The following is a 72,089-nucleotide window of genomic DNA, read 5'->3' as shown; positions in this document are numbered from 1 at the left end:
TTATTGAACTGTGGATGAATCCAGTATGTCTGCATGATTACACTGATTACACTCATGTTAAAGACAGTCTGTGGGAGCAAACTGATATCTAACTGTGATTTCAGTGCCAGAAACACAAACCTGTGCAGGTGAACACACTCTGACATCAGCTCTGACAGTACAGACACAGTGGCCACTATCTGTGCATTATTTAAGGGAACAGGAAGTTATTTAGTGCCCATCATCCCTCTATGCTCCCCCACACACCATATGTCACATATGACACATTCATTATTATCAGCATCAGTGAAACAATAAAAAAATAACCATATGGCATATGGTGTCACTGAAGAATGCGAGTTTGATTGATGGCCCCAGCCTTGACCTTTTGACCTTACCGGAAGTACTCCAGAAGTGTTTAATCGATTCCATATGTGTGACTAATTGCATCCGGTGGGAAAAAAGGAGGAGGAGAATAAAAACAGAGGGGCCGGCGCACACTTTTCTATGCGCAGACAAGATGGAGCCTTTCACTCTGCAGCCCTGCGTTCCTCTGTACTTGGACGTGGAAGAGAGGGTGACGCAGCAGATTTCTGATGAGTCGGCGGAGATCGGAGCGCATGCTGTATAGAGAGACAGAATGATCGTGGCAGTTTCCACAGACAAACTCATAGTTTGAATTCTGTTTTAAATATTATGACAATGTTATCTTGATAACCATTTTCTCAGTAAAGAGCTATTTCTTTTTTCAATAGTGGCTTTATTTTGCTTTCTTACATTACAGGTGCAATAAAATAAAAACCTCTAAGATTATCCGACTAGTAACGGATTGCATTTATATATAGTGCCGGTTGGAGGCGAGCTACACCATTGCTTGCATGTGTTAAAACCAATAATATCCCTAAGTGAAAAGAGCACCGCGCACATATTCAGAAATCGTTCTTACTTAAACAATTAAAACACCCCGTGAGGTATTTTGGTTTTGTGACAGAAACTCTAAAAGAAAACTGTCTTGTACTAAGCACATCGAGGAGAAGTCAACAACCCCTCTAATCGTTATTAGTATTTCTTAATGCCTCCGGGAAAGCAAAGAATTTCATAAAGGCCTCAACTCCTTGTACGTGAAAAATAACCCCGAGTAAAAAAAAAAAGGAAAAAAAGGAAAAAGAAAAAAAAGCACATATTCAGATCTCTATCCCAAATAATTTTATTAAATCACCCCAATGAGGTATTTTGGTTTTGTGCAGCCACTCCTTATCAGACTGAAAGTAAAGAGTTTTTCTTCATTTTTTGAGCTCCTTTTACAACGGGTTTTCTCATTAACAGAAAATAGACAGAATTCCTAGAAGAAAACGGCCTTGTTTTATGCACATCAAGAAGGAATCAGACGACCGTCGGTTCATCCCGGTCAAATACCTCCAAGAGATCGGGATGCTTCCTCCGTCGGGTACCATAAGCGTATAAGAAAAAAACTCCAGAGAATTTATTATTTTTGTAAGAGTGAGGGAGAGAGAGAGAGAGAGAGCGAATCGATCAAACTTTTCTACAAAACGATATACCACTCCGGGTCAGGAGGGGCGATATAGCACGGACCGGCTGGATGACTACGCCGGATGGAAGCATAACCGGAAGCGTGGCAGGGAGTTTCCCTTTGACCTTCATCCTGCTCCATGATCAGCCGTTAAGTCTTTCCTCAATATTGCTGTAACGTAACAACAAAGTTAGTTTTTTAAGACCAGACAGGTCCCAAAACATTCCTTACACGCAGTCACTGAATTAGCATCTGTGGCACAAATAAGCTTCAGGGACTGACTTGTTTTTTTAGAACCGACCTTTGACACTTGGATGTTGGCTTAAGTTTTACCCAAAGAGAAATTTGACCCTAATAAAAAAAACACGATACAGTGGTGAATACTTACCTCAACTTTGATGGGTTTTTTTCTCAGCTATTTAATCTGAAAAAAGTAAACACGTTACAAGGACAGAATGCACATTGCAGAGTACATGAATGGGATTTCCTCCTCTCTATACTTACACTCATCCCTAACAAATGCCAAGTCATCATCTCCATATTGTGTGTCCCACGTTTTGAGTTTCATTGAAGTGTACTCAGGTGCACAAGATGTAAAACAATTGAAGCGAGATCATCAGTTTATTGACAACGGAGAACAATCATCAGCATATGGCCTGTTTTGCTCTGACAAAAATACACTGGGTTCTGGTTTTATAGCATAGAGGATCACACCCCCACATACACGTCAATACAAGTCAAAAATATATTGTGTACAGTCATTGTTTACAGACAAGGGTAGATCTTGTACATCTTAATAACTATAAACAGACATATAACTTCTCTTTTTGATAACACCTTCCTTTTAAGGTAACAACTTCAAGCTTCAGGGCCTCTAAGGGCTAATAATGGACCCTCGTCCTCAATCACTAAGTAGACTGAATTGGCGCAGGTCTCAAAAAGAAGCAGAAGACACTTGGGCCTTCGCTCAAGCCTGCTACTAAATTTATGTGTATTGTAAGCATGCATGCAATTAACCTGCTATGTTCTCATCTTCCCTCAACATGTATCACCTGGTTACTCTCACCAGTGAAGCTTAAGACCCTCTTGGATAGAACATCAACTCTAAACAAGCACAGATATGCAATGTGTATAAAATGAACTAGACCTGTAAATAGAAAGGTCAATGTAATGACAAACATATTCAATGCAATATGAACCCTGTAAACAATATTACTGATAAAATAATACTGTAAAACATGTCATCAATGCATTTATCATAAGACAGATTATATGATAACAATAAAAGAATCTCTAAATCCCAACATTCCCTCTTTTGACATTCCAACAAGGAATGTCACCACACTTCATGTTGTATCACTCCCTGGCCCACTCTATGGGTTCTAAGTTCATCTGGTAGATGCCCTCAACCCAGCCAGGGTTAGGAACCCTCGCCATTACTTTTACCAACAATCCTCTGACACAAGGAATGATACAACAACTAGCGATGACCAGTATTCCCAAAAGTACAGTCAAAGAAAACATCACTGACATAGCCACACCTTTCCATTGTCCAAACACAGATGTCATCCAGGACTCCAGCAGATTTTCGATACCTGAGTGTTCATGCATAGTTTTAGACAAAGTTTTCAAGCCCTCCAGAGCTCGGGTTACTGAGCCATCTGGGGCAGTATTATTAGGGATAAAAGTGCAGCACATGTCTCCGAATATGGCGCACACGCCTCCCTTCTCATGTTAAGGGCCATTCGATTTCCCATCATCCAACTCAGACCCAATTGTTCTGCGAACCCCATCATGGCATCCCTGGTTAGGTTAGAGAGCCTCAGCAGATTGCAATTAACATAGTTAATGCGATCAACATTCTTATTAGGTGTTACCCAAAGAAATATACTTTCAAATCCTACCACTATCGGATTTACCAGCTTGTACTCATCTGGAACTCTCCTGGGCACTCCAATAGAGTCTATCCAGGTCGGAGAGTTTAACCTAGGGTCATATGCATGTGTACCCTGGGTCCCTCTTTTGGTCAAAATATGTCTCTTACCTCTGGCGGCTAAGGTACGTGTGTTGTGTTGTGGAATAGCCTTTACCTGCCTAGCTGAAGCACAGGCAACACAGTCAGATAAATGTTGTTCTCTAGCATTTTGAGCCACCCAATCAAGCCAGAGGTTACTGTCCTTGAAACCCGTGGCACGCTTTATCAAATCCTTAGGCTTCAGTCTAAAGTAATCTGTTGTCAGAAGTACTCTCCCTTTTGGTTCCTGTTCCTTTTGAGCTACTGTTCCCGAAGTTACCATCTGATCAGTCAGAATGGTGATTAAGCTTTCTGCGAGCGGCTTAGACTTTGCATCAACTAAATTTACCCTAAGCATATCATGGGGTGATTGCAGACCCATACATCATACGCTCTCCAGCTACTACTAGCTCCTGTACACTTAATGACGTCACAAAAATCAAATGTGAATGAGCTGGTAGACCCTTTACCATAATTCAACTCTATGCCATTATTCATGCTGAGACACTCATCACCTTTACCTGACACCTCGCGCTTTTGTCTTTTTTACCGATCCCGTTTTGGCAAGTACAGTCTCAGGAAGTGCTGGGCTGGACTGGCCTCCGTGTTCAGACAAGTGGTCCGGAGTGCCCTGCAAAATATAGACAATAAACAACCCAGCCATAATTAATATCATTGCATACAATAAACATGTAGTTGTAAGGAACATTCTAATCAGTTTTCTCATTACGTGTCTCTGACTCGTGTGTTTACATCATGTTATATAAACTTTGTATTCTGGAATGAAACTCCCCTGCTTTTGTGGAGTCCTCAACTTGTCACCGCTCCTTTCTGCTGGCGTGGCGACCTTCTGCGCTGCTCCTCTTCTTTCTTCGGCCTCCCAGGTGGACTACTGGTTGGCCCGTTGCACAGGTGAGAGGATTTATTTTGCCTCTGCTCGTTACCACCTGTGTTGGATGTAGAGGAGTTTTCCTCTACTAAACTCTCATGTGCTGGCGCACACTGCGACCAATGATACCAGGTATCGCCTTTCCCTTTTAGTTGAACTGCTGTGGTTGTTCTGGCAACGACCTCGTAAGGACCCGTCCAGCGTGGCTCCTTCCACTTCTGGAGTTCCTCGTGGGCTCAAATTCAGTTCCTTGTTTGCAGACTATAGCATAGCCTGCTTTCGATCCTTCTTCATCACGATGACAGCAGCCATCTATGAACCAATCCTCAGCTCCAGGGATAGGTTCTGCTTTTAAATCTTCCCTGACTTTCCCTTCAACTTCTGCTTTCTTAGTACAATCATGAGGTTCTCCTGATTGATTCCTTCATGTGTAAATGTCAGATTTGGAGCATCTAAAACTTTACTCAGTCTCTGTTGTGCTAATGATGTCATAGTGAACGCCTGCGAGTTCACATATGCCACCACACTATGTGTAGTCAGAACTTTTAGTGAGTGTTCTCTCACTACATGTGCTGTTTTTTATATTATTTTGGCAACCCCTGCTGCATGCTGTATGCATGTAGGGTGCCTTGCTTCTGTTGGACTCAACCTTATGCTGACATACATAAGTACCTGTCTTTCTTTATTCAATCATCTTCCGGGGGTGAGAGACCTCTGCACAGCTCAGACGCCAGTTGCAAGAGCTCTCTAACATTAGAATCATCAGCTGTGACTTATATGGTGTTATTTCGGTGCTTTACACGTCACACAGGCTTGAACATTGTTTTATATGGGGAGTTCCTCTTTTTTGTGTCTATATCTATTAATATGCCTTGTGCACTAAAACTTCCTGTTTTTCAGTCTGGCTGAGCACTTGTTTGTGAGTCAAAGGTGGCCTTGCTCTACAAGCCTTCATTTTTAAAGTACATAAAACAAGATAATGAGCAGATACACATTAAAAATATTTCTTTTATTCCCAACACCAGTCCCCCTTTTTCATTTCTCCCTTGAGAAATGAACTAATTCCTAATTTATCACATTTAAGTTTACTTCAATACAATCCAATTGAATTTTATTTATATAGCGCCAAATCACAACAAAAATTGCCTCCAGGCGCTTCATACATACAGAGAAAAACCCAACAATCATATGACCCCCTATTGAGCAAGCACTTTGGCAACAGTGGGAAGGAAAAACTCCCTTTTAACAGGAAGAAACCTCCGGCAGAACCAGGCTCAGGTAGGGGCAGCCATCTGCTGCGACCGGTTGGCGTGAGCTAACAGAGGCTTTGAGGAGAGAGACCTAATATTTACTAATCCACATTTCACTGTTTTATTCTTCGGTTCAGATGTGGATTCTGTATTGTTCTTGCTTTGTTATTATTGATGTTTAAGTTGTTTATTGCTGTCTGTTTGGGAGCTGACATAGTCTCTATGGATAAGGGTCTTTGTCGGGGTAGCATCAGGAGAGAAGCTCCAGAGAGGCATGTTCCCTGTTAAAGCTAAAAGATAACAAAAGAGATTATGCTAAACAAACAAAACCTTTCAATTCCCCAACCCTATCTGTCTCCTCAACGGGTTGTATGTTTTCAATGTTTCCTTATTATTTTTTCATAAAAAAAAATAAAAAAAATAACTTAAGCCGTGTGACGGCACCTTGCGTTTACGCCAGGCTGTGAGCTGCCCTAAATCTACTTCCTACACCCCCTTTCACCTAGTTTAATTTTTTCAATCCTAATTTAAACTATTCCTGACTTCCCTCAGTGCACACTGTAAAGTGTAAAAGATACAATTAGCTTTCCCCTGGTAAAAGGTCCTACATTATTTTCTCAACCTTTGGAAACATCCTCTATCGAGTTAACCCATTTCATTTTTCAAACTTAGGCCTGATTTCTTCGCCCCCTTTAACGGGTAGCGCATATCCGGTCTGAACACTGTGTTTGGGCAATTTACGAATTGTTGCAGGATTTCTATGTTATGTAAAGTTCCTCTCATCCCTTTTATGCTTCCATTATAACCTGTGTCTAACAAGCTTTTGATCTTCTTTATAATATAAACAACTAGGTGTATTTGTGCTCTGTTCTTCTCCTTTCTCTGGTTGGTTCCGTTCGGTCTGGGGCTTCCAGGATTCTCGCCCCCCTGTGGTTGCTGTGGTCCTGAAATCTTCTCCTGTAAAGGATAGAAAACAAAAAGCCTCTCTCTGCTACACCTCAATAATCTACTGTGTTCATCTAAGGTTCTTTTAATCATTCAAAGTTGTTTCACCATATCATGTTCTGGGCTCTGTCCTTCATATTAACTTTACTTAATCTCCATGCCCTTCATGTGTGTGAGCAACACTTTCAGTTTTATTAAACACGCCCAGGGTAAGATATAAACCATCACCATCTGAGCATAAAAACAGATAAAAAAGAACATGAAAATAACAATTTCTGCCTCAATTTTTACCATATCTAAATTATCAAAAACCCCAAACGTCATAAAACGATCCTAAAACCCATTTCAAATTAAACCTTAAATCCTATAACTCCCCCCTTTTGTGACACATCTCATGTGTTACAAACTCAAAATCCTTCACTCGAGCTTAGGAGATTAAAAGAAAAAGGTTAGTCATATCATATTAGGTATACATGCTCCGGCCCTTCAAACCTGTGTTTAAGGAATGAAATCAAATTAATCATTATGTCAAATCTTCTCTTGGCTCCATCCACAGCCTGCATCCTTGGAACTTCCTAGAAACAAAACCTGTGTGTTAACCAGAACTTCACATTTCATACTCAGTTTTTTCCCACTTATGATCCAACTTGTGTTATAAAAGGAAACTTAAAACAGAACAGTTATCAGTCATGTGTCTAACCTTAGTCCAGTCTTTATCTCAGTGTCCAGTCGGTCCAACCTATGGTCTGCCTCGTCCGTCCAGTCACCATCCATTTACACACATTCACTCACATGCATTAACATCAGGTCTTGCTGATAGTGGAGACTCCCTCGCAAATAATCAGTCTTCACTCTCAGCAACATGAGCTCATTCATTTGTTTTATTTTGTTTTTAGGAAAATAGTTCTTTCTGCTTTTGGACTGGATTGGCTCGCGGCAATCCTTTTAGACAGAGACTTAGCCTTCTCCTCTGCCCATTGTAATCTGGAAAAGGTCACCTTATCTTTGTTGTCCTGAGACTTTTGTCAGCGCTGTTATTCATTCTTTTGCAGGCCTGCTTAGAACAAAAATGAGAAAAAAGAGAGCTGATTATTGGCTCATCCAAACACAAAACAAAATCACCTGACAGGTTTTTCTAAGTGCACTGTTACAAAAATGATGGACCCCCTTAGACATGTGCATGTTCAATAAAACTCCCTCTATTAAAATAAGAAAACAACACAAATCTAACCGATAGAAGTAACCCATCACTACAACAACAACCTCAACAATCTTAAACACAGAACATTTTGCCACAAGTTCTTCAGGGTCCTGACACTCTCAGGTCAACTAACATCACCTCACCTGCTCAATACACAGAAAATCTCGTTAAACACCACACAACTTGCACACCATCATCACTAAATTCTAAATTTTCTCTTCTGAAAACTACTACACACTAAGCGAGTTGGACAACATGATAACCAGACTCCTATGCTAAACCTGCTATCTGATCTTCATGAGCTCTTTTGTATTCTAAGGTTAACACATTTTCTATTTGTGTGTGTGATTGTGTATATGTTTCTTTTCGTGGTTTTTTCAGACTCCCTCACAAGGTTCCACTTAAACAGTCAGTTTTTCTCTTTCCCAAATTTGATCTCCCTCCTTAAATAACAACATTCCTTGTCCTCAGCCAGAAGTTAGAGCTTGATTTTCAGGTTCAGGGAACAATTCACCCTGAAAGACAGTGGGTGTCTCCCCTCTTTGGCTCATCACTCGTCATTGTTAATGACATTTCCCCCTCTGCCCCAGCGGCTTTGAAATGCAATCCATTATTGTGAACGCTGAAGGAGATGTGCTCCATAGTCAAAGTTTATATTTCCTTAACTTACATCCTATGTTCGGTTTAATTCCTTCGATGGAAAATTGGTTAAACCATTGCTCAACTTATGTCTGAATGACAGCAGATAATGATGAGGAAAAGGAAACTGACCCCGTAAGCACTTTGCAGCTGAGTCGAGGAAATAAGGTCAGGAGGTGTCCGGTGAGCAGCTGAAGAAAAGCTGTGACTCCAACTTCAGATGGACACTGTGACTCATCACCTCCACCAGCAACACACTGACCTGCATTCATCCATAGATGACACTCAGGACTCTGGTTCCACAGCTGTTCTTGTTCACAGCTGCATCCAGTTAGAAAGGAAACTGTGGCCGTTTATCAATGCCCAAGTACGCGAGTACGTACTCGCGTTCTCGGCGAGTACGTACTCGCGTTCTCGGTGAGTACGTACTCGCCGAGAACGCACGGGAGTACGTACCCGGCGAGAACGCGAGCACGGACTCGTGGGCCGTTTTTCAATTCTCAAGAACGCGAGCACGGACTCGTGATTTGTACAGTCGGAACACCAGCGTACGTGATGATGTCACAGGTCCGGGGTTTCTACTGCCGTCCCCTCTTAATGTAACTGTGAGTAACATGTTATGAAGCTTAACTTTAATCACAGCCAAACCGGTTTACTCAGGAACAAATAAAACACTGAAATAAACCAAACATTAACATTTAGAAGTGATCTAAGTGACTTATATATCATTTTTAACCTCAGTAGTGAAACCTCTATTAATAAAAATAGTGTACATGTACATACGTGTACATACCTTAATAAAAACAAGCAGGTGAGATGTTAGAACGCTTTTATTTCTATTCTAGTGGACACTCAATACTATAGACAGCTGCTGGGGTTTCTTTAACCTGAGTAGTGAGAAGACCGCGAGCGGGGGGGGGGGGGCGATGTGCCGGGAGTCCGCTGTTGAGTTTTGGACGAAATGCATTCTGGGATATATAGCTGTCCCAAGTCTACACCGATGCATGCTTGATAAAATGGGCGGATCGAGAACACATCCGGGACTTTTTCGCGTTCTCGGCGTGATGCGTACTTCGAATTGGAACAGTACTTGGTCTCCGACTGATGACGTATCACGAGTACACGAGAACGCAAGTACGCACAAGTACACATATTGATAAACGCCCTGTATAATGCAATGATGTTGTTGCTCCTCCTCCACATGCTTACCTGCCAGAGTTTAACTCCGCCTCTCAGACAGTCATGTCACCTGATCTGCATGTTTTGCTGTACGATGACGTCATCTTGATGTTGACGAGGAGAAAAACTAGTTTTGTCCTGCAGATGGCGATCTTGCACTGTGTTCAGAGAGCCGACACTTTGATGATGCTGCTCTACTCAGCTTACTTTAGCCTGAGTTGGACTCTATATGAGCAGCTTCCACTCTGGTTTCACTGTTAAATACACTTGTTTGATTTCACTTGGAAAAGTTGAAAAATAAATATTTTATTTGTACATTTTTTTGTTGGTACATTTTTTGAGGGTAAATATCTCGTTTGATGTGAGGATGAACTGTTAAGGTGGAAAAAAGAATCAGGTTAAAATAGTGGTGATTTAATTAGGGAAGATGTATAATGTAATTTAAAATGTTGATAATGGTTGTAGTGGGCTTGTAATGTAAATGTGATTAAATGTGACATTAATGGTGACGCTACATAAACCTGATCAAACAGTTCTATTAGTGGGTCTGTGTGATCAGCATCAGTGGGTTAAGGTGAGGCCTTGACTAGTAGAACGTCATGTTGGTGTATGACAACACATGAGCCAACATCAGACTCCGAGCGCTACGATGCTAAAGATCAGAAGATCCAGTGTGACATCATCGTTACCTGGCAACAGCAGCCCTCATCTGACTTTATTGGAGGATATTTACACCAGCAACACTGTTTAGTTTGATATGACGGATTAACAACATGCTGTGATATCCAGTTCATCTGTAATAGATACTGGATCTAATCAGTCAGCAGATATTTGATCAGCTTATTTATAACTATACTAGAAACAAACACAACTGTGTTGGTGATTCATGCAAACTTGCATATCAGCCTTTGAAGGTTTTGTAGTATTGAGAACAAAGAGGTTGTGTTAGGGCTGAAAAGCCCAACTTGTTCTCCTCTGCAGGTCATCAAATGCACCACAGAAGTTTGTATTTGCACAGCCTGTATATGTTTGATGGCTTTATTATTCTCTGTTCAAAGACAATAAATGTGCAAAATGTCTCATGTAGTATCAGCTTCATTTAAAATGACTGCAAACATTTAGAGAACATGTGCTGCTGTTTGTCCTACATTTCAACACTGAATGAACCCTGAAAACGTGATGGCAGGTGGCAGATTGGAGTCCACATGAAATATAGGCTCTTGTGCTTGAAATGAGACGCAGACGCAGCAAAAGTCAGAGGCTCTAAAATCCACAAAAAGGGGGCTTGTTAGATCAGGATATTGATGTGATTCATAGAAAACATGGATAATACACCACTTTATTTGAAGACATCTGTAGCACTGCCTCAGGATGTTTCCACAGACTCCTCTGTGCACCTGAAGAAAAGGTCAAAGGTCAGCAGCACATGTAGTTGGGACAATTCTTCATTTACAAACAACAGTCACACAAACTACACAATTATTTTCCTCCAATTAGGACTTTTCACTTGCAGAAATGGTCCTGTGTGATTTGTAGGCTGTGATATAAAAACTAGTTCCTAATGGCAGCGATTCACTCAGTAAACATGTGTTTCCTTCACCAACCTCACACACAGATCCAATAAGATCAGGAAGTGGGCAGTATAGTACAATATGTGTTATTTTGTACTGTGCTGCCCAAACTAAAGATCTGCTGAAGTGTTGGAAATGATTCAGATGTTTATTTTGGACGATACAGCAGAAGATCAGACATGAAAGTGGAGATAACACAGAAGACCTGCAGCAAAGGGTCAGAGGTCAGACTGGGCCACGTGATTCAACAATGAGCCAATGATCATCAAGTAGTGACTAAAGCAGAGCCCTGACGTTCTGACATTTATCACACAGTTAGAACAAATGTCTGCTGATGACTTCATCTCATGAAATGACTGATAGATGTCAATTCATTGATCAGCTGAGCTGCTGATCTTCATCGTGCACAGAAACATTCAGCTTGTTTCAATCAGTAAATAACTCCCACTACTCCCAGTTTGAACTGTTCCCACTCAAAATGCTGTCAGAACAATGATCATTGTAGAACTTCACAAACATCACGTGTTGTTTTCCACATGGAAGATCAGCAAACATACAGAAACTTCCTGTTGCCACACACGGCCTCTAAAATCTCTTCCACGCTTTCTGTCTGAAGTCCACTCTCTGTGTCGGATCCACAGGAAACAACAAGATCTTATTAACATGGTTTTCAATGTGTCTCCTTCCAAAAAGTCCAACCAATGAACAAATGTGTATATTTGTGGAGGCCGAACAAAAGCATGACACATTTGTCTGTTTCTATAAACTGGTGTCAAACACAAATATGAAGAGTTTCATTGACAGACTCCAAAATGCCCCCGCAGTGAATCAAAGGGAAATCCTACAGTGTGCAGAGAATCTTAATGGCTCCAACATCAACACATCCACAATGTTGGATCCAGTTCTACCTCACAGAGTTACTAAGACACACCCTCTGCCAGCATTACAACAGCTCCACCTGCTTCACCTGCCTCCTCAGCCTCTGTACACCTGAAGAGAAAAGAAAGGCTCCAAAAGCTCAAATCTACAAAGGATTCATGAAGTTTCATCCAACAAGAACATGTTTGCCTTCCACAGTGTGCTGTTAGACACCACTGTACCTCTGCCATTTCAAAAAGAGCAGCTTGGGAACATTTTGGCTCCAAACACTTTGTGTTTAACTTCCTAATCTTTGTTTTCTTTGTGAACAACATCTGGAGCTTTTTGACTCATAGAAACATCATTTTGTTCTTTAGATGTGTTACGAAATCAGTTTTGCCCCGGTTCTTTATTCGTCGAGGAATCCAGAAACGGCACCGGAACTCAGTAATTATTTTTACAAAATCTTTATTCATCTTTATTTAAGCATGCACTTCTAGAAGGGAAGACGAGGCCGGTGTCCCTCTGCAACAATCTTCACCCCTTTGTTAGTCACACCCAGCTTTATAGAAGCAGCCCTATCATAAATCCCCCACAGTGTGCTCCAAACTCTGTCTCTGTGTGTATGCACGAGCACGTGAGTGCCTGTGTGTGCGCGTACCATGTGCCTATGTGAGTGCACGTGAATGACTGTGCATGTGGGTGTGGGTGCGTAAATTAAAGCACTGTAGGTGTGTGTCTCAATGTAGTGCCTTCCCGGATGTCATAAAAACCCATCTCCGTTCCAGACCACCGTTATCAAGTCACAAATGTTGAAACCCCCACCTAAGTATACCCTGAGGAATTTCCACTTTACATCAACTCCTCTTTGTCTTAGTTTCACAGCTCAAATGGGGGAGGGCCTCCTAAAATCTACTTCTAAGTTCATGACACAATCAGGCCTTTATTACATTCAGGGCAGTGTCAGTGTCTTTACAATAATTCTACATTCTAACTAACACATTCCTAAACTTCTAAAATAAGCTAAACATTCCTACATATGTAAACTCTAAAATAAGCTAAACATTTCTACAATTCCCCCTTTTTATCTGCCCTATGGCAGATAAACCTAAACTAAATCTTTCACCATAATGTGTTCATAATATGACTCCCCATTTCCCAAAAGTGGCATCATGGTGTCTGCCTTTGTATCAGATTCTCCTACAGCACGATTGATAAGTCTTACAAGCAAAGCTCTGATACAAGGCACACAACAACACCCACACGTCACTATTATTGCAATAAAAACAGACAAAGAAACCATAATTGACATAATGAAACCTTTCCATTGCCCAAAGACAGAGATCATCCATGCTTCCAGTGGGTTCTCCAAACCCGAATGCTCATGCATTGTGGTGGACAACGTTCGCAGGCCTTCCAGCGCTCGGGTCACAGAGCCATTGGGAGCTGTATTATTTGGAATAAAAGTACAATGCATATCCCCAAACATCGCGTAAACGCCCCCTTTTTTATCCCAACAATATATCTGACGCCATCCGATTTTGTACTGCCATTAAAGATGTTGGACTTAACTGTTCAGCAAGCCCTTCAACTGCGTACCTGGTAAAGTTTGCCAGTCTCAGGACATTATAGTGCACATAATTAATACGATCCACATTCTTGCTAGGAGTTACTGGAAAGAATGCAGAAATTATTGGACAATTTTCAAATCCTCCCGCAATTTGGTCAGCTAACTTAAATTCATTCGGCACACCCCTGGGAACTCCAATGGCATCCATATATGTTGGTGATCCTACTGTAAGGGCAAACAATCCTAATGACCGTTTGGCCAACACATGGCGTCTCCGCCTGGCTGTCAGTTGGGCGGTGCCGGGCTTACCCAGCTGCACCCCATTTTCACCTACTAAAACGAGAGGTGCACCTAAACGTACCATGGCACAGAGACCAAAAGTCCCACTAGGAATTCTGACAGACAATCTGTACCCACCATAATAATAATACGAACCAGCACGTGCCCACAGGCCTATTTCAGTGCCGGTGTCTCTTGATAACTGTCCTCTGGCCAGGTACGTCACAGTGCACCAATCGGCGTTAATCTCCCCAGCCTCATGCTCATGTTCGTCAGGGGAAAACACAATTAAGTTAAAACACGTGTAGTCGGCTCCTCTCGGTGTGAAAGGACCAAGTACAGTATCATTACCTATTGGTGAAACAAACTTGCTAACATAGTACAATTACCTTCAGAAACCGCTTCTCTATTGAGTCTGAGCATGCACTCAAATCCCCACTGGTCTTCAGGATACAGAGGAGCTGGTTCTGTGAAAAGATGTGGGTGGGCCGCTGCGCACGCCACACAATCTGAAACATTTTGTTCCCTAGCATTTTGGATAAGCCAGTTTAGGCATAAATTACTTTTATGATAGCCAGTGGCCATTGAAATGAGCTGTTTAGGTTTTAGTCTTGTATAATCTACCTCAATTATTTGTGGGCCCGATTCAGAAAGTGGCAATGGTGGGGGAGGCGTTAATAGCGTTACTACCGCCACATCAGATGCAAAATCTCTAAAGTTAATTTTAACCAAACCGTATGGATCCTTCCCTAAGACATCTGCCCCTATAAATAAATACACCACAGATCGGGCGGGCCACACAGTGCCATACCAACGAGTCAGTGAGAGGGTCAAAGGGTTCTGCCCAGCTGGAAAGTCCCGCTGGAACCCAAGCTTCTGCCACGTGGTGTCCTTATAGGGGCGCCACATGCCAGAATACTCCACTATGGTAGACCAGTAGTCACACGGGCCCTTCCAATAAGTGTGATAGGGGTACCCAAGCTTCTGATTGTTACACTCTATATCTACCATTGGATTATAACCTACCCAGACATCATATCCCCGCCATGAACTGTTTAAGCCCTTACATTTAATGACAGCACATAGGTCGAATGTATACGAGGTAGTGGACCCTTTAACGTAGTCCAACTCTATGCCGCCGTAATAATCCAAACGCTCATCTGATTTACCTGTTTGACTACGTTTGAGTCGCTTCGCCGGGGCCTGTGATGGTGGAGTCGCCTGCGTGGATTCAGATCTGTCTCTGGGCAATTCACTTGAAAGAAAAATCACAGTTATAATAACAGCAATCATCACTCCTGACACTACCATTGCTCTCCAATTTCCCCATAATCCCATCTTAATTTTATTTTCTTTTGTCTTCTTTTGTTGTTGTTGTCTTTTTTTAAAATCTTATCTCTTTTGATTCAATATAGTTTCACTTTCCACTTGTTTTTATGAAACCACCTTTATCTTCTGAGTCGGGCGATTCTCTGTTGCTCTTCTTTCTTCAACTTCCGGGGTAGACTACCCTTCAGTCGTTGCATGGATCAGGGATTTATTCTGTCCCTGTACTGGGATCCATGTAGGGCGTCTCAATCGAGTCACCCTTTCTTGCCAAGAGCCTTTCCGACCTCCTAGGCTCTTCCGCCACCGCACACTGGTTCCCGTGGTGCCAGATCTCGCCGTTCCTTTCAGCTGGACTTCCTCTGCGCTGTCACTTTTGGAGCTTGGCACGCTCCCTCCATCTCTCGATTCTCACGTTCCAACGCTGCTGAAGATTTTAAGGCAGAGCACGTCGTACACCTTAGCTGTCTTCCTCAACATCAACGTCGACACTCTTTCATTTTATTCAAGATCTTGCTGTGCAGAGTCTCCTCATAACGATCTCCTGTACAATGTCTGCTGTGCTGAAGGTAATCTCTGATTCTCCTGAGGACTCTCTCCTGGCCTCAGCTCCCATCTTGTGGACGTTCTCCTCAGTCGCTCCTTCTCGTCATGACACCTCACGACATCTGCAAATTAAACTGACACTCCTCTCGCCACATGGCTTCCGCCATGTGTCAACTCCCCAATGAGACATGTACAAGAATGTTGCACAGTCTCCCTAAAACAATCTCCAGGGTTTCACACTTGGAGCAGCCATACTCCAACCTGTAACCCTGTGTAAAAAACATTAGTCGGCAGTTACATGTTTAGCCTATTTAACTCCCAGCTCCACCTGAAGCTTGTATCCTGGAAGACAACGTCTGTTCAATTAAACTTCACATTTTCAACCAACTATAGATCATAAGAGTAATAAAGTATTCAGCGTAAAAGACAAGTGTCATGTGTAGATTTTCTCAAATCATCAAATCACTATTATTGCCATTATCTGTCCCAAATCATGAATCATCCCAATTTATTCCACAATTTAATCGGTGACTTTCCTTAAACAATGTCACTTCACTTACTATGAGCTCAGTAGTGGCCAGCTAATGAGCCCATATTCAACTATTCCATTAACACTGCATCTCTTATTTGTTTTCTCATGTCACTTGTCTGTTTTCTGCTGAATCCTCTACATGCACTCTTAGAAAAACAAACATTAACGACACACATGGATCATCCTGGTCAGGCGCAGGTCGACAAGTTCCAGAGGTGCTATAAAAAGACCATAAAGTTAAGCCTGCTGTAAAATAAATAACAGTTATTTCAACACAGCATGATTCTCACACTATTTTCACTTCTCCCCTGTAATATTCAACATTTTCCAACAACACAATGTAATAGCATAATCAACATATAGCCTGTAGGTTCCCTTCACTCATAAACCCAGTAATCCTGTAATAGAAAAAACATCAACCATTAGTGTGCCCTACTGTAACTCACATAATCAAACACATCATTAACTTCCTGCTGTAGAAAAGAAATGTAAATGTTAACGCTGTGCACAAGCCCATGAATAACACACCGCTGATAGATTGACAAACACAGAAAATGGCATTTAAAGGTTTAAATCGTCACGCAACCTAGGATGCTGCTGTCATCTTCCTGCTCCTGTAAAAGAAACACATAAATTGATCCACCCTTTTGTCCTGTCTAGGTGGAGGTTAACCTTGAGTAGTGGTCAAGTCTTGTCAGTTTTGTCAGCTTTTACCAGTCAGTCAGTTTTTCCTCTTTCACTCATTCATTCATTCATCCATTCTTTCTTTGCTGGTAGTAGAAAATATCATTGCATTTTCGTTTCCACCCACAGCAAAATGACGTCATTTCAAAAAGAAAAAGAAGAATTTAAATCGGATTGCCTCGGTGAATCCTTTTTGGCAGGGACTCTCATTTTCTAATTGTCCCAAATAAGCGGCTTTCTCCAGAGCCAATTGTAATTTTTGGAGAAACTCACGTGCAACAGTTTTCTCGACATGCTGTAAAACGCTTTTAATTCCCGTCGTGCAGATCTGCTTAAAGAAAAGAAATTCACAAACACAAGTCAGTGCACTTGTTCAAAACAAAAAATAAAATAAAAATATCAAACAAAACTGTCAAACAAAACTCCCAATGCACTGTCCAAAATAAAAATAAAAATAACAGATCAAACTGAAAAACAAAATTAAATAAAAATACAGAAGCCCGGTCTTAGGACTTGTCCCAGAATGTTTTCTAATAGGTGAAGACACACCAAATCTAAAACTTGGTGCCATGGTAAAACCTTCCCCATACATCAGAAACAAAAAACAAAACAAAACAAAAAACAAAAAATCTGCTAGTTTCACTCATTTAAATTCTGACTGCAAGATTCTGTTCACCCCTGTTATCATGTTCCCCAAAATAATACTAATTCAGTTGTCAATGAATCACTTCTCAACCCACTCAATAAACCAGACAGGATGATGGTAACAGTATTGCCTACTTAAAATTGTGTTTGATTCTAATGAGCTTCATTGCGTGTGTGTGTGTTTGTCAGGTTAATACATTTTCTATTTCTGTGTGTCCTTTTATGTACCTTCCCCCTTTTTTCTGAAACAAAACTCCATTCACTCCAAGTTTTGTTTCAGAAACATCTAAATGAAAATCTCTGTCATAGTCAGGCACAGCTAAACCCCAAGTGCTTGCAGGTTTCCATCGGCAACCACGCTGTGTTTTATTAACCCCTTCTACCATTACCCTCTTTTGATGTGTGACACTTTATGTAAGATTTTGTATCCTCTGTAGTGCATATCAGGTGCATGTGTGGTGTTGTCTTTCCAGTTACTCTAACAGTACTCTTGCATACCTCAGTGCTTGTCTTCCTCCCCCTTTTGTGGTGGTCTGGACACTTTATCAATCCTCCACTTCAAGGCAGTCGCTTGTCTCCCCAGATTCCTTAACCCAATTTAATTCCCCACACTAAAACAGCATTCCTCTGTCCTCACCTGCTCCTTTCTCCTCTCCCACTTTGCTGTCCAATGGCAGTCAGTTCTCTTCAGCTTTGTCCCATGTATGCTCCCACTGTCTCTTCCATTGCCATCTTGCTCCAAACATGACAAGTGTCAAAGTCCAACAATCTTCTCAAAAGTCCTTCACACACCGTGAAGTTGCAGCTTGCTGGAAACGCATCTCCATTCATCCAAACAAGATGATGGATCTTCTCTTTCTGATGCCGTTTGCCCATAGTGCTGCTGGACCTCTCTGCTCAGGTCTCTGGTATTGTCTCTTGGACTGCTGTCCACTGTTGATGTTCATCCTTGTGCTTCTGGAACTGCACTCTGTGTCTTCAGGGAGAGATTAGCTTCCTTGGAGCTTGCTTTTTCAGGATGAGGACGGGAAGCTGCAAAACAATTCAGCCAAAAATTCTGGCTGGGTGTTTCTTTTTTTTTTTTTTCTAATGATTTTAACCTATAATTTTCTTGCGACTGCTGCCCGTGCAGAATTGATCCAGGTCCATTTCCCACCTGTAATCGACAGACTGAGAGACTTTCGTTATTCACTGTGACTGCATATGTTTACATCACACCTAAAGCAACACATCTCCACTTATTTGTTTTGAACTCTACTAACTTTAAACCCCGAAAATAAAATTCCTATTTGTTCTTAACCGCAAACACAAAAAATCTTCTTGATGTTGTTGTTAATTATTTTCACCCACAACACTCCAAATTATGTTTTCTTTTGTGTCCAGCAGGGGAAGAAGGTGACCTGTAGTGTCACTGCTTCCCCCAGTTGGAGACAATTTCCCACTCACACTTCCACACTTTGTTGTTGTTTGTTTGTTTGTCACTTTGTTTTCTTTATTTTCATTATTTTCTTTCTCTTTTTTTTCCACAAAAATTAAAATGTTGTCCTGCAACCTAGAGAGTTAACTGTCATTTGATAAATTCAGCATTTGATAACAAGTCTCTGTTTAATTTACACTATTTTAACACTGATGAGAGATAACAAGCTGATTTTCATTGCATGTGTGTTTGTGTTATTAGGCAAGTTTAATGGATGTCTGTGGAGCTGCATCTCCAGCAGGGCATGTTCTTAAAGCTGCCTTTCCTACACACCTCTCTGCTATTAATTGATCATCTTTAACTAATGTGCTATGAGTCCACTGATCTTTGCATCACACGAGGTGACTTGGACAAGATGATAAACAAACTCACATGCTCAAGATGCTGTCTAATCTTCATGAGCTCTCTTGTGTTTGTGTTAGTAGGGTTAATGCATGTCCTGCTTGTGTGTGTGATTTTGTATATATTTCTTTTTGCAGTGTTTCAGATCCCTTCACAATTTTCCAACTTAAGCAGTCAGTTTGTATCCCCCAGTTTGTGCTTTTTACTCACTTGGGCCACAGATTTTATTTAGTTTTCCTCTTTCCCTGTCATCATAAAACATGTGACATGTTATCATGCATTTCACAAAAGAAGTTTGTTCTCATGTATTCAGAGTTGTGTATCTTGGTGCAGGATTCACTCGCACATCAGGAAACTCAGTGTTTTAGAGTCTCCACTCCAACAAACTCCAACACATCTCATTCACTCGTGCTAGAATTCAGTCACCTGTCGTTAATCTAAGAACGATCAACTAATTTGCATATCAGCTATTAACCTACTAAGATGACAGGACAACAGACATGAAAGTTCAAAATGTTATCATCAAAATAAAATTTCCCTCATACTGTAAATTACTTGTGCTGCACCAATCAAGCAGAAAGCATCTCCCAGTTTACTATATTAACAACTAAATTTATTGTCTGATCACTGGTTGGTCAAACCAGAATCCTTTTTTACCCCATTTTTTTTACACCCACACATTAACCTGTTCACTCACTCCTCCAACCTCATTCTCTTTTAACTCCAACAGCTCTCATGCAGTCAGCAATCAAATTCTCTATTCATCCTTGAATACTTGTTCACCTTTAAATGTCACTATTAATTTTATCAACTTATTTATCATTACCTTAACACTAATCCACTGTTTAGTTTTTCTTTAATTACTTTAGTTCATTTTCTCCTATTTGATCACTTTGATTTCTTAACTATTATTATTTCACAGAAAATCAACTAATCTGCTTTGTCTCCCTTTTTGCCATCAAGTAATTCACACACACTCACAGGCTGGTCACTCGCCCCCACCTTTTTTCCTCTCTCACTCTCACTCACACACACACATTTTGCTCCTCCTTTGTTCCACCTGTGAACCCGCCCCCTGGGGCTGGCTCACACACACCTCATGCTTCTCGCAGTCCCATTCAAACTTTCTGCAAGACACCTCTGCTGATTCAGGACAATGCCCTGATCAGAACAAAGAGCAGGTGCCGTCCGCTCTTGTACACCTCAACCTATCTAGGACAATTAGGCTCACGATCTTCAGATCGCGCCACATTTGCCTCACGAATCATTGAAACTGCGCCACGGACTGGATACCGCAGTTTCTCTTCCCCATAAAAATTAAAACCAAATTAAACCCCCCAATTGACTTCACAGTTTGCAACAATTCGCGACACGGCCTCCTGCCGCAATTTCTGCACACCACAAACACACACTTTTAGACACAAATTATTTTTGTTACTTTAATTGACTCCCGTACTTCAGACGAGACGCCGACTCTAACGGCGCTTTCACACACCTACACAGTCGAGACACTGCAGTCAGTGGGACGAGCCAAGCAGTCGTTCTCTCACTAACAAAGCAACTTGCCCCCACTCTCATGCAGGTTATCAACCGTGACTAGGATCCCACACCTAGGCTTTAGTTATTTAAGGCGCCCCCAGTGCCCAGGTCACCACCCCGGCTCCTGTCCCACAGGTCCCAACGCCGCGTCCGAAGATGGGTTGAGTTGCCAAACTCAAAGCACACACGGCCCTCAGCCGGCGACGAGGCCTTAAACCCCGCTTTCTAACTAATAGTAACACGTTTCCTGCTTTAACGCACGGAGGACGGATCACACACCGCCACTTTTTTCCTAATAACTAAGACGGATCACACACCGCCACGGATGAAACACCGATGCTATTAATTACTAACTAAGACGGATCACACACCGCCACTAAAACGGATCACACACCGTTTCTTTAACATACTGAGTGAAGTTACACTGAGATACGCTCAACTTAGCGAACAGATAATTTAGGCTTTAAACAATATGCACACTTCGATAATAAACAGGTGGTGCTTACCTTTCAATCATGTGAGCTAGCTCTCTGTTCACCTCGTTTCACGATCTCAGCTCTGCCAATTCATCCTCTCTGGGCCTCGAGCGAATCCCAGGGTTTCGGCACCAAAACTGTTACGAAATCAGTTTTGCCCCGGTTCTTTATTCGTCGAGGAATCCAGAAACGGCACCGGAACTCAGTAATTATTTTTACAAAATCTTTATTCATCTTTATTTAAGCATGCACTTCTAGAAGGGAAGACGAGGCCGGTGTCCCTCTGCAACAATCTTCACCCCTTTGTTAGTCACACCCAGCTTTATAGAAGCAGCCCTATCATAAATCCCCCACAGTGTGCTCCAAACTCTGTCTCTGTGTGTATGCACGAGCACGTGAGTGCCTGTGTGTGCGCGTACCATGTGCCTATGTGAGTGCACGTGAATGACTGTGCATGTGGGTGTGGGTGCGTAAATTAAAGCACTGTAGGTGTGTGTCTCAATGTAGTGCCTTCCCGGATGTCATAAAAACCCATCTCCGTTCCAGACCACCGTTATCAAGTCACAAATGTTGAAACCCCCACCTAAGTATACCCTGAGGAATTTCCACTTTACATCAACTCCTCTTTGTCTTAGTTTCACAGCTCAAATGGGGGAGGGCCTCCTAAAATCTACTTCTAAGTTCATGACACAATCAGGCCTTTATTACATTCAGGGCAGTGTCAGTGTCTTTACAATAATTCTACATTCTAACTAACACATTCCTAAACTTCTAAAATAAGCTAAACATTCCTACATATGTAAACTCTAAAATAAGCTAAACATTTCTACAGATGACAGCAGATTGGGACTGAATAATCAATCACTATCAAACCAATAAAGATGCTGATTTTACAGGAACTTTGTTGGAGAAGCTGGAAAGACATGAAACTGGTGGAGATCCCAAACCAGTTGATAGTGCTGATTATTCCAAATAAAGCTGTTTTCCATTTGAGATGACTTTGTCCTGATATATAATAAAGATGTGAGTTGTTTTTGAGCCCCTGTATTAAAAGTAGATCCAGTTTAAAGTCAGCTTGAGTTTGATGTCTTTATGTCAAAGCTGCTCATGATGTTGAGCTGCTGATGGAATAAAAACAGGTAAAAATCTGCCTCAATATAAAAGCATGTAGTCCAGACTTAAATGGAGCCTATTGTTAGCTGAGGTCCACACACAGTGTTTGACAGTGTAAACTGTGTGAAAGGGCTGCTGGTGGAGCTCACTAGGATGAGCAGGTGACCATGTGCCACGAGGTGGAGAGCAGCTGGCCTGGCTTTGATTCTGACCACGTCCCCTTTCTCTCTCCCTCTGCTTTGCTGTCACTTATCTTCACTGCTCTGTCCAATAAAGCTGAAAAAGGCCCCAAATCAAAGAAATCTGCTGCAGCCTCTGAAATGTCTTCTGTTTCCTTCCCGACGGCTTTTTCACCGTCAGCCCATCAGACAGTCCAGCAGCATTTATGATGATGTCATGATGTTGAAGAGACTGCTATGGTGGCCTCCCATGACCCCCAGCCTCATCTACACTGAGATGCAGACATTTGAAAACAACTGAATAATAGTCCAACACAACAGTCTGTGTACAGACACACACTGAGCTTTCATAGAGTCAAAGGAGTCAATCAAACACAGCTAGTTGAGTCATTTCTTGTGTGAGTCTAAAGTGAATCTAGTATTTGAAAGTCCACTTCCTGTATTTGTTGTTGAAGACTTCTTCAGCTTCTTCTCAAGGACATCAGCTGCTTGTTTGGCAGCAGAGGCAGTTAAGAAGCTTCCTGAAAAACACTGAACAGTGAGTTCACTGTGGCATATGACAAATTCAGCTTTCTATGTGCAAATGTGTCTGTGTCAACCTTTCAAATGCTGTTGAATCCAAAACATCAGCGGCTCCTTGGCTGCTCACTTCATGCACTTCTGTCTTTGTGACAGTCCAATGACATCACAGCTGTTTCCACCCCCAGTGTCTCAGGACTGGACACCTTTAAACATGTGGAGGATCAAACAGCCGTCCAGCTAAACATACATGAAACTATCAAAGCTGACAATCATTCCAATAACATCTAATGCTACATATATATAGACACAGGACTACAAGGAAATGGCTCTCAGCATCTGGCTGTGGGAACAAATGATCCCTGTTTGTCTTCAAATTGTGTGCATGTTTTAGACGTGTGTCACATGTAGAAACACAAAAATGACACAAAGATGTGTTTGACACAACTGTGCAGCTGTAAGTTGTTTCTACTGATTCATTGAAGCTCTTCTAACATTCTGGAGACAATCAGTCCATGAATCTGTTCAACACCACAACAATTTGACTTCAATGTGAACGTTTGCCATTAAATAACCTTCTTCATCCAGCTGACAGCATCCTTCATTCTATGATATGAACAGTTCCTCCTGTTGATGACAAACCTCTGACATGATCTGCTTGAGGAGCTTTTTCATGTGAAGCTCTCTGAGCTCAGGGCTAAGTTGCTGTGTTTCATCTTTAAGAGCTGCTGCCTCCTCGCCGTTCTTCTTCTCCTAATGACACCATTTCTGCTTCAGATCTTTCACTGGGCCTAAAACAGATGGAGAGTAGATCTACTGCTGTTCACTGTTTGTGTCAATATGGAGAAATATGAAAGACAAACACAGCACATACAGAGAAATGTAGACAGGATGTGCAGCCAGTGCAGTAAATGGTCTAAATATCAGCTCTTTAGAAAATGATCCTGATGAACATGAAACTAACATCCAATGAGAAACACAGCTTCCTTGTTTCATGTCCAATAACAATAAATGAAGAGCTAATAAAGAGCTATTCTATTGTAAAATGCTGAGATGATTATTAGACACAACCCAGCGGCTCACCAAAAGCCTGCATTGCAAATCTATATGAAAGTAATCTATGCTCATATATGGCAAAATCCTTTAAGTGTCACTGTGTTTTTCATCTGTGCTCTTGTTGGTTGGACAAGTTTGTAAATGACAAAGAGCTCAGTGGACTTTGCATCCATCAAATCCTGTTAGATCTTTGTTTTTCCTTCACAGCTTTGTGATGAAGGCTAAAGAACAGAGATATGAACTATTGCCAATATGAATCCTGATGCATGACGTGGGCACAGACCCACCAAAGCAACACTCAGCTCACCTCATTCCAGGCGCTTGTCTGCTGGAGACCATGAGCCTTGTTAGTCACACATTAGCACCGTGGTAGGAAACAGCCTCCATCATTTCATTAGATCTGAATTTGGACTGTTTCCCTCTGGATGAGAACCAAGTCTGTCAAATCTATTGATCCAACACAAACTATCAAACACATTGGCTCACAGTCAGATTGGCTTTGTATGGATGGTGTAACAGGGGCTGGGAAAGGATGCTGAAAGCTGAATATAATACAGAACAATAACAGGACATATAATCATGTAGAAACATGATCTTCAACAGGCACACTTCTATTATTCATGATCACAAAGAACTTGTGCAGCCCTGATATCAGCCCTAATATATGAGTGTGTTTGCCCAAAGATTGAAACAGCATCAACATGACAGCTGGAAGAAATCTTCTCTCAGCCTTGTTTGGCAGAAGATCCCTGCAACAAAGATTGTAGCTGAAAGATGACGTGTGTAAAGTTTGTCTTTGGGAGGGTTGAGGCTGTTTTTAGACCTTTGATAGTTTCAATCCAGTTCTGAAAGACAGAAATAAAAACAACATCATTAAGATCAGATCATGGAGCTGTTTCCTGCCTTGTTTCTAGCTTCACATTACAAGACTTTACTACAATAAAGATGCTAACATGTATCTGTAGGAACAACATCACTGAATCTATAACAACTGGAGCCAAACCAGTGGCTCTGCTGGGATCACTGGTGAGCCAACACTTCCTTGTTGGATGCAGATTTCAGGGCTTCCTGTTGCTCCTCCGTTATAACTGTTCTCTCTTCTCAACACATGATGACACAAAGGAATCAGCAGTGACGAAGATGATGCTGAAGCACACATTTCACACATATAACAGAGCAGTCCAGTTACACACACCTCTGCTTGACATTAGGCCTCAAACAAAGACACAAAACACTAACTTGACTCTAAATAGAAGAAACTGGCAGCTTTTTCTGTTCTGTGCTTATTTATATTTGACACACATGCTTCTCTTTGTGCAAACACACATCGCACTATAAGGGTAACCTAGCACACAATGATTGGACAGCACAGTGATGATGCTGGGAGATCCTATACGCAGCAACACAGAAACACTGAGAACTTTAAACATTGATTATATTGAGATAAGCAGCCGACCCAGTCTAGATAAAGGCGAGCAGCTGGGACCGCTGCTGCACCAAAAACAGGTTTCAGTGTTTCCATGTGTGTGTGTGTGATGTCTTTACTTATACTGGTCAATAGACTTTAGTCAACACATGATTGAAAGGTGTTACACATGAAATAAAAACAGTGTTTATTCCTGTGAAGCAGCTGCATTATAACCAATCTGCTCCTTTGTGGCCTTTAAAACAGCTTAAATAACTGTTGTTATATTTGTTTCTGCTCCTCTTGGACAGACGACTCTTGAAAAGACATTTTTGAATTTCAATGTGACTTTAACTGGATAAATATGGGATATATAAACGTCTGCAACAAACTGATTCCAGCTTCTACCTCATGATAGGAATGTTTTTGTGGCTCAAGATGACCTGATATCTTTCATGATGGAGACATTTGACACATGTTTCACATATTATAGAGCAACAAGTTATTCATAGCAGTTTAAATACGGGGAGTCACTTTTGGGCCCAGCAGATAAAACAGAGCCAATATTTGCTTCTTTATTTAAGTGACGTGTGTCACAGATGTGACCTAGTAAAGTGTAGCTGAACATTAGTAACGTTATTAACACTCTCAGCTCGTCCTTGTTCCAGACCTGAAGATCCTCTTCTTTCATTCAGCAGCAGCTTCAGGTCTCTGATGGTCCAGGCTTGTTGTTGGGAAACAGCCCTGCTGGGATGATGGTGTCCTCACAGAAACAGTCAGTGATGCTGTTGATCTCCATCACAGAGCACGTCCCAGTCTGCAGTCTCAGTCCTGCAGGGCCTCGCTGGCTTCCTGACTCCACCCAGTCAACAACAGGAAGTGTTTGCAGGAACAAAGTGAGGCTGTGGTCAAACAGGAGTTTTTATCTCCTGGCTCTGACTCTCACTGCGGCCCCGCTGCTGTGTCAACATGTGTTTGTGCTAAACAATGATGGAAAGTGTTATAAATGACTTGTTGGCCTCTGATCTGTCACAAACAGCTGAAACGTGTCTCTCATGAGTCACATGAAGGTTTCTGACAGAAAGGACAAAAAGTAGCTGCAGTCAGTTTGTGTCATTTTTATATTTATTCATCTGGGAGAAAAATCTGAGGGACATTAAAATGTGTTTTTCAACAGAGACAAGAACATAAATATAACGTCACAGGTAAATGAACATATTTCAAGTAAACAGCTGGACTGATCAGGTCCAAACACAGAGTGATCAACAAACAGCTGTCATATCTTTATATATAAGCTCTTTATAAATCCTGTTCACTGCAGTCTGTTTCCTAATAATGTCAAACTGTTAGAAACACAGAAACATGGTCTTTGTTCACATAAACCTGTCTGGGATCCTTTGTTGTTCTTTTGATGCAGAGTTACATTATAAATATAAAGAGTTATTTCAGAGTCTCATCAGTTTTCCTGCATGTCTTTATTGAACACATCAGCAGGGCTGAAGCTCTCATGTTAAACACACACTGATCCAGCTGCAGCTGGACTCTGTCATCTAACTGAATGTGTTGGTGCTGATCACGGGGCTCTGAGGGGGGAGCAGCAGGAGGACTCTGGATGCTGACGTCAGTGTATCTGTGGAAGCTCACACAGCGTCTCTGTCATTCAATATTGTGCTATATATTGTATCTATGCAAAGATGAACAGACTGTGTGTTCACTGGTCTCTGTGCTGCTGACTGCTGCAGCTCTGATGTCATCATCACTCCCTCCTCCACCCTCAGCAGTCCCAGCATGCTGCTGTGGTGCACCCCACCCTCACTCTACACCTGAGCCATAGACCACACCCTCCACCTCAATATACACCACAGTTTTCTCTGCTATGGAAATGAGATCAGGAGGAAATCATTATTATTATTATTTAATAAATGCTCACATTAATGTGGGCTTATTTGTTTCATAATAGAATCATTAGTTGAGTGTTTTTAGTATAAAATGGTGAAAGTCCCTCTTTTTGCTCCTCCCCTCACCTGTGGATGGACGGTGCTGTTACCGTGGTGACAGCTGTGATGTGTTTCAGTCCTGCCTGGTTATCACTGCAGGAATCTTTCACATTTATTACAGGTAATAACTCTGATTTTTCTGTGTGTTATGAACTAAATGTATCCTGATACACACAGAGATGGATGAGCAGAGGTCACATGATGAAAGAACAAACATGGAGTCTTTGATTTATTTAGATATTTATTGATGAATGCAAACAAACCCTGACACTGAACCATCGTCCAGCTTTCACAGAACAAACCTGATCACATGACCTGCTGACGGTGAAAAGCTCCATGGCAACAACAACAAACAGCCTCACATATGTTAACAGAGGCTGTTAGAAGCACAGAGTCTTTACAGTCTTCCTCCTGTTTGTACACAGATCTCTGCACATCTTCATCACAGTTACTCACAGACGTGCAGAGTGTGTGGATATCAAAGCTAAGTTTCCACCATGTTTGTAGTCTGTACTGGGAGTCATGGAGCATCTCTCTATGAGCACTCAGTGCTTTAAACAGTGAGTCCCAGTTAAACCAGCAGACTTCACACCACACATCACACAGACATGGAAACTTCAAACCCTCAGACTGAAGTCACTGGCAGTCTCTGGCACCAGCGACTGCGCTAACAAACATACAGCAAACAGTGAAGGTTTGGTAGAGAAAGCTGGTTGGGTAACACCAAGTATGCAGCGGAGGAGGCGGGGTTACATTACTAGATGATTAAACATGAAACTATTTTGCTGATAATAATTGAAACGATTAAAGAAAATCAAGATAATTCATAATTTTTTAAACTGGAATGATGAAATTATCTTGGCTGGATCTGATTATTGGGGGTCATGACCCCCGTAACCCCCCTGGAAATTACGCGCCTGGTCCTGAGGTCAAATCCACCATCTTTGTTTCAGTGCTTCATGTTCTCCCGTGTTTGTGTGCGTCCTCTCCGGTACTCCGGCTTCCTCCCACAGTCCAAACACATGCAGTTAGTGGGGTCAGGTTAACTGTGAGTGGTTGTGTCTCTGTGTTATTCCACCTTAATCAATGACTTCCTGTTAGCATTAAGTGCTTCTGTAGGACTGATGTCATTTTCATGGTTGGATCATTTAAATGAAGCTGGACTCAGATGCAGTAAATAAGTTGATTGATCATTAATGAATAAAGCTGGTCAAATCCATCACGCGGACACATGTGATTGTGTAGTATTGATCCCAATGCTGGTATTAGTCCTGGATCAATAACACTGGATGGATGCGTTCAGCATGGAGCCCTGAGCTGTGTTACAGACAAACATGAAACTGACAGGTCTGTGTCATTCACAGTCTGTAACACTTCTAAACAACAGAGGCTGACCCAAGTGCCTCAGAGCCAGGCACGCTCACATCACAGCTCTCTAAAGAAGTTTCAAAATAAGAGCTGAAAGTTGTGTTTGCTTGTGTTAGCTTATTATTGTGGAGACTAACATTCAGTGATCATGTGTTCAGACTCATAATGATTACTCTCAGAAATCCTGATCTTTGTATTTACTGTGTGTTGGATCAATAACTGAGATTCATCGTATCACACAGCTGTGCTGCTGCTGGTGATGTCAGCACATCTGGAACAATCCGAGGTATCTGCTACCAGACTGAGCAGGACGTGAGACCTGTGGACTGTTTAAAGCTGTCCCTCCACAGGTCACTCAGACCTGATCCACACCTCAGTGAGATTCTCTGACTTCCTCAGTAGAGACAGAAACCATTCAGATCTGGGACGATCAGCTGACTGATGATGTCACACAGACTGTGTTTTTCAGGAACAGTGATTCTGATGTGAGCCTGCTAGCTGACAGCAGACCTGATGAAAGCACATGTTGACATCTGTGAGGACAGACTGGACTCTTTGACTGCACCTTGGTTCTCCTCAGAGGTCTGTACAGGAGCATGTCCACCCCCACTGAAGATCTCAGTCACTGTGAAACATAGAAAGCTGCTTGTGTGGCCTCTGCCTCACATGTAGATGCAGCTACAGGTTTGTCTGTCAGTCAGACTGAAACAGTGTCCTGATGCTGCATCATTCAGCTCTGTGCCCCAGTCAGCATCACTGTGTCTCCCAGTGTCAGTGTTTCTTTTCCTGTAACACTCAGCACAGGCTCAGCTGGTATCCAGTGTTGGACTTTCAGCTGCTGTCATAGATCCTCTAACATAGATCAGCTCTGCTACATGTTGTTAGATCAGTGCAGCTGCCTGTCATGTCCTGATGTTTCTCTGGGTCAGCAGCTTCTCCATCAGAGGTTCACATGGAGCTGATCCAGTATCTCCAGTAACTGTGTTCAGTGCCTCACTGGTTCATCCTTCTGTCTGTGTGACGTCAGTCAGATGTTAAACTCTGTGATCTTCACTGTGTCACAGAGTTCAGTGAGTCCCGTTATTCACAGGATCAATCAGATCATCAGAGATGATCAGCAATCAGTGGTGCCAACAGCGCCTCCTGTGGTGAGAGGATGCAATAATGCAATGTAGCATTTTTACACTGAACACTTGCAGTCATGGAAACTGTCTGTTGGATCTGTGTGACGTTGCTTTCTTGTGTTGCTTTCTTGGTTAGAGTTCCTCACAAATGTCCAGATGATTCTTCTAATGAGGCGTCGACCATGTTTTCAGTTCTTTGGAAGAAAACATGGCCCTTTGCCATCCTTACTTTTCTTTGACTTCTTCAAATGCAGCTGAACTCCAGCTGGTATTTGATTGGACTCTGCAGCTGTTTCTGGTCATCAGTTCATTCCTGCAAACCTCTGAACCTGAACAACAATGATGCTGCATTGCTGGCTGATCCCAAAAGGTTGATTCTGTTCATCTGGACGTTTTCACATTTGCTCACTGATCAGGTGACTTCTTCAGTCTCAGCTGACTGCAGCTTTACAACCTTACAAACAGCACATTTGCACAATGACTGAAACCAGCAGCACCTGATATATATGATACTAATATAATACATATACATATATAATCCATACTAATGATGAAGGAACTGAGCTCACAGTGTTCATTCAGTGAACTACTCAGTTTATTTTGGGCCTCAGAAATGCTCACTCTGTTTGTACATCACTGTCAGCAATAGACTCATTCTGCTGTGTGGACAGGAACACATGTGACATCACTTCCTGTTTGTTTGTGACTGAAGAAGTTTACAAGGAATCATTTAGAAGAGTTTCAAACATCAACTGATTGAATCCATGAATGTGAAAACGTGTTTGTGAGTGAAAGAGACAGACATGTACAGACTGAACTATCTGTTCAACAGTCAGAGTGTTTCTCTAACAGGAGACACTCTTTACACTCAGCACAGGGACACTGAGGAACCAGGAGACCAGAACATAAACCCAGGATAAAGAGTTTGAGTGAATGTGGTGTTGAAAGTGTGGAGGTGGATCAGAGTGTCAGAGGAGACTCTGTAGAAGGACAGAGTGCCAGCAGGACAGTCCACATACACTGCTGCTCTGTTAGAGACAGAGGAGGAAGAGGAGGAGGAGGAGGAGGAGGAGATGGATGTTCCTCTGTTATTGTGCCAGACACAACGAGGACCATCATCAGAGCAGCTCAGACTCCAGGACTGATCATTGTATCCAAACACACAGTCTTCACTGCCTCCTTTCCTTCTGATGCTTCTGTAACTCACTGATATAGAAACCTCTCCTCTCCACTCGACCTCCCAGTAACAGCGACCAGTCAGACCATTTCTACACAGCAGCTGAGGAACAACATCAAATCTGTCTGGATGATCAGGATATGACTGAACCTCCTCCACATGTGTCACCTTCCTGTTGTTGTCAGACAGTTGGAGGTTTGTGTTCACTGTGTTTGTGTCGATTGTGAGTTGACAGGAATCTGATGGAGAGAACAAACACAATCCAGCTGCAGTTATTGATCCATCATCTGTTCATTGATTGACACTTTGATGATGACTCCTGACATGATGAAGATGGTTGAATGTGTGCTGCTTTGTTTTCATGAATCCCATTAAAAACACACTTACACTTCCTCAGACCTGGTCTCAACCATCGGACTCCAGCAGGCTCCACCCTGAAAGGAGGAGGGGTCAGAGCAGTCAGCATGCACACATGGACATTACATGGCTCTCATACACACACTGTTAGACACTGAGCTCAAAGCTCGGCTCCACTGTTTTATTCAAAGAAATCTACATTTATTTATCAGCACATTTAAAAACAGCTTGAGCCAAAGTGCTGCACAGAGTAGAGATAAAATAGGAAACATACACAGTAATTACTATAAAGACTCGTCAGAATTGAAAGCTACAGAGTACAAATGTGTTTCCAACCGGGTTTTAAACATGTCGAGTGTTGTTGACGACCTGATGTGAAGGGCGACTGTTCCAGAGTTTGGCTGCAGCCATCGATAAAGCTCACCTCTGTTTTTACGGCTAGTTCTGGTCAGAAGCTGCTTATCTGCAGACCTGAGGGGTCGACTTGGATTATTTTTGTTAAAGAGAGATAAGATGGAGCCAAAATAAATTTCTTCTCAAAATGCAACACTTGCACCTGCACATTTTTATAACCTGCGCTCGGAATAGTGGCACAAAAAAAAAAAAAAAAAACAAAAATAACGCCATAGAGGGGTGGTAGTTACACTCACAGTAGCACAGTAACAGAGCAGGAGAGAGAGAGAAAGAGAGCCAGGGACAACAACGTCACATTAGGAAGGTATAGTAATCATCCACAACTATTTTCCGTTGCGGATGATAAAGGATTCAGAAAGTTTTTTCATGCAGGCCCATATGACAGAGAATATGCATCTTCTTTTCGTTTTCATATTTTAATTTATATTTAATTGTGTTGTGGTTTGCAGTGTTTTGTGTTGTTTCACTTTAATTTTGTTTAAAAGGAAAAAGCTGAAAATTTAAATAGTTAAAAGTTGAAATGTGAATCGTTGGTTTTTGTATTATATGATTTATTTATTACATTTTATGTGGAGTAAGTAAATAAAAGTATTTACAAACTCCAAAACACGTAAAAACTCAGAAGCACGTAAAAAGTCAGAAGCACGTAAAAACTCCAAAATACGCAAAAACTCCAAAACACGTACGAACTCTGAAGCACGTAAAAACTCCAAAATACGCAAAAACTGCAAAACACGTACGAACTCAGAAGCACGAACAAATTCTTAAACACAACAGAAGTGCTCCAGGATGCTAGGTGCAGTGTTGAGCTTTGTTACCTAGTGGCTACACAAGCCAGGAAGTACCAACGACCGGATCTGGTGTGTGGTAGTAACAGGTAAATGAACATTTTTTTAAATTATTTGAATATATATGAGTGCTTGTGTATGAATACACAAACAATACACATATGCTTTCAATTGTGTAATTTAAGTGATCTACGTAGCTGTGCTTTGGAAGTTCAGTTAACGCTAGAAATGTGTTTTAGTTTGTATTAGCTTTTTGGAGTTTGCACGTGCTTGGTCTCAAGGGGCCACCGTATATATTTATATATAAACATATATAAATAAAACCACTTTTTTTTACATTAGTAATTCCTTTTGTGCATAATTTTATATTGTTGTTGATAATACATTAATTAAAGCAACAAAACAACCTGAAAAGCTGGTTCAGAGCCGAAAGAGCCGTCTCTTTTTAGTGAGTCAAGCCGAAAGAGTCGGAATTCCCATCACTATTCTGTTCCTGTGCTACTGCCAGTGTAACTACCGCCCCTCCCCCCTCTGCTCAGCGCAAGCACAAGGCTCACGTGTGGAGTGAAGCGGAAAAAAGTGCGAGAGAGAGGGTGAGAGAAAGAAAAAAAAAAAATCGGCTCTAAGATGAGTTTCGTTCGCGACCGACACATGACTAAAGTCATTGCTTTCGTCCAGAGTTACTCATACAAGGTTATGCATTTGTGCCTAAGAAATGCTCCAGCTCCTCATGAGGTAATACTGGTGGATATCAGTAATGTGGGTGCTGGAGCTGCTTTTCTGCCTAACAAACACCCTTCGTGTTTTAATTAACTAACGTGCACGAAATAAAACTTGGCATTCACTGTTTTAAAATTGATTTCATAAAAGTATTAATTTGGCTTAAAGGACTTTATTACAGAATTCCTTTGTGTAGTAAAATTTATAAGAGAACATTGTTGAGCTGTTAAAATTGGAGACAATCCAACTGAATTTTTCACCCACATTTATGAAGTTTGTCACAATTTAAATGAGCATGCTGTTTAGGGTCCTTGGTCACACGTTCCAGCGCTTTAACCGTGATAAATAAACATGTGTCATAAATAAATGTATCATAATAAATATCTAATAATATGATAACAGCAGCAAATATTCAGTATATCAGTACAGACTCCAGTCTTTCATTTAACTGTTTTTAAACAAACTTTATTTTCTGCATTTGTTAACAAGTATTAACAAACTGTATTAACATTTATGGATTAACACATCTGTATGTGTGTAAAGCATGCCCCCCACAGCGCCTTAGTGAGACAGAACAAACAAAAATCCTTTTCCCGTAAAGGCAAATCAAACAAGGCAAATAGAATAACATGGGGTAATACTGCTGGGTCCAGAGGGTCAGAGATAATGACTCATTCTCAGCAATGTTACAGTTTAAACACCAGACTACATTTCCATCCACAGCAGCAGTGTGACTGTCACTGCAGTTATTTCAGTGGCTGAAGTTTGATCTGTGTTGTTTACCAAAGTGCAACAAAAGCTGTTTAACATGATTCATTTTGAATTCTTACAGAAACATTGTCATATTTGTCTTAAAGTGTGTATAGCAGACTGTGCCTTCACTGATGAATCCACCAGCTCTTTTTGAGCCTGTTATCACTACACAAACATTTGTTTAGTCTTTCCTGTAAAATAAGGTCAAAAACATGGCACAGTCAGACATCCCACACTAGGTAAAGGGAGTTACACCTACTGTAACTCCCAGTGATTTTAGAAAATATCAGTAGTTACAGGCTACAGCGGTGTATCCCAGCACTGATGTTAAGTCAAACATGGACACATACAGAATAGAAATAACATTTTTTGTAAAAGCCAAATTAAATTTGGAGGTGATTTAGCACTGTTAAAATCGGAGCACTGTATGTTACTGTAATGTTTTACACTGAACGACAAACTTTAGTGTTGTCTATAGTTTAGTGTTCAGTGCTGAAAGCAGGATTTGGATTTTGAACTGTAAATGTGTAAGTGATTGACTTTGTGGAGATCAGAGTACATGAGTGTGTTTCAAACACGTGGCTGTTACAGTGTATGTGGGTGGGGATGATCTGTGTCGGCCAATATTTAGCAGGAGGTGACACAGAGGATTGTCACAACCAGTCATGGACCGTCTCTGGATCCTGAGCTGCACTCTGTGTGTCCTCCTGAGCTGGATGCATGTGGATCAAGCAGTGGCTGAACCGTGAGTTTGTCTTCAGCGTGTTTTTGTCTGTGTGAGTTGTTCACTGCAGTAACTGCTGTATGTGCGATGCTGTATGCAGCCAGTACCTGGTGGCCATTCCTGCAGTTATTGAAGCTGGAGCTGAGGCCAAATTCTGTGCAACTCTCCGACAGCCCAGTGGGACTCTGGTCATGACTGTCACTTTGAAGTCCCGAGAGAAGAACACGACCTTATTCACACATACGTCAAATGAAGCATTTCAAACCTGTGTTCAGTTTAAGGTTGGCAACCAGCACTTTCACACACAAAGTGTGTTTGTTAGTTTTTATAGCATTATTGGCTTAAATGACTATCTAAATATCCCACTGTCCCAGGCTCCTTTGGTACAAAAGGAGGTGCAAGACTTTCAGGTGGAGGTACGAGGAGACACATTTTACTCCAAACAAGTCAGAAAAGTGATGATCCGAGCGTCTGATACCTTCACATTCATCCAAACAGACAAACCCATCTACCTCCCTGGACAAAAAGGTAACAATGTGCTGTTATTTTATATATGACACATAGTTCATTCCATATCAAATCATCATGAGCCAGCTGCTCCACCATCTCCAATTTGTATAACAAGTTTTATGGTGTAAAATTTGGACACACATACAGTAATTGATGTGAAATGTTTGGTTCATATAGCAAATGCTTTTCACCATATTTTAAACGTCCGTTGACCGAGATGTTTGTTCGCACTTTGAGTCCATCTTTGAACAGAACTATTTAAAAAAATTCCCACAAGCTTCATGTTTAGCTCACACTAATGAAGAACTTCACATTGCAACAAAGACAGCCAGTGACAACGTCTGAATGGTATGTAGTTGTATTTCACAGTAATGCAAAATAAAACATGCAGAATACTCAGAGTGCACAACTTCCCCCAAAGAGCAAAGGCCAAGTTATATTTTCCATTTTGAGACCTTCGCTGTGATGGAGAATTAGACAGTAATTGAGATTAACTTTGGAATAAGCTAAGGGGCATTACTCAGACATGATTTATTTTTTGTCCCCGATTACAGAGTCAAATTCATTTTATGTGAAAGTTTAATGGTTTTATCTTTAATAGTTTTATTGTTCACAATTAAATAATTATGTTCAAACATGGAATTCAAAGTACAAAAAAACATGAGTGAAGTATATGGCGGGCCACGGGTGCCAAAATCTATGAAACACATAATTAGATAATAAATTAACCTCCTAGGACCTGCCGTCCACATATGTGGACATCACATTTTGGGTTATTTAGACCAAAATACTCAATTTTGCTCTACATGGGCCTGATATCCACTTACGAGGACATTATACTGCTACTGTTCCATCAAAATTTTAAATGAATATCCTCATTTGTGGCTCTCATTTTTCTTAAAAACAAAAATAAGGTAAAAAAAAAAAAAATCTGGAAATTCTTTGTTTTTATGTTCATTGGGCCCCAATATGCCCAAATATCCAAGAGAAATTAAAAATGCATGTCGTGGAAGAGTTCGGGTCTTAGGAGGTTAAATGTCTCATTAATTAAAATATAAATTAGTGATATTAGTGATATCAATTAAATTTCAATAAATTATATATAGATATAGATATAAATATAGACATATATATATATACAATAGACATTAATTAAATATTAATTACTTCATTTAAAAAATGTAATAAATTATTTGAATGATGTGAAAAAGTTTCTGTTCATCTGGATGTTTTCAGTTCCAGTTACTAAGGCCAGTTCTCCTAAGGCATCGAATGATTTTAGGCCTGTGGCTCTGACTTCTTTAGTGATGAAGTCATTCAAGAAGATAATGAAGAAGCAGATTTTAATGCATGTTGAACACCATCTTGACCCCTTCCAGTTTGCCTGTAGAGCAGGAAGAGGTGTGGAGGATGCTGTTGTCATACGCCTGCATCTCTCGTATAAGCATCTTGAGGCCCCTCACACCCATGCAAGGTTATTATCTGCTGACTTTTCATCAGCATTCAACACAATTAAACCCTTCTTACTTGCTGACAGGCTTTACAATCATTTTAAACTTGACACTAGTCTGATTGGCTGGCTGACAGACTTTTTAACTAATAGGTCACAATGCTTGGGGGTGAATCATGTACTTTCTGACGTGCTCTCCTCCTCTAGTGGATCTCCCAGGGGTGCTGCCTCTCTCCCCTTCTGTTCATTCTGTACACAAATGAGTGTCGCAGCAATTTCACGAACAGACACATCCTGAAGTTTGCTGACGACACAGTGATCGTCAGTCTTCCTGTGGGGGACGAGTCAGGCCATGGGCAGGTTGTAGATGGTTTTGTGGCTTCGTGTGATGAGTCTTTCCTTTCACTGAGTGTGTTAAAAACTAAAGACATGATTATTGATTTTAGGAAGTCCTCTTATAGCTCATCACCTACTGTGATTAAAGCTGTCCCCTTGTGGGACAATAAAGAATTTGAATTTGGGGAAACCCTGAACCAATGACTTTCTTTTGGGTACGATACCAGAGCTCTGCTTTGGACTTCCTCTGTGTGCAGAACCTAACAGCCCATTGTTAGTCAGTGGTGCTTGTGTCAGTATTTATGCAAATGTACTGTTTATACGATTGAGGAAACCTGCAGTCATCTGAGATTGAAGAAGTCACCTGGATCAGTGACGAAACGTTTCTCCCACTGAAAACGTCCACATGAACAGAATCAACTTTGGGGGTTTTCCTTACCTGGATGATTGAGTATACACTAACAGATATTTAGGTATTTATGTCTAATTTCCAGTTTCCAACACATATTTAATGACCTGTCACCCATCAAACTCAGGGGCAGAGACAATTTAGACAGAGTCCAAAGTAATGCTTTGGCCTGGTGTCTGTTTATTTAGTGTGCCCTGCTTAACACACACAGTTCATTTGGACCTGATGGAGCTACACCATAAGCAGTATTTTGTAATACTTGCCGCGTCACTAAATGTGTTTTTAATATTTTTATGTAGTGTAACCTTCGAGTCTGTCCACGTTACCACCAATCCATATCAGTCCATTATCTGAGATCTGTATTGACTTGCTATGTAGGGTAAAAATCTGATGTTGTGTTTGTTGATAAATTGCAGTGACAGATTAATTCACTGCAGCACAGCAACCATGAAATATTTAATTAAAAATTGAAAAACAAAATACATAATTTAATTAATAATACATTTTTTTAGATATTTAATTAATTATTTCAATTTTAATTAGTTATGTAATTATGTGTCTATTTTGTTAATTTTAGCAATCATGGCCTCAACCCTAATGGACCTTTGTTTTAAAGTATAAGGAGAGAAACAGAGAGATAATCACTTTAAACTTTTTCTCACAGTGAATTTCAGAGTCGTTGCCATGGATAATAAGATGCGACCGGCCAATCAGCTGGTGAGTTTTTGAACAGTGTTATTAATTATGCTGTTTAGAATTGGGATGCAGTGATTTACACAACAATTTCTTAACTCCGCCCGTCTTTGGTTCTTTCTTTCAGTATGATGTCATTGAACTTCAGGTAAGAGAATATCTCCAGAAAAGGTTTTTACCTCTGCTGTAAATGCATCAACACAATGCTGAACACATGGAGTCAGTCAGACTTGATTGTTCCCCGTTCACTGCTTGCATATGCTGCTTCTGCAGTATTACTCCAAGTCACTGACAGTGCAACGTTTCACATTGGACAAATTGGGTTGCATATATACAGAGGTGGGTCAAGTATCCAAAAATTTTATTCAAGTAAGAGTAGCATTACTTTAAAATATTATTAAGTAAAAGTGAAAAGTAGTGTTAAAAAAAAAACACACCAGAGAGATTGCTGTCAGTGCTCGCAGGGTCAGGTGCAGCTGCCATTCCAGCCAGCCTGTAAGCCTGTATAATGATATTGACAACAAAGAGTTGTACTGGTCTTACAGCCAACAGGAAAATATCCAGAATACCAGATTACCAGTCAAGCCCTGCTGTCACCACAACTTTGCACTGCCAGTAAAGTTAGAAAGCCCTGTGACTCAGTTGACAATGGCATTACCGGCTTTTTATTCCTTTAATTGGTATTACAGAAAATGAACAAATAAACAAATGTTCAAAAGAATTATTGTGTTTTTACACCGGCCTTTTCATTTCGCATGTAATAATAATTTTGATTTAATGACTCCATAAACACAGCCACAGCGTCCCTGTCTTTACAGCCTAGGTTTCTTTATATCATTTAATTTTTAAACATTTTTAAACAAGTGCTTCACATTCACAAGGGGACTAAGCTGGCTACAAATGAAGACAGGTCATTTTTAAGTCCCTCTAAATTTATAGAGACAGGGGGGCTCTGTGCATCTCTATAGTGGGCACTTATCAAAGTGGCTCTGATCTTGTAGTGGAGACAGTATGACATAGTCTACACAGGTAAGAGGAAGTCAGCCATTTTTAATCACTACAACTTTGATGTATTTTTACTATTTACACATGCTGTACTGTTTTTGACTCAGGTTTCATTGTTTGGTGTATGTAGCAATGCAAATGTCAGTGTTTAGTTATACTTCTGGAAGAAATATATGGATCCTCAGTCTTTAATGATATTGCAAATATTGTTACTTATCATGTAAAGGCATAGCAATTTGATGTTTTGCTGCACAAAAAGTTAACATGATGACAGGTACAGTGTCAAGCTTATCCAAAATTTTGCATGTGTTAAAAAATACAGCGAGGACACACCTACATACAATCTTGAATCTTGAATTAGGTGTCACTGCCATTTGATTTAACAGGATCCTAATAGGAACAGGATTGGACAGTGGCTAAATGAAACATCCAATAGCAGAATACTGCAGCTTTCTTACTCCTTGGACACTGAGGCCCGTGAGGGACCGTACCAGATCATTGTGTCAGTGGGTGAGAGGAATATATCTCACAACTTCAAAGTGGAGAAATATGGTAAGTCAGTCTTATTTATTCTTAAATTCTTTGTTGTAATGGAGTGTAAATGCTGACATTCATATTTTCCCCAGTTTTCCCCAAATATGATGTGACACTAAATATATCTGAAGAAGTGCTTATTGGGCAGGAAGACATTGAAGCTGAAGTGTGTGCAAAGTAAGGAAAAGTTCTTTCAGGACAAATTATGTATTGTAAAATCTGGAGTTTGGAGAGCAAACTCCACTCATAATGTTTATTTATTTTTATTTAAATAGGGTACACGTATGGACAGCCTGTACCAGGACGTGTTACAGTTAATGTGTGCCGACCTATTAATAGGTATAGCAGTTTTAGTATATCGCTGTACGATTACGATCTTTTGGCCCTATGGCAGATGGGTGGCTCCTGCCACACAGAGACAAAGCAGGTACAGTTATGGATATATTTCTCTTTTTTCTCTGATTCTTTGGGTACATTCAGGCCACTGCATTAGCATTACAGCATACGGGTTGCCTGCTCTACCCAGTTAAACCGGCTCATACTTGTTTCCTCCATGCGTTTGAATTTTTTAGTGACTGATCAACTGATCTTTCTTGGATGGACATGTCAGCTCCAAAGGAGTGAAGTGGTTATTGTTGGGCCTAAATGGCTGCAACGGTTGTGTTGGTGCTTCTAATACCTGCTAGATAATTAGCATTACTGGTAGGGCTCAGGCAAGTGGTGTGTCTCATTATGTCTGTCACAGAAAAGAATACAATTTCTGTGAGAAAACTTCAAAAATACTGTGATCAGACTGTGACACTTAAACAAGCTGAATGAATATACACATATCCAAAGATTTGAACAGTTTTGACTGATTTACTGAGTTACTGGTACAGTACAGTGTTGTTTTGTCTGTTTGTGCTATATACACAGTATTTTAGTAGTTGGCAGGCAACATTATGGCATCATAATGCGGTACAGTGCAAAAATATTGAGCCACTCCTCTTTGTTTATATGTTCCATGTACATGGGAAATAGCTACAGTGGTTTACTGACACATGCAGACACAAATGGAAATGCAGCCTGAACTCTCTCAGGCCAGCTTTCATCAGTTCAAGCCCTGCTGTTGTCGGCGTTTGTTTTAGATTCAAAGAAGGAAATGGGAATAAAGGATGTGTTTTGGCTACAGGCTGCTTAACAGTGTTGGGAAGGTTACTTTTAAAATGTATTCCACTACAGATTACAGATTACATGCCCCAAAATGTATGTTGTTACTCAATGAGAGTAACGTATTCTGAATACTTTGGATTACTTATTATCATGCTTTTTACAACTACATGAATGTACTATTGCTGTGTGATTTATTACTGTTACTGAGGCTACTCGCCATACCAACACCAACTAGATGTTTAAATCTTAATATAAATGAGTAACAGTAGGAAAGTTGAAAGGCTGCTCCAACAGAACTTATTGTTTCAGAGGAAAACAGGAACACAGTGTACAGTCGAGTCTAAATAGTTAATAGTTACTTACTTACAGCTGGGCTCGTCAGGCACTCTTCTTGGCTGCAGTGGTTATTATTACATTTACATGCTTCCAGCTCCCGTTTTTGCTCCGTGACAGCTCGGACTTTTCTCCTTTCTCTCCCTCCCTCGCTCACAGACACATAACAGGTATGGCAGTCCATTCTCCCTGCAGCACGGACTACACTGCCCATTCTTTAGGGCCATGCCTGTAACACTCTGCCTGTTGCCTTCATATTAAATTATCTTTTGAATAATAATTATTAAAAATATTTCTTCACGTCATTATGCGGGCCGCAAGTAGAGGTGACATGCGCTGCGAGATTAAGACACAGGCATTAGAGCCTCTTAATGTGTGTTTGTTTGTTCCACCGGCGAGGAATTAGGGTGGTTATGGCCTTTGGGAAGAAACTGTTTTTGAGTCTGTGGGCCTTTGTGCTGATGCACCTGTAGTGCTTCCCTGAGGGAAACAGGCTGAACATGTTGAAACCAGGGTGGGAGCTGTCCTTGATGATTTTTGCTGCTCTGCTGAGGCAGCGGGAGGAATAAATGTCCATCAGGGAGGAGAGAGGGCAGCCTCTCCCCTCTCCCCTCTTCCCTCTTCTGTGCTGTCTTGACTACACTGTAAAGTCTCGCTCTGTCCAGGAGATGTCAGCAGAGATGAGGACACCAAGGAACCGGAAGGTGTGCTCCCCCCAGTCAGTGCTTTACCTCCTGAAGTCGACGATGGCCTCTTTGGTTTTCTTAGTGATAAGTGTCAGGTTGTTTTCTGAACACCAGCTGCCAGCTTCAGCCAGCTTCCTCTCTGTCAGCTGCCTCGTCTCCCTTTGAGATGAGTCCGAGTACCGTGGTGTCATCAGCAAACTTGATGATGAGGTTGTTGTTGTGGGTCGAACTGCAGTCGTGGGTGTAGAGAGAATACAGGAGGGGGCTCAGCACACAGTCCTTTATCCAGACACATGTGAGAGGGGGGAGGCCAAGAGTGACCAGTTTGGTGATGAGGATGTCCGGGATGATAGTATTAAAGGCTGAGCTGTAGTCCACAAAGAGCATTCGTTTGTAGCTTTGCTGCTGTTCCAGGTGACTCAGCACAGCGTGGAGGGCTGTGGCGAGGGCGTCTTCTGTGGATCTGTTTGCACGGTATGCAAACTGGTGGGGGTCGAATTCTGGGGGGAGGTAATCCTTGATGTGCTGAAGGACTAGTCTCTCAAAGCATTTCATGATTACCGGTGTGAGGGCCACAGGGCGGTAATCATTCAGGCTGGTGATGGGAGACTTCCTCGGCACTGGGATGATTGTGGCTGATTTTAGACAGGATGGGATGGCTGCCTGATCCAGTGAGGTTGAAGAGTCTGGTGAAGATGAGGGTGAGCTGGTGTGCACATGCTCTTAGCACCTTGCCAGGTACTCCGTCTGGACCGGCCGCCTTCCTGGGGTTCACTGCTAGGAGCACACGTCTGACATCTGGATCTATTTCAGCATAAATACCTGATCCAGCCCAAACTATATGCTTTAGCAAAAAGGAAAACTAGGGAGGGCGTCTGTCTCCTGAATCCAAACTGGAAGCTGGTTTCACCGACTTCATGTCTGGTTCCTCTGTTCTGTCCATCATCATTTTCTGTCAGCTTAGTAATTAGCCTCAGTGTTTAGTCCTTTGTTCATGATATCCTTAGTTTTCTCTCTCTGTTAAGTATTTATATTCTTAGGCCTTCGTAGATTTAGTCATCTGGGTTCTGTTCTCGGTTAATCGTGCTTTCCCTGTGTTTCTCCTGCACTTTTCAAGTCTCGTCTTTTAGTGAGTCCATGTTTAGTTATTTTCTGTTTTATTTTCTATTTTCCAGTCCTTTGTTTTATGCATCTTGTCTTGTTTTCCACATTGAGTTCTAGCAGTGTTCCACAGGTGTTTCCTCCCTGTTCTGTCTGTTTATTCTCCTGTTCCCAAACACTGTTTCCTGGGATTCCAGTTTTCCTAGAAGTGTATTTCCTTAGTTAGTATTTCCAGTGGACTATCTTGAACTTGCTGTGTTGAAAAACCGTCCACTTGTTTTTCTTCCCACTTCTGTGTCTTGAGTTCTGGATTTGGGTCTGTACCCTGATTGCTACACAGCATTACATGATACGCCTAAAACCCCAAACAGACATGATGGCTATCACAGCAGTAGTTTGTAGCTTTCTCTAACTTGGGTGTAACTGCTGCTGAAGTTTATTGTTAATGTTTGGTGTAGAATAAAGGGCCATGCTCCAACTGATGTTTAACCAAAATTTTAATCTCGTCTTCGCCAGCAAACACCGTGAAAAACTACAGTGAAAAAAGAAATGAAAACACAGATATTGTGTCAGCAAAATAAAATTACAACCGCAAAAAAACGTACACACAAAGTAAAATACACAACCATACCACGTGCGCCTTTCTACAAAACATTTGTGAGCAGTTGCAGTTCATATTTTTTCTCCTTATTCACAAGCTAGCTTGTTTTTCTGGCTCGAGTCTTTAGTCTCTGGTGGCATATGCACCTTAATTGAACATCCCTCCAAAGCACAATACTCAGCTCCACCAGTAGGCGCCAATAATACAACATGGGATTTAGATGAAATACCCTGTTTTATAATCATAAAAAACATTATAATCACAAAAATTGAGAACAAATAAACACATTTCACTATGACAGCTGCACTGGGTATGAACAAGTTAGGTCAAGAAACAGATGCTAGAGACGTATAAAGAATTAGAAAAATATAATAACAAAAGACAAGTACTAGTACTGCAAATAAAGCAACATAGTAAAGCTGTCACAAGATAAATTAGTGATCTAGTCAAGTTGAACAGAGAGATTTATAGTACATCGTTCTGTCGCTGGTAGAATTCCAAATGTTCAATAACCAGATAGTGGTCACACCCAAGTCAGTCAAGATAACAAACAAGATTGGCATGTTCAATAAATAACCGTGCAGAAAGAAGCAATGATATGTGGTAACATTTTATAATAACATTTTTTTAAAATTGTTCAGATTTTTAGCATATAATCACAGGAAAATGAAAAAAGTAGAAAAAAATAATGATGTTGTTGTAAGTTGTGGGCACCCACAGGATCTTTTAAAAACATGTGAGACAAACTGCACTTTAAGAAGAGACCTTTTGGGTATTTTTCATTGTAATTTAACAGTATTATTAGGGGATGGGTGGAGTAAGCTAACTTAACATTATAATCAGAGTAAAGACAAAATACAAAAATACTTTTCAAAACCCTTTGAACAGCTACAAAAACTGGGTCTAATTACTAAGAGCTGTTATTATGTCACGGGCTGTGATGGCAGACCGTGGAGTGGCAGTGAAAGTAGGGCCCAAACGCGAGACTCTTAGTGAAGGACAGTGGATTTATTTACAGGAGGTGAAAAAACTATATACAAAATCCCAGCACTGTGGTCCCGTGGTGATTCTGCCTGAATCCCACGCAGTGCAGATGTCCGTGAAAAGTGAAAAGTTGCGACTCCAAAACACTCCAATTCCCACACCGTGACTTAGAAGCACACTCCGCTCCAGATTCCTGGTAACACAAAAAACAGAAGGTTAGCAGGAGATCTATTTCCTCGGAGGTTATGCAAAAGCTCACGGCAGTACTGACGAGTTCTGACTCAAGGATCTCGTGTCGGCCTCAGCTCAGCTGCAGTCTTAAATGCCGTTCCCTTGACGATCGTAATCTGCTGCAGCTGGCAGAGGACGACGAGCGGCAGGTGTGGCTGTCTCAGGAGCAGAAACACTTCCGGGTTCTCAGTCTCCTCAGCAAACCCACACCTCCGGAAGCTCACAGGGAGACACATGGAGAAACGGAGAGCAAACCAAAACACCACACGGAAAACATAAACATACACTGGAAATACATGAGCCCTGGGTCCCTAGACCCAGGCCATGACATATTTCACTCCTTTCCGTTGGCTGATTTTATCCTTTAGGCTCAGGAAAGTTTGGACACCTACTTATTTTATGGTTTTTCCATATTTTCATGACTATTTTTTTTTTTTTTTTTTGCTAAAGCATATAGTTAGGGCTGGACCAGGTGACCCTGAATCCTCCCTTAGTTATGCTGCAATAGACGTAGGCTGCCAGGGATTCCCATGATGCATTGAGTTTTTCCTTTCCAGTCACCTTTCTCACTCACTATGTGTTAATAGACCTCTCTGAATTGAATGATACCTGTTATTAATCTTATTGTAGGGTCTACCTTACAATATAAAGCACCTTGAGGTGACAGTTTTTTTGATTTTGAGCTGTATAAATAAATTGAATTGAATTATTTCCCTTGTAGATTCTCACTGAAGGCATCAAAACTATGAATGAACACATATTTAATCATTTGGTGAACAATGCTGAGCACTTGTTGGCCTTTTTGCCCTCCATCTCATCCCAAACCATCTCCTTTGAGTTTAAGTCAGGTGACTGTGGAGGCCAGGCCATCAGGTGCAGCACTCCATCACTCTCCTTCTTGGTCAAACAGCACTCACACAGCCTGGAGGTGTGTTTGGGGTCGTTGTCCTGTTGGAAAATAAATGATGGCATGTTGCTGCAGGATGCTGTGGCAGCCATGCTGGGTCAGTGTGCCTTCAGTTTTGAATAAATCCCCAACTGTGTCACCAGCAAAGCCCCCCCACACTATCACACCGCCTCCTCCATGCTTCACAGTGCGAACCATGCATGTAGAGACCATCCATTCACCTTTTCTCCGTCACACAAAGACACATCAGGTGGAACCAAAGATCTCAAATTTGGACTCATCAGACCAAAGCACAGATGGTCTAATGTCCACTCCTTGTGTTTCTTGGCCCAAACAAATCTCCTTTGGCTGTTGCTTTTCCTTGGTTGTGGTTTCTTAGCAGCTATTTGACCATGCATTGATTCACACAGTCTCCACTGAACATGTAGAGATGTGTCTGCTACTGGAGCTCTGTGTGGTATTTATCTGGACTCTAATCTGAGCTGCTGTTAACTTGTGATTTCTGAGGCTGGTGACTCGGATGAATGTATCCCCAGCAGCAGAGGGGACCTTTGGTTTTCCTTTCCTGGGGCGTCCTCATGTGATCCAGTTTCATCGCAGTGCTTGATGGTTTTTGTGACTGCACCTGGGGACACATTCAGATATGAGCTCTAACAGTTGTCAAACAGGGCTGTCAGCTGTGCACCAACCTGACTTCTGCACAACACAACTGATGGTCCCAACCCCATTAGGAAGGCAGGAGATTCCACCAATTGACACTGTGAGGTGAAACCATGTCAGGCGACTACATCATGAAGCTCACTGAGAGAAGGCCGAGGGTTTGCAGCACTGTCAGTAAAGCAAAGGGCGGCTACTCTGAGGACTCTAAAACATAAAACATATTTAGAGTTATTTATAGATTTTTCTTTGCTTCACCTACAATGTAGAAAGTATTAAAATAAAAATTAAAAAAAAAACACTGAATGAGAAGGTGTGTCAAAACTTTTAACTGGTAGTGATGTCCACAGATATCAGTGCTAGTTCAGGCTTGTTTTTAAATGATTTCTATCTTCCAGGTGTTGTCCAGAGGAGCTGTCATCATGCAAGGACAAACACAGGTTCAAGTGCAAGATAGATCGGGTAAAATTCCCATATTTCCACATATGCCACAGCCAAGCATGGACTTTGGCCTGTTTTGTTGATCTGTGGATGTATGTATGGACCTCTGTTTCAGTGACTGAGGGCCAGGTGTCCTTTAAAGTCAGAGTGTCTCCTGAGATGGCTCCAGAGTTCCAGCTTGTGGCTTATGCTGTCCTGCCAAGTGAGGATGTTATTGCCCACAGTGCCAACTTCTCTACTGACAAATGCTTCAGCAACAAGGTGAGTGTAATTCTAGAGGTGTGCTGTGTGTTTGGTGTCATTTGTCTGCAGTCAAATTCAAATCAAAGTCATCTCCAGTTGGCTAAATCACGTGAGGATTTCTAGCATCAGTAAATGGACTGGTTGTTCCACAGCTGTTTCTACTCTACCTGAGGACTCAAAGTGCTCCTTCATACGACCTCATTCGCTCACTACCATTTATACAAGCACCTTTTTCAATGATGATGCAAGTCCTTTCTATCTAACACTGACACAGATTCATACAGTGTGCAGCTTGGGCTACAGCCATCCCACTGGGACTCATGATTTGTCACTCACCACATTGAAGCAGCACATTTAGCCAGCAGTGAGTGGGGACTCATCACAGTAACATCTACGGGTGTTTTGTGTGTGTCAGGTGTCAGTGGAGTTTTCACCGTCTTCAGCCGTCCCAGGTGAAGAGACCAACATGCAGGTGACGGCCCTGCCACGTTCTCTGTGTGGTGTGAGCGCCATCGACAAGAGCGTTCTCATCAAGGAGCCTGGGAAGACTCTGGATGCAGATAAGGTAACTGCTGATATTAACACCAGTGAGATGGACACATCCTTATTTCCAGAGCCCGTAGTGTCACAAGTTACCAACAGCTCACGCCTTCGCTCTGGTACTTGTGTCCTGATAAGTATTCTTTGGGCAGTCCTACATTCAACTGTTTTAAACAGTAATAATACATAATACAAGGTTACATATGCATGTGTGGTTAAATGTATGTTTCAGGATCACTTGTTGCTCATGTGGTTGCAGACAGCAATATTTTAATCTTATAAAATTAATTCCTTTTGGGCAAATTAATATTTCAGCATGGAGATAAATCCAGGATCATGAATTTTTTTTAGCAAATAATTCAACCATGTAACAATCTGTAAGTGTATCACCTGCCAGTCAGTGTCTGCTTTACTTGAGAAGAATTTAACTTTGCATCAAAACTGCTCAAATACGTGAGTATTTGTTGATGTTAAACATACAGCAAAACCTGGAAAAAGTGAGGCTTAGTGAGGTAAAGGAGCTACAGAGACAGCTTCAAATGGAGAACACTTACTGTAGCCATATAAGTCACTACGAACAATGTGGTGTTTATAGTGAAACTGTAGAACTGCTGTAAGATTTGGTAAACAGATACTTCAACTATAACACCTCACATCTGCGGACACTTACTGCTAACTTGATCATTTTAATTTATTTTTTTTAAGAAGTCTTCTTAGATCATCAGCAATTGATTTAAGCCTAATCTGTACTCCATATTTCCATATTTACACCAGTACTACATGTAAGAGTTAAAAAAAATATGTGGATCAAATGTGACCAGGCAGGCAGGCAATAAATGTTTGGATGTTTTGTTGAACTGCACTTTTCTTTTCAGATATTTGACTTGCTTCCACTCAAGAAATCCTCAGGTATCCCATATGAGGTTCGAGATGCTGAAGAATGCCTTAATGTGAGACCAAAAAGATATGTTTTGCCGTACCCCGGTCAAGAGCAAAATGACGCCTATGCAGTTTTCCAGGTAAAATACATGTATACCTGTGAGTCCGTCAAACATAATGTAAATGCAATAGTTTTTGTTGTTGGACCAGTTTTTGCTGATCTTCGTGTGTTGCTGAAATATCTAGAAAGTCGGACTGAAGATGGCGACAAACTTGATTTTTCGATTGCCTTCATGCCTCAAGTTCAAAGGAAAATTTTACCATGATGGCCCTCGTGTCGTCTCCGGTGAGTCATTCGCTTGTTTGTGTTGTGTCTGGCTATAAATTTTGCTTTTTATTTACCAAAAAGAAAACAGGTAATTATTTTTTCTATTTTTTATTCAGCTATTGTTCTGGGCTACAGTCCCCCAGTTAGAGATCCCATACGTGGACTAAGTAGTCTTGATCTGGGATCTGCTGGGCAGCTTCCTCCACCAATAGAGACAGCTCGCTCTTTCTTCCCTGAGACTTGGATCTGGGATCTGGTGGAAGTTGGGTAAGTATCTGTTGTGAAGAGATCTGGTGCATATTCCATTTTTTAAAAAGTTTATACGATCACATTAAGAAACCCATGTGAACTTTCTGCTGTGTCTTTGCACACATGAAAAACATGAAAATAGAATAATTGTGAGTTTTTTCTTAAGCATGTTTTGATGCTTCAGGCCGATATTTTATTTAAAGATGTGCTTTGTTTTTGTGGGATATATTATTTCACTTTCTTCAGCAGCGCGGAGCTGTGTGGCAGGCTGAGTACACATCCTGTTTATGTGCCAACGAGCACAGTTGCAAATTGAGGTAAAGCAAGACTATAAACCCCTGTGTTGGGAGTGGGGCAGAAAGAATTATTAGCTGTGTCTCAATTCCTAGGCCGCGTCCTTTAGAGGACCCGGCCTTCCCGGTCTACGTGGGCCGGGTCTTTAGAAGGTCGGGTAGACCAGAAGTGCGAGGCTGTGAAATTGGACAGTCTAGCCTTCAGATTTGCATCACTGCTGTCTCGGTGGGGTTTAATAAACTCAGCTGTGTGCTCCTTGCTATCTAAAATATAACAGGACACTGGAGTAAATTCTCGATTATCTCACATTTCTGTTCAATCAGTTTTCTGTTTGACGTTTATTCAGCTGTGTGAAAACTATAACTTTAATCTCAGCCAAACCGATTTACTCGGGAACAAATAAAATACTGAAAAAAGCCAAACAGTAACATTTTTGATTTATCTAAGTGACTTATATATCATAATAATGGATTGGATTGCATTTATATAGCGCTTTTCTAGGCACCCAAAGCGCTTTACAATTCCACTATTCATTCACACTCACATTCACACACTGGTGGAGGCAGCTACAGTTGTAGCCACAGCTGTCCTGGGGCAGACTGACAGAAGCACCATCGGCCCCTCTGGCCAACACCAGTAGGCAGTAGGGTAAAGTGTCTTGCCCAAGGGCACAACGACCAGGACAGAGAGAGCAGGGGGATCGAACCGGCAGCCTTACGGTTACAGATGAGCTTCCCAATCCCCTGAGCCACGGACTCTGATCATGTCTAACCTGAGTAGCCAAAGCTTGGTCGCACTATGAATTCTGGGATACGGTGGGCCACGAAGGACACACCCGACCCATCCTTCAAATCTGGGGAAATGAAGGATGCATTTGTCGCCGCATTTGGAGCAGCCTTTGAATTTGGACAGCCTTCAGCGTGTAGCTGTGACGTAATCGGCCTTCACATGTGGCCTCAGGAGGATGTGGCCCCTGAATTGGGACACAGCTGCTGGGTCTACAAGGTCTAGATTTCCCACTTCTATCCTTCCAGTCTGAGGGTAGAAGCTGCCTCCATCCTCATGGTTTACTTAATGCAGCTGTTTTAACTAATTATAAATCATTTTGTAACCTGCCTTTCAATTCTCATCAATTATTTCCATTATGTATGCTTCCCTTGGACAGTATATATAATGATAAATATTACAAAAGACTGCTTGCAGTTTCATTGCCATCCCAATGATTTATATCTTAATCGGTTAGTGAAGTCAGAAGCAACAGATGATGTATTATTGTAGGGTCTACCTTACAATATAAAGCACCTTGAGGCGACTGTTATTGTGATTTAGCGCAGTATGAATAAAACTGAATTGAATCAGTTACTTAGCTACAGGCATGTGTTAAGGATGGCCTGCAGTTTTCTAAATTGAGCCAAATTGACATTATTGTATGTGGCCCTAAAAGTGTCGTCTCTGACGAGATACTTTTTATGACTTACATTACCTCAGCCTCCAGCAGGACCCTGAAATTATTTTGGACTATTTATTTTCTAGCTCATGTTTTTCACACCTGATGCTGTAAAATTTTCAGTCAGACGTTATCTTTGATTTAGAACCAACATTAAATCTAGAGATCTAGTTTTAGATCTAGTGTAATCACAGCTAACTGTTTTATTTTGTCTCAACACATTTCCTTCTAGTTTTTAGAAAATCTGTAAAATAACCTCAGTAACCTTTATTTTAATGAGATAAAGAAGGTGACATGTGCTGCTGTTTTTAGGGGCTGTGAATGTGACTGTGTCTGCTGAGGCCGTAGCGTCCCATGTGTCATGTGATAATGAGGTTGTGAGCGTACCAGACAGAGGTCGCATCGACGTTGTCACCAAATCTCTCATAGTGAAGGTCAGTACCATACATACAAGACCAGAAAAACATTTTTAATTTTCACTCATTTTAAAGATAATTTTCTTCAGGCCGAGGGAACAGAGATGACAAAGACGTACAACTGGCTTCTTTGTCCAAAAGGTCAGTATGATTTCCATCAGTTACAAAGTTTAAATAAAGAAATGACCTAAATGCTGAAAGTTAGCAGTGGAGTGCACTGTGTACATAAAATGTACGCAGTGGAGTGCACTGTGTACATAAAATGTGCCAAATTTTCATCCAGCACTTTCACAAAATGTAATGATATGTGCTGAAGATCAGGCCACCTGGTGACTTTGAACAGTAACTCTGTTGTAAACATGACTTCCTGATTCTGTACACAGGAAACACACTGATAGAGGAAGCAGAGATACATCTGCCTGAGAATGTGATTGAAGGATCTGCCCGCACTTCTGTATCAGTCCTGGGTAAACCTCATGATTTCATCTCAATGAATTTTGATCCAGCCAAATAAAAATATGGCAGGTTAAAGCTTTGATAAAAAGACAAATAGTAAGTTACTAAAACAACAGAAAATAAAAGAGACATCATGTTCAAGTAAAAGTAAAAAAAGTATTCAACTTTTAAAAGATGATTTCATTTATAAATAGAAAAAAGCGACCCACATCTTCCTGGCCTTATGTGAATAATAAATGGACCCCAAAAATCAAAAGGCTGGTTGTGCCATTCTTTGCAGGAAGAACTGCAGTCTAGCTTTTGTCATAAGTGTTTTTTGAAACGCTGTGGAGGAGTTTTGGCCCAGTCACACCAGAGGGTTTTCCAGCGTAATCGGTCTGGTCATGCAGAAACACGTCAGTAGGATTTAAGTCCATATTTTGACTCGGCCACTTTCTGGCGTTCTGGATCATTTTCCATCTTAATAGCATAAGTTTGAGATTCAAGGCACAAACTGATAGCTGGACATTCTCCTGGTAGAGAGTTCTTCCTCCAGGTCGTGGCGTGCTACTGAAACAGCAGAGGCATGATTTAACACTGGGCACCAGCTGCCTTAACCAGACTCCTCCGTCGCTAACCACCTGAACCCAATGCCCCACCCCTCCCTGCAGCTGAGCCACAGACCCCCCTACTCCACATAGCCCCAGGGCATCACACTGCTACCACCACTGTTGGTATGATGTTCTTTCTATGAAATGATGCAACAAAACTCAAAACTTTTTCTCTTCAGTCCATATAATATTCTCCCAAATATCTTGTGGAGCATGTTTTTTGGCAAATTTGAGATAAGCTTTTGTGTTCTTTTTGGTCAGCAGTGGTTTTGCCCCGTCTCCTTTGTATTGTTGAATCGTAAACTCTGACCTTTACAGAGGAAGGCAAGGCCTTCAGTTCTGGGTGTTGATGGGAATCGCTTGACTTTTTCGGTGAGTCGTAGATGTGCTAATGGATTAATTTCGGCCACATCTTTTCAAGTTTTCTCAGTTTGTGGATAATGGGTTCCAACATGGTGCACTGGCGCTCCAAAGCTGTAGAAATTGTTTCTTAACCCTGTCCAAACTGATAGATCTCAAGACTTCTCGCCTATTTTTGAATTTTTTAAAATCATGGCAACGACGTGTTTCTTTTCGACATCTTTTAGCCTGCTTCCCTTTGTCAAACAGATTGTACTTGAGTGATTTCTTGATCCAGCAGGTTTGGCCTTAATTAGGCCTGGGTCTGGTTGGTGAAATGAAACTCAGAAGTATTTGGTTAATCACAGTCAATCTACAATTTTCAGTTTGGATGGTTTTTCGCTCAGCAAATGAAATCATCATTTAAAATTGCATATTGAAATTATTCAGGTTATCTCTGCCCAATAATACAAAGTTGTTTTACTCTAGTTTTGTTAGTTTTAGTGAATCAGTGTTTTTGATCAGGTGACATCCTCGGCCGGGCTCTGAAGAACCTGGATGGATTGCTGCAGATGCCGCATGGATGTGGGGAGCAGAACATGGCTCTCCTGGCCCCCAACATCTACATCCTCCACTACCTGAAAGGCACACAGCAGCTCACCACAGCCATCATGGAAAAAGCTACTAACTTCCTCACCAGTGGCAAGTTTTTATTGTTTCCTCTAAGAAGGAAATCATTTGAATCACTTCAACACACACGGTTCAAGAAACAAGCCGACATGAGGCAGAACATTAGCCACAGTTTTTGGTCAAATGTGTCATTTTCCTCATCTGTCAGCAAGAGTCGTAGAATTTCCCAAATCTTGATGTACACATGCAGATCTATAAAAAAATGGAGTCCAATCATCACCGTAGCAGCAATGTCTCGATCATTGTGTCTCTGTTGTTACAGGATACCAAAGACAGCTCAACTACAAAAGTGACGACGGTGCTTACACCACATTTGGAACAGGACCAGGAAACACTTGGTGAGAACATCACTGATCAATTATGTCCTACATAAATCAGAGCGGTTACACTGGTTTTTAAATATCCCACCAAACAGAAGACGTTTCTCAAAGTTAGACATGTTTATGCTATTAATATAATAGTCAACCTCTAATACTTAAAATAATTCACAATTTAGCATAATTACCTTTAGTCCTTTGACTCCCCTAACATTAAAAATAACTTTTGGTTAATACTGTGTAATTTAGTAGGGAGGAGTATTAGGGCCACAGTAAAAAAGTCAAAATTTAGAGATTAAACTTGTAATTCTATCATTTATTTATTTATTTTTTTCCAAATAAAGCCAAAATACTATTTCGATAATAAAGTCGTAATACTGTTTTTTGTAAAAAGTCAAATTCAATTCTAAGAAAACAGTTGAAATGATTACGGTTATTGTTTCAAACTACCACAGCTGCTATACCCTGTAGATTGTGTAGATGACTCAGTGAAATAAAGCAGTCGTCTTGTGATACAGTATAGATGCTTTTTATTCCACGAGCGTGTAATCATCGGTATCCTCGCATGTGTCCATTACCAGCCATTTCATTTTATACTAATCTCCATCTGACCACGTACAGATTTCTGTACCACTTTCTGCTTTTTAATGCACTTATACTTACTGCCACACTGTTTTTAATTGCTAAAAGAGACATCGGTTCCTTCCTTGTTACTAAAACTGATTATGAAGTACGATTTCCCTAATTCAGAGGGTACAGCAACCGTGGCAGTTTGCCCTGGAACAACTGTAATCTTCACGCTTTTTTCTCAAAATACATTTTCAAATGTAATGTTGAAATTTCAACTTTATTTTCAAAATGATCAGTATTTTTCTCTTAATGTGACCTTACATCCAAACACCAAGACAAACATTTCCATCGTTGTAAGATGTGTAAGTGTTTTTTTTTCTTTTTGCCAGGCTGACTGCGTTTGTGGTAAGAAGTTTTGCCAAAGCTCAGTCTTTCATCTATATTGATCCCAGAACGATCGAAGAGTCTAAGACCTGGCTGGAACATAAACAACAAGAAACTGGTTGTTTTGAAAAGTCTGGGAAACTCTTCAACAACAGAATGAAGGTAACGTGTAGACTGTGGAAATAGCCTCCAGCGTGGAAGCACTTTAACAATTTTATTAATAATTTTATTCATACATGGAAAACAGTGTATTAAACACTGTAAAAGCATTGAACATGGACCAAGACATTCATTTTGACACTTGCTCCATAGAACTGCGAGTCACAATCCTTAATCAAAGATGATACTAAAACCATATGCAACTGAAAATCATTTTCATGATGTCATATCCCTGAATGTTGTTGGTGCTTTGATGATGTCTATGATGCCTTCTGTTGACAGGGTGGTGTATCTGATGAAGTGACTCTCAGTGCGTACGTTACTGCTGCCTTCTTGGAAATTAATACATCCCAACATGTGAGTAGACTCAAAGAATATCGAGCTATTTAGACAAAATTTGAACATAGAGTTAGCCCTACTGAGCCATGGAGTTAAGCTTAGCCAGCAGTCTCAGTGTCTTATTTGACTGTCCCCCCTTCCCCTCTGTATTCTCTCTTTCTTTCTTTTTCTTTCTCCCTTTCAGTATAATTGTCTGTCCAATTTGTAACAACTTAAAATAAAATAAAATAAACGAACAATGATAATATAAATTAATCAAGTGGAACAATATGGCATTGGCATATTTTCTCCACTTGAAAAAAATCCATTGGGCATCTTTCCTGGGCTTTGGACAACAATCCTGAGTGCTAAAGTACCAAACGGGACAGGCAAAAACAAAAAAGCAGCAGTCCCTACAGATAAGCTGGTCTCACTAACAGCCAGGATCACCAGATGACACAGCTCACCTTTGCTATTTCTTTTGGCATTTTTATATGGAGCATGCATCAAGCTATTTAAGTTTCACAGTTCCTCTGCAAGTCATTTGGTGCACGGCTGCTGACTTATTGCAGGTGCCTCGGTTGGCTCCATCGAAAACAATTTTCTGTATGTCATTCCCCCCATTCCCATTTTTCCCATGTACTCTCTAAACTGTCCTGTCAAAAAAAAGGCTGAAATGCCATTGATGACACGTTTTTTAAAACTTCCATAAATTTTAGTCACAATATTTCCATATGATTCATATCAAAAACAAGCACTTGTCAAACAATTCAGGGTCTGAGTGTGCCATGATGTGTCGACCTATGGAACCAGCACCCTAATGCAGTCTGGATCAGCTCTCTGTCTCAAAAGTACTAATCTCTGATCTTATGGGTTTTACTCAGGAAGCAGTAAAGAACTTGGGTGGAATGTAATGGGTGAGGAGTTCTAACTGCCTCCATCCAAATGTCTACCCTGCGTGTCTCTAATAAAAACAGGCGACCTGAGCAGCCTTGCAGGCCTGGTGTTCATTTGCCACTTCTTGACCAGTGCACTTGGTACAACTTCCCTCTAGACCACTGCACTTGGTACAACTTCCCTCTAGACCAGTGCACATGGTACAACTTCCCCCTAGACCCCTGCACTTGGTATAACTTCCCCCTAGACCCCTGCACTTGGTATAACTTCCCCCTAGACCCCTGCACTTGGTATAACTTCCCCCTAGACCACTGCACTTGGTATAACTTCCCTCTAGACCAGTGCACTTGGTATAACTTCCCTCTAGACCCCTGCAATTGGTATAACTTCCCTCTAGACCCCTGCACTTGGTATAACTTCCCCCTAGACCCCTGCACTTGGTATAACTTCCCCCTAGACCCCTGCACTTGGTATAACTTCCCCCTAGACCCCTGCACTTGGTATAACTTCCCCCTAGACCAGTGCACTTGGTATATCTTCCCTCTAGACCCCTGCACTTCGTATAACTTCCCTCTAGACCAGTGCACTTGGTATAACTTCCCCCTAGACCACTGCACTTGGTATAACTTCCCCCTAGACCAGTGCACTTGGTATAACTTCCCTCTAGACCCCTGCAATTGGTATAACTTCCCTCTAGACACCTGCACTTGATATAACTTCCCCCTAGACCACTGCACTTGGTATAACTTCCCTCTAGACCACTGCACTTGGTATAACTTCCCTCTAGACACCTGCACTTGGTATAACTTCCCTCTAGACCCCTGCACTTGGTATAACTTCCCCCTAGACCCCTACACTTGGTATAACTTCCCCCTAGACCACTGCACTTGGTATAACTTCCCTCTAGACCAGTGCACTTCGTATAACATCCCCCTAGACCACTGCACTTGGTATAATTTCCCTCTAGACCAGTGCACTTGGTATAACTTCCCCCTAGACCCCTGCACTCTGTATAACTTCCCCGTAGACCACTGCACTTGGTATAACTTCCCTCTTGACCCCTGCACTTGGTATAACTTCCCCCTAGACCACTGCACTTGGTGTAACTTCCCTCAGCTGCGATAACCACATTTACTCAGGGCCTTCTCGATGTTCTTCCTCCTCACTGGCCGCTGTGTCAGTGGGGATGGTGTTCGCACTGTGTTGTAGCGTCCTGATGACACCCAGTTTGTGCTCCTGTGGATGATGAGAGTCAAACCTTAGATACTGATCCGTATGCGTAGATTTATGGTATTCATCAGCTTTTAGATGTCCCCCATTACTAATGGAAATCTCTCAGTCTAAGAAGGCTAACCTGCCACTTTTCATATCCTCCCTGGTGAATTTGATGTGTCGGTCCACCGAGTTAATGTGATCTGTGAAATGTGGTACATCCTGAGATTTGATTTTCACCCAGGTGTCATCCACATACCTGAACTCTCACCAGCAAGTACTTTTATCACCACCCAACCTGTACAGTGGTTTTTTTTATATCGCTTTGCTTGATCTCTACTTTCCTGTAATTGCTTTGTTTTACGACAGCTCACACTCTGTATTATCACGCTGATGTTTTGAGCCCCTAAATCAGTTATACTACCTCCTTTTGTTCTCATACTGGGTTTAACGGAAGAGGTTCTTTACCTGAAGTGTTTTCTTTGGATCTTTTAAAGGATCCTGTGATGAAAAAGAGCCTGGCTTGTCTCAAGCAGTCTATCAGTGACCTGAGCAACACCTACACTACAGCTCTGCTGGCCTATGTGTTCACTCTGGCAGGAGACATGGAGACCCGCGCTCACCTTCTGCAGCACTTAGACAGAGTTGCAGTGAGGGAAGGTGAGTCATCCTTTAGCAGGACATCATTCAGGCTTTATTAGCATAACTGTGACTGTTATTGTGTGTGTTTGTAGGAGGTTTCCTCTACTGGTCTCAGACAGCAGCAGAAAAATCAGCCTCCCTGTCAGTGGAGATCAGTTCTTATGTGCTGTTGGCCAAACTCAGCGTCTCCCCGACTGCTGAGGATCTGGCATATGCCTCTGGTATTATGAGGTGGCTGACTGGGCAGCAGAACTATTACGGAGGCTTCTCCTCCACTCAGGTACTACACCACCTGAACAGCATGAAGCTAATCTTGGAGTTCATCTACAGTCTTGGACCAAATTAGAAGAAATAATCCTGAAGCTTTCATGTTGTTGCTGTGCTTTTCTCTCAGATATGCAGACTTGTTTTAGCAGGCAGGGATGTTTTTATTCTTTTTTTTTACAATATGAAATTTACTTTTGTCTAAAAATGTGTTGTTTTAATAGAATAGCCTTCTGTGCACCAACTACATGTAACAGCCTGTAAATAACAGCTCACCTGCAGTCTATAAGTTTATACCTGTGATTTCTCTACTTTGTTTCTCTGAGATCATCTCTGTTAAACACATTTAACCTGTTTTAACGTTTTTTTTAACCAGGAAGTGAAGGTTAGAAACTCTTTTGTGAGAGTGTGTTGAAGTAACACAGGCAGTTTTACCTTAATGTCTATTACACTCAACACTATGTAATATGGAGTCCTGGAGTCCCATTAAAACTGTCCTCAAGCAGAAGAGGAGGGCCTTCAAATCCAGAGACAAAAGGAGTTGAAAAGGGTGCAGAGAGAGCTGAGGGGACTGATAAGGAATGGGAAGGACAGCTACAGGCAGAAGATGGAGAACCAGCTTCAGCAAAACAACGTTGGTGAAGTCTGGAGAGGCCTCAGAACCATCTCAGGCCACAAACATCAGAACTCTCTGCCTGGGAGGGATGTGAGGTGGGCAAATGAACTGAATCATTTCTTCAACAGATTTGATTCAGCCATGAGGCAGTCTCCAACATCGGCTGCAGACTCACTCACCCCCACTGCTGCTGTTCCACCTCAGACACTTCACACCTCCTCTATTCACCCTGCTCACTCCTCCCCACCCCCAACAACAGCATCCAATACACAACCAACACAAGGCTCCAGCCTGTCTCTCTCAACCACCCAGGTTAGGAGGGAACTGATGAGGATTAATGGCAAGAAGGCAGTGGGCCCAGATGGCATCAGCTCGAGGGTCGTCAGGTCCTGCGCAGACCAACTGTGTGGTGTGATGGAGCACCTCTTCAACCTGAGCCTGAGGCTGGGAAGAGTCCCACAGCTCTGGAAAACCTCCTGTGTTGTTCCAGTGCCAAAGACTTCACGCCCCAAGGACCTCAACAGCTACAGGCCGGTGGCTCTGACATCCCACCTGATGAAGACCCTGGAGCGGCTGGTCCTGGCTCAGCTTCGGCGCCTGGTGAGCTCATCACTGGACCCACTTCAGTTTGCCTACCAGCCTGGCATTGGAGCGGATGATGCCGTCATTCACCTCCTACATCGCTCCCTCGCTCACCTGGAGACCGCTGGGAGCACTGTGAGAATCATGTTCTTCGATTTCTCCAGTGCCTTCAACACTATTCTTCCCTCGGTTCTGAAGGACAAGCTGGAGAACTCAGGAGTGGACCATCACCTCACTATCTGGATTTTGGACTACCTCACCGACCGACCACAGTATGTGAGGACTCAGGGCTGTGTGTCGGACAGGGTCGTCTGCAGTACGGGGGCCCCACAGGGAACGGTTCTGGTTCCGTTCCTATTCACCATCTACACTGCAGACTTCTCCCACAACTCCACCCAGTGCTTCCTGCAGAAGTTCTCAGATGACTCGGCAATAGTCGGCCTCATCACTGATGGGGACGACAAGGAGTATAGAGGACTGACTCAGGACTTTGTGGACTGGTGCCAGCTGAACTACCTCCAGATCAATGCCAGTAAAACCAAGGAGCTGGTGGTAGACTTCCGCAGGCACAAGCATCCTCCACTGCAACCACTGAACATCCAAGGTATGGACATCGAGGCTGTGGACAGCTACAGGTACCTTGGTGTTCATCTGAACAACAAACTGGACTGGACTCATAACTCAGACGCCCTCTACAGGAAAGGGCAGAGCAGGCTGTACCTGCTGCGGAGACTCAGGTCGTTTGGAGTGGAGGGCCCACTCCTGAAGACCTTCTATGACTCTGTGGTGGCCTCAGCCATCTTTTATGGTGTGGTCTGCTGGTGGCGGCAGCATCTCTGCCGGGGACAGGAAGAGACTGAACAGGCTGATCCGAAGGGCCAGCTCTGTTCTGGGAGGCCCTCTGGACCCAGTGGAGGTGGTGAGTGACAGGAGAATGGTGGCTAAGCTGTCATCCCTGTTGGACAACATCTCCCACCCCATGCAGGAGACTCTGACAGCACTGAGCAGCTCCTTCAGTGGGAGACTGCGGCACCCACGGTGTGGGACGGAGAGATTTCACAGGTCTTTCCTCCCCACTGCTGTCAGACTCCACAATAAAGACTTTTGCAGCTGATCAAACCCTCACACATGCAATAAGACTGCTATATGTGCAATTCTCTTACAATTCTTCTTCTGACGAAGTTGTACTTTTGTATTTTCTTACTCAGTTGTATATAGCATTTGTATTTCTATTTTATTCTATTGTATATATTATTCTATTCTATTCTATTTTATTCTATTGTATATAGTATTTTATTTTATTGCATTCCAGTGTTTTCTAATTTCTGCTACATAACCTTGCACTTTTGCTGTAACAAAACAAATTTCCCACTTGTGGGACTAATAAAGGTCATCTTATCTTATCTTATCTTATCTTACAAATGACTGTGTGTGTTAACCACAATGAATCCATCCTGTAGGACACAGTGGTGGCTCTTCAGGCTCTGGCTCTCTACTCCACTCTGGTGTTCAGTCCTGAAGGTTGGAGCACAGTGACAGTTCAGGCTCCCAGCAGTCAGCTGACATTTGATGTCAATCAGGGCAACAAACTGCTCTACCAGGAGGAGGCGCTGCAGGATGTGTCAGGAAAATACAGGCTGGAGGTGAAGGGCACTGCATGTGCTTCAGTGCAGGTCAGTGACAGCATCATGTGACCAGGTCCTGGTTGGTGTCAAACAAAGGCTTTCTTTGTCCTTATAAAATGGTAAAGAAGATTAGCATTTTCAGATGTCATAAATGTCTTTTCATTCAATTCAATTCAATTTTATTTATATAGTGCCAAATCACAAAAACAGTCATCTCAAGGCGTTTTATATTGTACAGTAGATCGTACAATAATAGATACAGAGAAAAACCCAACAATCATATGACCCCCTATGAGCAAGCACTTTGGCGACAGTGGGAAGGAAAAACTCCCTTTTAACAGGAAGAAACCTAGTACAATTCTATTTTACACTAAATTAGAGAATTGAGCAAAAATTAATAAACTCACTTTCTGTCTGTATCAGAATCAGAGAAACTTTATTCATCTTAGAGGGAAACCGAGATGTGATAGCATCAAATGCACAACAAACATCAATCACTCGTATAAAATGAGTGTAGAAACAGAGATATCACAGATAAATAATGAGATAAATAGATACATATAGCGATATAGGCATGACTATAAAAGGACAAGTATGTGTGCAAATATATGTCGTGGTGTAGAACAGTGACAGCAGGGTGGAGTGAGGTATGATTAATTCTGTGGACCTGACCCAAGTTTGTTTCTCAGATTTCTGTCCACTACAACATCCCGACACCTACTGATGTCACCACTCTCAGTGTGAAAGTACAACTAGAGGTCAACACCACCAGTGAATCTGCTAGACCCAAATTCAGTCTGAAAATACAATCGCTGTAAGTATGTGACAGGTTAGAGGAGTGCTCTTTACCCGTGTGGAGGAACTGCTGGTAGATGAAAAGCAAGTGTGCACACAGGTCATAATCACACTGTTCAAACACAGGTACAGTGGAAAGGAGAAAACTACAAACATGGTGATCCTGGACATCAAAATGCTCTCTGGATTTTCCCCAGACCCCGAGTCTTTGAGGAGTGTGAGTAATTAGACAGATTCTACCAACGAGTGCATTTCATGTGATAATTGTGATGATGATAATAAAAACAATGTCATCTCCTCTCAGCTCAAACATGGTCTCCTGGTGAGTCGTGTTGAACAGAAGGAAGATCATGTTCTGGTGTACTTAGAGGAGGTAAGTGAAAGTCACCGTGGGGACACCAGATGATGATCTTTGGTACAAACTGTGTCTGCAATTGTTTCTGTCTCGTCCAGTTATCAAAGGACACACCCATCAACCACAGCTTAGAGATCACCCAGGAGCTCCCAGTGGACAACCTGAAGCCAGCCATGGTCAAGCTCTATGACTACTACCAACCAAGTCCAAGTCTAAGCTTTACTCGAGCAGCACACTGACACACTTTGCTCTTCAGAGGATTCGTACATCATACTGAACAGTTCAGAAAATCTGATGTTTAAATGTGTTGGACACACAGAGAAATTACACTTCAGTGTTTTTCTACCATATGTTTCTCTCAGGTGACCAGGCTGAGACCCAATACATGTTTGTCTCGTGAGCTGCAGGTAAGAAGCTGTAATAACACACAAGTACACCTTTCACACACATTTATTTAATTTTCAAAATTTCAATGAAAATGAAAGGACTAACTGTTATTCCTCGTCTCACAGTCTGAAGAAAGTGTGGTTGGTCCTGAGGTCATCGCTCAAGTTAAAACCTGCATTTTAATAAAGAGACTTTCTCTGCTCAAATGTTTGTATTTTTGTGTTAACAGCTCCAGTATTATTAAATGCTTCATTAACAAAATGCTTCATTTTTAATGATAATTGGAAAGGAAAATACAGTGCTGTGAATGCAGCCCTCAGACTGGCCTCTGTTATGCCGTATTTCTATCTCAGCTCAGCTGTTGTGTGTTTTAGACAAAAACAAAATGCTGCAAGTCAACTTAGAACAGAACATTAAAAAAGCAAAACATGCTCTCTCCAACACGCCATGAAGTTCAGCTCAGTTCTGCTCCAATCTCAAAGTACCAGGACAAGGGAGATGTGAGGCTCAGCTCTAAATGCTCAGAGTGAGGACTGAGTATAGACTGATGGGACAGAGCCTTTTAGCACTGCATGCACAGCTTTGAGTCATGAAGCTGTGACACTTGTGCACTCATTTTTATCACATCTCCACCTCTCATTCCAGATAAATGAACTCTCCCAGTGGCAACTATCACACACTGGTGTGAAAAAATGTTTTTTTCTGATTTCTTAGTGTTTTGCATATTTATCACATCTATGTCTTGATGTATTCTCAATCGTCCAGGAAAGTAAATCTCCAAAAGTTGAATCTGTTCATCTGGACGTAGCGTTTTGTGGGAGAAACGTTTCGTCACTCATCCAGGTGACTTCTTCAGTCTCAGCTGACTGCAGGTACATATCACATGTATGTTTTAGAAAACACAAGAAAACACAAAACACAGTTTTAAAGTGATTTCATTGATTAAAGACAGAAAGGTTATCCTAACCTACCTGATCTGTGTGGAAAAAATAATTGCCTCTCTTGTTAAATCATGAATTACCTGTGATTAACCACATTTTTTGGAAAGCTGAGTTCAGTTTTTAATTCAATTCAATTTTATTTATATAGCGCCAAATCAAAACAAAAGTCGCCTCAAGGTGCTTTATATTGTACAGCAGATCGCACAATAATAAATACAGAGAAAAACCCAACAATCATATGACCCCCTATGAGCAAGCACTTTGGCGACAGTAGGAAGGAAAAACTCCCTTTTAACAGGAAGAAACCTCCAATAGAACCAGGCTCAGGGAGGGGCGGGGCCATCTGCTGCAACCGGTTGGGGTGAGAGAAGGAAGACAGGATAAAGACATGCTGTGGAAGAGAGACAGAGGTTAAATGAATATCAGGCTACAATGCAAGGACCTGAAATGTACACCGCAGTGGAGGCTTTTATGGAAAAAATTGCAACTTCTCTCAAGCCAAATAGGGAAAAATATCCTCACTCACATGCCAACACTGAGGGAAGCCCCACCATCAGGGTGATGAATTTCAACAAGTTTAACAAATCCAGATCCTCTATCACTGATGATCACCTCTCAGGTGTCCATCGCAGATATTCACCCAGATTTCAGTGCACTTGTTTAAGCCCAAGGCAGGCTGGATTTTTCTCAATAAACAAGTAAACAGAACTGAAAACATCAAAAGCTTTTGTATAAAAAAGCAATATCTTTTATCTTTAACATACTGCAAAACACCTTTTGTTGATTTGTGAAGATTAACAGGTTAAAATTTAACAGTGATGTAATGGTTTTTACGTTGTTTATTACTTTTATAGGATTATTTTCCTAACTGACCTGCACCACAATTCATAAACTTACATAAATATTTACAGAATATTCCTATACTTCTCGTTATCAGTAGCAGCTTATTATAGTATCATTATATATGACTTTTATGCCAATGCAGACCAAGATCCGAGGCATCCATGCAGAATAATCTCTACGGGACGGTTATTAATCACTGTGTATGTACCATGGAGATTCTTTGGATGAAGTGATCCATAAACCTGTCACTGCTGTAGGCTGAAAGCATTTAAAGCCCAAAACACGCAACAAAACAAAAACATTGACTTTGGCTCTTACAGCCTGACTGTATCATAAATTTAGGAGTAGATTTTAGGAGACCCTTCCCAGTTGAACTGTGAAAGTAAGACAAAGAGGAGTTAATGCTGAGTGGAAATTCCCCAGAGGATACCTGTGTGGGGGTCTCAACATTTGTAACTGGATACACAGGGACACACACAGTGCTTAAAACTGTTACACTCACACATACACACAGGTACGCGCACACTCACTCATGTGCACTCATATAGACACACGGGTACATGCACACGCAGGCCAGGGCTCTAGACTAACTATTTGACATGGGCGCACCGGTACGCCTAACTTAAAAATTTAGGCGTACCGGCACAAAAGTTAGGCGCACTCAAATTTTTCAACCGCTTCGCTTAACACCGCAGTTTTACATGTGCACCTTCTTTGGGGGGGGAAGTCCATACAGACAATATTCATTTCTAAATTATTAACTAACAATGTTGTGCTTAAAGTGCTTTGTCAATATTGTAGAAAATGTTAAACTTAATCATCATCTTGGCCTCCTCTGACGACCTGTTTGCTGTTGCATGCTGCTGAAAGGCAGTGGGGAGAGAGGACACTTGGGCAGTGCATTTATTGCAGCATATAATGTGTTTTCTGGATACACTGCTGCTTTTTCAGCATTCAAAGATTGATGGCACCGTGTCAGAGCACTGGCTATGAACTTCAGACGGATCAGGCCTTAACTTAACAAAAAAGTTATCAATAGTTCTTTTCATCTTTTCTTATTACCCACAGCTACATCCACTTCTGTCAGGCCTAGGCTGCTCACTAGGGCTGGATATCATCACTGATTTCTATAATCCATTCGATTCAGGTTCTCAAAGTCCTGATTCGATTCAATTTAGCCTCAGACAGTCAGAAATATTATAATTCTGATCATTTATCAGTACTGACACTTGTGAGACTTCATCAGAATTGTGAACATCACAGCAGATGCCTTTGTGTAAAAGTAACTGAGAATAAAACACAGAAAAACATGAAGGAGATTTTCCTGGTCTGGCGTTGTATAGCAGATAATCTTAAAAATATTCTGCAATTTTGCATAATTTTAAGAAGTTTAAATTTCTTCAGTATTGAACAGCAGAAATTAGGCTTTCTTGTCGGACGTCATTTACATGAAAAAAGAAAAAGACAGCGCTGTAAACAACGGTAGACTGGTGGGTAATAAGCGAATGAATAATCCAGGAAACAGATTTGAGACGGGAAACTGTTCTTGAAGTACACACAGGGAGCTGTGTAGGAAGTGTAATTTTTATCGTGGGGAAGCAAAACAGCAAAAGTCAGAGGGAATTCATGACGACATTGATCAAATGTGAAGCGCAGTTTGCTGCTTCTTTTTGGCTCGGCGAATTTTGGTTGGAGAGACAAAACCTGCAGCTCAGAATCAGCGCAAAAAAACGTAAACACAGCGCGGACCCGACGCATCAGAATCGCTAAGCTCCGACAGCGTGTCCGTCTGCGGGCCGTCCGGTGAGAAAGCCGAGAAAGACAAAGCTGATTCTGATGCGTCGGGTCGCTCTGTGTTTACGTCTTTGTGTGGAATCCGTTAATGAATTGATATCGCCTTATTAAAGCTACTCACCTCCCTCTTCTACCTGCACTTTCCACTGGACCACGGCCAATCAGAGAGGTCCTGCCCCTGACTATCTCTGATTGGTTTAGTCCACGATAGGGGCATAATGTGTGTCTGCTGTTAACATGGAGAGTTGCAGAGATTTTTTTTTGTTACCCAAACAGGTGCGACCAAATGTTGGTAACAGTTGGTCGCACTGGTGCGACCAAATGTTTTTTTTTTTAGTCGCACTACGGAAAATTTGGTCGCATTTGAGACCATATTGGTCGCACTCTAGAGCCCTGCTCAATACTATAGACAGCTGCTGGGGTTTCTTTAACCTGAGTAGAGAGAAGTCCGCTGTTGAGTTTTGGACGAAATGCATTCTGGGATATTTAGCTGTCCCAAGTCTACACCGATGCATGCTCGATAAAATGGGCGGATCGAGAACACATCCGGGACTTTTTCGCGTTCTCGGCGTGATGCGTACTTCGAATTGGAACAGTACTTGGTCTCCGACTGATCACGTATCACGAGTACACGAGAACGCAAGTACGCACAAGTACGCATATTGATAAACGCCCAGTTTTTTGACCGAGTCTTGCCATGTAAATTCAAAGTTTCATTAAACATCTTTCTTTGCAAGAAAAGTGCCTGGACTTGCTCGCGTTTCAAATGCATGTTGCCGGACTGACTCCTAAAGGTGGTACAGAAGAGTGAAATAGAGACGGAGTGCCGCCACTACACACAGGAAGCAAATTAAAAGTGCAAACCAAGCAGTCCCCCTCCCCCTTTTTTTCTCCTTAATTGTGGAGTCAATATTCAAGAAATACAAATAATTACTCGTCTGATATCTGCCTGGACAATTACTGGAGACGGAGGAGGTGGAGAATAAAAACAAAATTTCAATAACATAATTCTCTAGATTTTCTAGGTTTACATTCACATCTTATAATGTTGATTATGTTAATATGGTGTTAAATACAAACACAAAAAACAAAGATTTCTATATTCAAAAAACATACCCAAAATCAGGTCAAATGAAATCCCTGTATTCAAATTATGAGCTTAGCTTGATTAATTATTTGAGTAAAGGCTTTTTTACATTAACAAAAAATAAATAAATAATAATAACAAGGTATATTGGAGGACTTGTTTCCATTTCAACCTAAAACATGAGGGACAGGGGACAAGGGATTCAACCCCCTCAGTGCACTTATGACAGTTGGTTTTTCACATTAAGATCCTGAGACAAGTGAAACAATTAAAAAATTCAGTATGTTTGTTATCAAACTGAATTTTTAACCTGAAGGACTACTCATTCTCCACTTTGGTTATTTAAATTAAGCTAACTAATGTGGCAATTTGGGGATGAGATTCAAATTGATCACACTCAGACCAGTAGAGCATTAAAGTTTCACTTTTTATTTTGATAAGTTTTTCTTTCCCCCTCCACTTGGAGTAGCGCTTGACGGGCAGAGGTAGCCAGACTCAAGCCTTTGAGCAATTTGCTTACATAATGAAGCCCCTGAGTGACAGATGGAAGCCATCAAATGCAAGTTACACATGTGGTTCACTCCCAGGGAGCCACCTATAAAAGTGAGCAAACAGAAGAAAAAGAAATGAGTGGAAGTAAGCATCACAGTGGCTTTCAAACAAAATCCAGTAAATACTAACCCTTTACCCTTTCAAAGGAGTCTCAAAAGTTATTGTGAGACATTCCCATTTGGCCCAAATTCCCTGTCAAAAGTACCTCCAATCCCACAGTCCATTTCTGACAACGCAAGAGATGAAACCAACCCGACCTCCAGTAAAACATTAAACTGTTCCACGCTTGTTCTGGCGTCTTGAGTAGGTTTTCAAAACTTCCTTACCTTTTGCACATCCCTGAAGACATTAATACAGAGGGCACATTGCGAAATCCTTAAATGTATAGAAACAATATCTTTGATTACCTAACTTACAAAATAAATACCATTTAATAGTGTATCTTTGAATACTCTTTGTGCTGCATCACAAAACTACACAAAGGTTTCCCCATCATTGCTAAAAAGTATTAACAATCATTTTTGTGATCTTGGAGGGAATCATGACAAATCACATAAAGTGATTGACATGACATTGGCCAATCAGATGAAAGGAAGAAAAATAGGGTCAAAATTCGCACTTGTAACTTGAGTGCAGAGTTTCACACTTTTTTTTTTTTTTTTTTTTAAATGCACACAAATTCTTTTTACACATACAAATCCTGATTTACAAGTACAAAATATTTATGACCACAATTTGAACCCATACATGGCCTCTGAGGGCTGTTGGCAAACCATGGACATGCACAGAAGCATGATCAGACAGAGTAGAGATCAAAACACCACCACAGGACTTTAACCGACATTATTTTAAATTCAAAACCTTCAGTGTACACTTTTATACTAGAACAAAGAGTGTATACCCCATGGTGGCTGTGGCTACAATGTAGCTGCCATCACCAGTGTGTGAATATTATGAAAGTATAATTGCTTACTTTTTTTTTTGTTTGTTTTTATTGTGACTGTCTAAAATAAGTGGGGCGGCTACGGCTAAAGCTATTGGCGCCATCTTGTTGTTGAGACACGTTTAGCCGGCGCAGTGTTAGCTGTTAGTGTGTTAACTCAGAGACTGGGTGTGAATGGGTGGATGACTGGATATGTAAAGCGCTTTGGGGTCCTTAGGGACTAGTAAAGTGCTATATAAATACAGGCCATTTACCATTTACTTACAGGGAAGCGCAACTGCTCTGTCTGGTGGTTGAACAGCTCTAGGGTGAGATTTCTCATTCTGTAAAAATAAAAGGCATGCTGACCATACTCATCATCATGTCATACAGCTTTAATGTACAGTAAAGGATACAAAAACCAAGGCAAAACGAGGGGAAAAAGAAAGATTAAAAATCTAGACTGGGATAAACTAAGGTTAACTATAAACAATGTGACCAAAAAAACCAAACAAAAACAAACCATGAGTATGAACCTGAACAGAAAACACATAGTAAACCTGAGACCTGGAGAAAGATGAAACAAGACAAACAGACGACTGGACAGTGGAAGACAGGACTTAAATACACAGAAGGCTAATGAGGGAAGTGGAAACGCCTGGGGAGACACAGCTGACACATATCAACATGATGCCACAGGGGAAGTTAAACAAAACACATTGAACGTAGAAACAAGACTTTCAAATTAAAAAAACGGAATATATCACCTACTGTCATTATTGGACTAATGAGTCTCTGTTGGAATTTTTTTAAATTTAAAAAAATTAAAAAAATTTTTTTTTTTTTTTTATTTATATCACCCAACTGCACCTTGTCCATAACCTTTTGTCCAAGTGACTCCAGCATGTTTTCAAACAACACTATATAACTCCCCAAAGCTGCACTGGTCAAAGAAAATGATCCTGCATCCTGACTTTGTCACGCCAAAAATATAGCACGAGTCAGTCCCTAAGCCTGATAGCTGGCTTTTCTCTTTGATCAGGTCTTTGATCACCTCCTATTTCACATCATAAGGGATGTTACTTACAGAAACATCAGCTCTTTTTCTGGCATGGCGACCACGTTTCTTTTTGAGCCTCTTCTTCCTGCCAGGCCCCAAATGCACGTCAATCAAGCTAGAAAAACATGTACAGAACTTAAAGCACACTGGGGCTGCTAGTTTACCGTTAATAGCATTATTTTTTTAATTAAAAACTTATCACTAAAAACAACTTTATCGTAGTTTAAGAAAACAAATTAAGCCAACGAACTAACAAGCCTCAATATGAATGGACTTACCCCTGCTGCAATGGCTCCTCTTTTAATGGCTGCTCCTTAAAGGGCTGCTGCTGCGGCTGCTGCTGCTGGGGCGGCGGCGGCGACAGCTCGTACTGCACCGGCTCCTGTTTCAGGGCTACTTCCTTGACAGACATTTTGTAGGTACCATCATTCGGAGGCTGAATTTGAGGGCTGGGCTGGCCCTTGTTCTTCTTCATCTATTATTTTATGGCGGTTGAAACAACTTCAGTTGCATTACTGCCACCTTCTGGACTGGAGTGTGGATCGGAACAGCTTTACCTATACTCTCATATAAATACCTGTTGCTCTAAAACAGGGGTGCCCAATCCCAGTCCTCGAGAGCTACCGTCCTGCAGCTTTTAGACGCATCCTTGTTCCGACACACCTGAATCAAATGAATGGCTTGTTATCAGGCCTTTGCCAAACTTGATGGCATGCTAAAGAGGTAATCAAACCATTTGATTCAGCTGTGTTGGAGTAGGGATACATCTAAAAGCTGCAGGATAGTAGCTCTCGAGGACTGGGATTGAGCACCCCTGCTCTAAAACCTATGGAACTCCAAAGTGTTCAAAATTAAATAAATAAATAGGACATGATGAAATAAATAACTATGTGAATAAATAAGACAAAGATATGTAATGTGAGAATGATATTGTGAAATAATGGAACACATTTTGAAAAAAAGCTCATTATTGTGAAATATATTGCATTCTGCTATATAAATTTACTTATTATTGTGAAATATTATTTCATGGTCTTTATTTTTCACAATAACAGAGATTATTCCTGAGGCATTTTATTTATTTCCAGCTGTTTTTAATCCAAAATGTCCTTTTTTCAAAGTCAGTCTTTATTTCAAAATCCCATTTTTCCTAATGGCCTATTTATTTCATAATGCGACTTTTCAGCAGAATGACTTTGTCTGTCAATCAGTGTGAGTGGGCTTGACCTTTGCGCCCATTGGCTGATCGTTTACTATCGACTAGTTTTCCTGGATACCTGCTCCGCGGATGGCTGCTACAGTTAGCAAAAACGTGCTAGGTCAAAAGTCACGGAGGATGGCGGACTGGTGTGAACTTCGATCAATTCTGCTCATTTTAGCAGATCAGATAGAGAGGGATCATTTACCTGTAGATACTGTTTTGAGTCGTTTAGATGATGTTTCTGAAATGCTTGGGATGATAACTGCTCTTCAAGATGTTAGCATTGATGACAACATTGTCGAAAGTTTAAGATCAATTCAGCACCGTGTTCATTTGGAATACGCCGAGGAAGAACTGTCTTCAAATGTTGGTCGTCCACGTCTTGAAATCCCGGTGCAGCACTCAGGACTTTAGTGCTGTCCGGGATAACCATCGGGGTAGTTGCCGATATGTTTTCTGTGTCTCCGAGCACAATTAGGAGGAGAATAATGGAGGAAGGTCTGAGGTAAGTGTACGCTGTAATGTAACACCTGTGTGATTCTGTACACAGCATTATTTAGATGTTGACCTTAATTATGACGTTTGACATTGAAATATTATGAAAGTATTATTGCTTACTTTTTTTATTGTGACTGTCTAAAATAAGTGGGGCAGCTACGGCTAAAGCTATCGGCGCCATCTCGTTGTTGAGACACGTTTAGCCGGCACCGCGGTCAAGTGAGCCCTCACTTGCGAAGTCACAGTCAAGCTATCCGCCCCGCCAGCCGCACCTAAAATGTGGTTGCACTACTCTTACGCATATTACGGTATGGATGCCGACTGGCTTAGAAACGCAGTCTTTTGTGTCCTGACACTATTTTACATCACAATCCACTCCGTTTTGGTTCATCTCCACTTTT

At 41.5% G+C, this 72,089-nt stretch overlaps 1 protein-coding gene and 1 long non-coding RNA gene across 2 annotated transcripts; one reads left to right on the top strand and one right to left on the bottom strand.

Moving 5' to 3' along the window:
- Positions 1–33,684: 33,684 nt before the first annotated feature.
- On the top strand, positions 33,685–66,735 carry LOC134622444 (murinoglobulin-1-like). Its single transcript, XM_065470160.1, has 34 exons — positions 33,685–33,704; positions 35,089–35,187; positions 35,267–35,447; positions 35,541–35,694; positions 38,536–38,588; positions 38,692–38,712; positions 39,956–40,121; positions 40,196–40,280; positions 40,380–40,530; positions 45,317–45,440; positions 47,146–47,217; positions 47,312–47,457; positions 47,855–48,004; positions 48,855–48,998; positions 49,105–49,189; positions 49,297–49,453; positions 49,825–49,886; positions 51,489–51,610; positions 51,682–51,733; positions 51,976–52,059; positions 53,503–53,679; positions 53,930–54,005; positions 54,944–55,100; positions 55,380–55,454; positions 58,022–58,184; positions 58,259–58,446; positions 61,089–61,301; positions 61,943–62,067; positions 62,175–62,265; positions 62,353–62,421; positions 62,502–62,607; positions 62,766–62,790; positions 65,270–65,279; positions 66,706–66,735. Exons 1-34 carry the CDS (start codon positions 33,685–33,687, stop codon positions 66,733–66,735), a joined length of 3,633 nt encoding a protein of 1,210 aa, XP_065326232.1.
- A 1,280-nt stretch (positions 66,736–68,015) lies between these two features.
- On the bottom strand, positions 68,016–70,105 carry LOC134624450 (uncharacterized). The gene is made up of 3 exons (XR_010093559.1): positions 70,017–70,105; positions 69,216–69,273; positions 68,016–68,050 (listed from the first exon to the last, which is right to left on the bottom strand). It is a non-coding gene; the product is annotated as an uncharacterized LOC134624450 (long non-coding RNA).
- Between the last annotated feature and the right edge of the window lie 1,984 nt (positions 70,106–72,089).

The sequence above is a fragment of the Pelmatolapia mariae genome, linkage group LG3_W, assembly GCF_036321145.2.
Source record: "Pelmatolapia mariae isolate MD_Pm_ZW linkage group LG3_W, Pm_UMD_F_2, whole genome shotgun sequence".
NCBI lineage: Eukaryota > Metazoa > Chordata > Actinopteri > Cichliformes > Cichlidae > Pelmatolapia > Pelmatolapia mariae.
This window is presented reverse-complemented; position numbering and strand designations above follow the sequence as displayed.

Excerpts from the sequence above, each read along its gene's own strand:
- LOC134622444 (XM_065470160.1), top strand. The coding sequence starts at position 33,685 with ATGCTCCAGCTCCTCATGAG. Across the intron at positions 35,188-35,266 it reads GATCAAGCAGTGGCTGAACC|CCAGTACCTGGTGGCCATTC; the intron begins GTGAGTTTGTCT and ends TGCTGTATGCAG. Across the intron at positions 49,887-51,488 it reads CCGGGTCTTTAGAAGGTCGG|GGGCTGTGAATGTGACTGTG; the intron begins GTAGACCAGAAG and ends TGCTGTTTTTAG.